Genomic DNA, 58356 nt, shown 5'->3' with positions numbered 1-58356 from the left:
GCCTTCTCCTGGTGCAAGGCCCACCTTTTCCGCCCAGCTCCGCTGGGCCCCAAGGCCTACGGGGTCGGTCTGCTGGGAGAGGGACTACGGCGATGGACGTCGTCCATTGCCTTGGGCCATGCTAGCTGGATGGTGCCTGTCGCACCTGCTGAGGCTTATGGGGTCAGTCGGGTTTGGAGAAGGGCTACGGCGATGGGCGTGATCCACTGCCCGGGACACGGTCCGGGGCGACTAGCTCTGGGTGGCCCAGACGACCTCCAGAGGTGCCTTCCAACCTCAACCTGGCCGTGATTCTTGGGCCTTCCGTGAAGTCTGGGTTTGCTCCCCACGTGGCAGCAGAAGGCACAAGTCGCAGCCTGCTGGCGTGTGCAGGCTGCTTCTTTTTTCTTCCTGCTACAGCATAGCGCCTTTGCTCTGGACTCCTTGCTAGTCTTCAGCAACGTGGCGGTTGTCAGCCGGTGGTCATCACAGTGCGGTTTACCATGTTCGCATCACGCACTGTCATGACCTTCCGGCTGGTGCCTGAATGGGGGGGGAAGGCGATATTCAGTGCCAAGGTTTTCATGCCTATAATCTGCAGCTTCTTCCTCCTCCTGTGTCCGTTCTCAGCATCACAACACTTCCCGCACTTTGTGCCCTGTTACAGCTCTGCAGCCAGCCATGCAGCATGACGACGTTCTCCTTTAAAACCAAAGGCAACGAGATCACAGAAGAAATCCCCTTCCAGTGACTTCAGGAGGGATAACGCGTGCGCCAAGGCTTTCCAGGGAGATGGAAGGACCGTCCCAGAGTGGCCGGTTGTGCTCAGGCACGGCCAGGACACGTGGCCTTAGGGGGGAGGCCGAGCTGCAGGTGGGTGGACACAGGTCGCTCCCTGCACAGTGGTGCTCGATTTGGGGCAACTTTTGATCCTGTGGCTGCTGCCACACGTAGTGCACGAGGCCGAATAAGCGCCCGACTAAAAGCTTGCCTCCAGTTCTCCTTGTTTCTGCTAGTTTGTCACTGACGCAGCCAGGGCGCCAGTTCTCCCCGCCTTCCCTGGAACTGCAGCTGCTTACCCAGAAGAGGCAGCAAGGGGGATGCTGCAGGGATGAAGCTGCGCTTGGGGCGGAACGGGGAGTCGGCCGTTTCAGGTGAGCTCAGGAAAGCTGCGGCACCCGCTGAGGTCTGCATATACCTGGCATTTGCAAGAGGCAGGTCCATCCCCCCGGCCCCTCAATGAAAGGGCCCCAAATTGAAATCAAAGCACAGCAAAGCTCGGGAGCCACCATGCAGCTTTTGGAGCCTTTGCAGAGTGCAAGCGTCTGAGCTGCAGAGCTGCAAAAGCTGCCGGAGTCTTACGAAAGAGCTCAGGAGCACGGGGGCAGCGGGGCCGATCTCCAGGCCTCTGCAGACCTCCGGCCAAGCAGGACAGTAACCTGACGTGCCAGCCTGAGGTTTCCTTTTGAAGAGGTACAGCACAGCAGAGGCGCGGAAGGGGAGCTGTTTCCACGAGCACGTGCTCCGAGGCAAGCCCAGAGCCAGGAGAGCCGCGCTGCAGCTTCTGCAGCCGGTGCTGCTTACCCAGGCGCGTGTTCCCCCAAGGCACGCGAAGAACATTCACCCAATAAAAGAAAAGCCCTAAGCCGATGTGGGGGTTTTACCACTCTCTCGCTTTTAATTTGGGACTTCTTTCCCACCTATCTTGTCTCCTAAACCGTAGCTCTCCTTCTCTGTCGTGCACTTCCATGTGCTCCTTTCTCTGGCTGCGGAGGTTTGGGGCAAGAAAGTGGAGGGATCTTTGGCTCAGATCCCACGCAAAGTAGGGAGGCAGCTGCGGTCAGTCGGTGTAGAAAGGTTTCTGTCTCTCAAGAGTGGCAAAGGGAGAAAATGGAGATTTAGCTGTTGCTTTATCCACGGGCAGAGACTGCATCCTCTCTGGCTGTGGGCAAACTTGAGGGAACTCTGCTGGGGAAATTAGCAGAGGCTAACAATTAGAAGGGAGGGCTTTATAGACCTAAGCCGTCAAGAGAGTCATTAGCTAGTGTTTCATCAACTCAGATGATGGGAATGTACTTAAGCAGGCCCGAAACAAAGACGTCGGCAGCAGACCCTGTATCAGTCAGCGAGAGCGAGGGCACTAACAACAGCACAAAGGTAGGGAAGGCTGATGTTGCTAGTTCTGACTTCTCCCTGGCAAGAAGCAGGAGGCACTGGAGTTACACAAGTGTGATGAGGGCCTGTAAGCAGTGGCAACTCCTGAAGCGTCTGAGGGATCAACACGTAAAAGAAGCTGGGTCCAGATAACGGATGCAGAAAGCAAGGTCTGGGCTGGTTGGTTGGCGGGGTCTTGCCCTGCAGCCGGATGGTGTCTGTAGCATCCCGAGGCTGCTCAAGCCACCTGGAGCGCTGTGTTGTCGGCTCCTTCTTCTTGTGCTGGGCTCCCCAGGACAAGACTGTGACGTGTACATACTGGAGAGTATGCAAGGAAGGGCCACAAAGACGATGAATAGACTGCAGCATGTGACACCTGAGAAGAGGCTGAGGTAGCTGAGATTGTTCACCCTGGAAGAGAGAAGGCTCATGGTAATCTCATCAGTGTCTGGAAATACCTGAAGGAATGGCAAAGTGGATGGACACAGGCTCTTTTCAGTGGTTCCCAGTGATAGAACAAGAGCCAAGGGGCACAATCGGAAACATAGGAGGCTTCCTCTGAACATTGTGAAACACTTTTTTTACAGCAAGGGTGTCCAAGCACTGGCACAGATTTCCCAGGGATGTTGTGCAGTCTTCATCCTTGGAGATGCTCAAAAGCCATCTTGATGTGGTCCTGGGCAACCATCTCCTTCTGATGCACCTTGGGCAGGCTCGTTGGAACAGATGACTTCCAGAGGGCCCTTCCCACTTCAGCCACTCTGTGGAAGAGGAAGAAAGCTTTCTCAATAGCACCAAGTCAAGGCGGCGTCCAGTAAGTGCCGTCAGAGTGCGATGAGCTGAGCTTTGGCATGGCATGTTCATCCAGGCTGTGGTTAGTTTTTATCACCTCATCAACAGGAAGCACGTTTGCAAGTCATCAGCTAAAAATGTGGATAAGTGGCCATGGTTCCTGCTGGGCAAGCAGGTTCTGTCAGCATGGGCTTCCCACACACCAGACTGGCACTGCTGGGATCCTAATGCAATGGATGACATAGATTCTCAGCCCTGCTCAGCAGGGCAAATCTGAGGGCTTTCCACAACCCAGCCGACCCTAAGGAGTCCTTCCCCACATGGGTGACCACTGGAAATGCTAGGAAGGGCTCTGACATCATGAGAAAACCTCTGGATAGCTCATCATCCAGCATCTTTAATATGCAAATAGGGCGATACTTCCCTGGGGCAGGAAGGGTTGTGGGAAAACCAGGGCAACTGTCAAATGAAGTGTTTGCACCCAAAGTGATAGCTTTCTGCCCAAATGTTGAGGTGTGGTTCTCCAGCCTCTGAGATTGGACCCATTTGTAACAGCCCTGGCTCCCCTGTGTGCCATGTGCTGCAGCACCATATGATGCAAACCTCAATGCAATGCACCATACAGTGCAAAACTATACAGTGCAAACCTCAACAGAGTGCTGTTGTACATTGCAAAGCCTGACACATGATTTGGGTTTGGTGTCATCTAGGAAGAAAACACTGGCTTAATCCAAAGGTCGAACCCAGCTGCACTATCGAAAGGCACCATCTGCCCGCACTCCAAGACAGTTCCATGGTTTATAGTCTTTTGACAAGCTTCTCTACCCCAGCACCACTTTCACTGTGCTGCTCAGTGAGCTTAAATACCAAAATCTAAAATAAAAGCTGGTTGATCAACACAGGACCAGGACCTCCATGTTGCCAGGTCATACAGTGGGACTTGGTGCCATGGTGGCTTTCTGGCCTGGGTTCACCAGGGCTTTTCCAGAAGATCATCATGCCCTACAGAAAACCAGTTGCAATGCCCAAGTAAGACTTTTATTTATTTGCCTGTCTCTCACTTGTGAGTGCAAGGACTTAGGTCATTGAAACAACAGCACACGTGCTCCCGCGGCTGTGCTGCAGCAGGCTCCCAGCCAGAGCCCAGTTGAGATCCATCACAGTACCACCGACAGCCATTCTCTAGTCAGGAGGATTTAGGAGACCACTAGTAGGATTATAAATCCTGTTCCCTTGGTCACCTCCATTCATGAGAGCTCAGCCAGTAACTGATCCCTTTACAGTCTGTCCCATTAAAGCTCTGCCATGTGCACAGTGAGTGACGACCTGATGGCTCTTTCCAGCCTCCAAAAAATCTCACTCTAGAGAAGATTATTGGAAATCACAAGCTGCTTCTGCGCATTTTTAACAAAAGGGTTCTCACATCGTGGCCCTATGAGAGGGTCAGCAACCTCTGTGGTGCTCACAGACACCAGTCTGTGCAGAATGGGCAACGGTAATCCACCTCCCAGGGTGGGTGAAGGATCAGTCAGCCCGGGGCAGCGACTTCCACATGTGAAACAACCCGGAGATGAGTGTTCATTGCCGGCCATAGCCTGCAACGTTGCTGCTGGGCTTGGGCTTCCCTCTCCCCTTCTGCCCAGCTACGGAGAGATAGTTGATCCCCATTTCCCTATCTCAGCTTTTGGCTGCATTTAGGGGGTGAACCAGGGCTTGGGGATGGGGGGAACCAATGTCAGTTTAAACCAAGTTGGAAAAGGTGGTGTCAAGATCTGGAAACCTGAGAGTGGCAGAGGTCAGTCATCCGAAGCCATCAGTATCTTTATCTTTGCTCAAAGCTAGAAACCAACTGTGTTTACCTTGTGAACCAGACCTTTGGCGGTCTGGGCAAGTGATCTGACTTGTTCCTTCAGAGTGAGGGGCCAGACCCAGTTAAGATGCAGCTATTGAGCAGTGATAGTCTGACTTTAACCATGTAATGGTATGGTCATGCTCCTTACAAGCACACAAGTTCATCTCAGAAAGGCATAAGAAAATCACCTTAAAATACTAAAAGCCTAAAACCATTTTCCTCATGGCAAGTGAATAGGGGCCATATTCCCAAAAGTTTCTTCAAATCGAACATGTCTGGAAAGGGATGACTTTACTGGAGTTACTAAATACTCAGTAACTGCTCAAACCAAGGAAAGACAATAGGTTTTGTGGTGGTGCTTAGGGTAGGTTTTGAGGTTTAGATGTAGGATGAGACATATTTGCTTGCAGAACAGCGATACATTTTAGTTCCTGATTATTTGCCATATCTGTACTTGCCTGAAGACCTATATGTTTTTAAAGCTGATTGTCCCAAGTGAGTTACTAACTGGCAGTTAGTAAAGAACACAAAGGTGAATGTTGACCTGGAGAAGTGTTTAGCATCAAAATCATTAGAGTTATGCTCCCTGGTGGAATAAAAAGGAATTATCCTGATTCGGTTCCTCCCCATCACTTGCTCACCTGCGTTTTGAAAGATGAGGTTTCATCTTTTTTGCTGGGCACTTTGGCAAATGCTGTGATCAGGGCCCTCAGGGCAGGGATGGTGGGGTGCAGCCCCTGGGCCATGCAGCCCGTGCTGGTGTTCATGAAGGTGAGGGAGGCCAGTGGCTCCAAGGTCTTAGGAGACCCCTCTGTGCTGATCTGCAAGGGGTGGGTTGGAAAAGAGAAAGCAGTGAAACCACCTGAGCTCATCTTCTTAGGGCTGAGGCAACAATAGCTGAAGCAGCAGAGACAGGTTTTCAAACAATCCCTGATCCTGAAGATCTGTGGCCACAGGTTGACCACTATTTATCCTAGCCTCCACAGGAGGAGACCTGGCAGGTGCAAGGGGCCAAGTCTTGCTTTTCACATGCAAATATATGACCTCGTGGGAATCAGACTCAAACCTGCCATGCTCAGCTTGACTTTCTCTGTGCTGCAAAGGACAAAGCAAGGGCTACAAAGGAACCACAGGAGCAGCTTAAATGCTCACCACTACTAACTGCTGATGGGAGAAGATGAAATAGATGCTGCTGTTACTGCTTGGTTCCAAAAGCCTCTATATTTAAAATCACTAGTGAAATTCCAGCATCACCCACGCTACAATTATTTCAGCCGGTTTTGTTACAGCGCAGTTGGCAAGCGGCTCACCGACCTACTCCCTCTCCCGCTGCCAGACTTCCCAGCCCTGCAGACAGAGCAGCCCCCATGCACCCTCCATCCACCTTGCTCAGTTGCCATACCCAAAATTCTCCCACTACCCTGTCAAGCAGGACACCCTGCTGGGTACAAGACACTGCTGTTTATTCACAGCCTGGTGAAGGGAGCATCTCCGCTGCACAAGTTGAGTGTCTCTCCTGGAGGGAGGACCACAGGGCAGGTGGCTTGATGCTGCTCTCTCCACCCACGCCAGCTCATGCCCTTTAGGTACCTCTTCATTGCCAGTGGCACCAACAGTTGGGAGCATAGCATCCTCCAAAGCTGCTCTTTCCATTGGACAAAATCTCAACCATGGGGTGCCCCAAAATTCTGACAGGCTCCTGTTGGCAGGAGTGACGATGGGGTGAGGAGTGAGACTCTCATGGCAGCACTGGGCTCTGCCTGGCAGGCACCGAGCCTGTCCCTTTTTGGGATGCAGCTTTTAAGCCCATTGGTGTCTCACCAGCAGTAAAATATTTCCCTACCCATTTGGGAGCCTCACATCCATATTCGGATGATTCTGAAATCAGACACTTCTGATTATATTCAAGCACTTGGATTTACACCCTGGCTCTTGAATGGGTCATTGCTCACTCTGCCTTTGGGGTATGACTATGTAGCATCCCAGCACCTCCCCAAAATGCTCAGGGCCACTTTGAGATAATGGCTCCGTGTAATAAGCCATTTCCAGGAAGATGCTCTCAGCCTGCCCTGCTGCAGTCACAGCTCGCAGCTCTGCACCGCATCCCGAGGAATGTGGGACAGACTCTGGGGAGAAAACAGGCTTAAAGGCATTTTTACATCTGATGTGTTTGTAGATAGAGGCACTTTTGGTCTCTCCTGGCTTCTGTCAGCCAGAGAAACTTGCAATTAAACTGCACTTTCCTGTGTGCTTCAGGGTGGCTGAATGTGGCAGCTGATGAAGGAACGTGGCTTGAACAGCTCAGGAGGGGTCGAGAACCAGTTCATCCTCACCAGGGCTTCCCCAAGCCTTGCTGAAACAGGATGTCATTTCCTTAACCTAGCCTTTAACTCCCATTTTGGTAAAACTGAGAGTCTAACCCAGGGGGTCAGGGAATGCTGATTATTATTTGCCAAGCCATCACCTAAAGACAGTGGCTTCTAATACAGAGAGGTTGAAGGCTATTGCAGCCAGTAACTGTTTGCTTTCCTCTTTCACCACTTTTTCCCAAAAGTGAACTTTTCCAAATTAAGGACGTTTTAATAATGTTTTGTGGCTGCCTTCTGGCATCATTATCCACAGAGCTCCAGAAATCCCACCCCACTGCAGTGAGTAGCCATGCTGGCAACAAGTGCATCCTTTCTTTTCTACCCAAAGCTGAACTGCTGTGGTGGCAATGACCAGCTCAGCTCTCAGGGTGACCAAAATCCACAAGGTCATGGGCTTCATTTTCCCCACACTAACCATGGCCTGGTTTTGATGCCCACTCTATAGAAAGCAAGTTTTAATATATGCAATAATTTCTTAATGAAAGAGGCAGTGGATCTGTACTCTGAGGGGAGAAATTTTGAAAAGTAAGAAGAAAACACCTAAGAATTACTCAAAAATTTGAAATCTGCTTTAAAGGCAAGAGGGGAAAAAAAGGAGTTAATTTTCATTTAAGGTGAATCACACAAGCCACTAGCACACACTTACCTGGAAAACAGCCATAGAATTAGAGATAATCTGGATGTTTAAAGGGCAGGAATCAGGACCGGCATCCAGCCCTGCGTCTCTGAGCATTACAGGGATTTTGCTCACTCTTTATATAAAAAACACTCACCTGTTTCCACCCTTATGAAATCTCAACAGCATTGCATGGGACTACACCCATAGAGAGTTTTGCATTTAGAAACTGATTCCTGTTAAAACAGAATATTGATAAAACATTGCATGCAGCCACAAGGGAGACTTACCCCATCCTCCCATGATGGTCAATCCGCCATGGTGCTGGTGGCAAAGCTCCTTCAGACTCACCAAGAGAAGACGAACTGATGGGCAGCAAGATGCTCCAGAGACCCCCTGGTTGCATGGTGGAAAGGAAATCTCAGTAGTGAAACTGCAGCAGCTCAGAGAGCTGCAGGCAGGAAAAGCAGCAGCCGATTTATGAGAACAGCTTGCTTCGGCTCAAAATCCTCCAAAATCCTCTGGATCTGCTCTCACCAGGGGAAGGTCTAGGAGATGCTGGTGAGTGGAGCACAGCCCCTGCAAGTCAAGGATGCAGGCGAAGCAGTTGCTTTGATGAGCAGCACGTAGCTTGACCCCCACCGAGCACCGGGGAGCGGGGTCCAGCTGCAGCAGGAAGCATCGAGGGGTGCAGAGCTCAGCAGGGCTGCGGTGACAGCGATCCCCCAAACTGCTGGAGTGCCAGCAGGTCGGCAACCGTAGCAGCAGGGCCATGTGGGGTGAGCTGGGCAGTCAGTCAGGGTTGCCAGGTACTGCAGACACTAATGAATGTGAGCAGCTGTAACCTCAAAGGCAGAATTTGACACCAAAGAGAGGGATTCAGCTCTCTGGTTTGACCCAGCCCAAGAACTCAGCTGCAGCATTTAAATCCAGGAGTTTTGGGGTGCTGTTTACTCTTTTGGCTCAGTAAAAGCTACAGGTTTGGTGGGATCATAAGAGCTGGATGGCAAGGCATACCCCTGAGTCACACCAAATACTCCAAACAAGCATCTTACTGTAGGTCAGAAAATGTGAATTTCTGAAACTGTTTTCCTGCTTCTTTCCCAAGAAAAAGAAACCCCTCAAAGGGCTTTGCTGAGATATTCAGAATATTATCTCCAGCGTGTTGACTCCAGCAGTCTGCTGGTCCGACTCATGAAACTCACTGCCACCAGCTCTAACTTGTACAAACCTTTTGCTTTGTAAGGCAAGACAACACCCATAGTTGAGATTAAAAGCCCAGAGCGTGAAATCCTGATGCTCCACCCTCATGAACTCTCTGGGACAACATGGAAACAGCCCCTGCAGGAAGGTTACTCCATGGATGGTCAAAACTTGGTGCTTTAAAACCTCCCTGAATGCTCCTGCTAGCAGCCAGCACTGAGGCGAGCGGGGCTTTCACTGACTCACCGTGGAAGGATTGGAAACTTCACTGAACCATTTCAAGCCAAAAGGGAAATTTCTAAGAAAAGTGTGGTTTAGCGTACAGCCTACAGCCCACAGAATCTATTTAGAGTGGAGCCAACAGCCCCCACAGCCTCCTGCCCCGGGACTTCATCTAACGCAGTTTGAAGCCACACAAGGTGATTTCCTTCCATTGCATTGTGCAGCACTCAAGGAGAAGTGCTGCACGTTGTGGCCTTGGGTAGGGGCTGCGGCAGGGCTTACAGTAAGTTCTGTGTTAATTTCCATTCTTTTTTTTTGGGGGGAAGGGTCAGGGGGTGTTCCTTTTTTCATGTAATAAAGAGTATAACCCAGCACAGCAGCTGTGCTGGTTTTGTGTTAGAGATGTTGCTGGCTACAGTACATGCGGTGTCTTCTCAGGAGTTCCTGTTCAGAATAATTTCTTGTGTATCGTGACATAATGGCACAGCCTTTCCTCGCTGAAGAATCACCCACCTCCCCAGCACAGGGGAACAAGGGTGCTATGGGGGAACAGTGGGGTGAGAGTGCAGAATCAGACCCAAACCCTCCAGGGGACTTAAGTTACCCCAGCAGACAGATGCAGGCTGGCCACCCTTGACTGCATCCTTGTTAGCCTGGACCAACCCAGTTAATTGTGCAAATACCAACTTGAAGGTGAGCCCCTGCAGAGGCCTGGACTTAGGCTGTTGGGTTGCATCACTACCTCAGGTCTCTGGGGCTCCATGCCACTGAAGATTGGTGGATCCCAAGCTCTCTGCCATCGTCGGCTCCCGCTACGAGGTACATTTCTTGGGCAGGACTTTATCCAACAGAGCTGCAGAGCAACTTGAATATTTGGAAAAAAAAAAAAAAAAAAAAAAAGCAAAGCCTACAACCATCTGAAACAAGACTCTGGTTTGCGGTCACATGTTCATCTGCATAAAGGATGAGAGAACAAACATTTGTGCTATAAATTCAGCATCAAAGATGCTTTTAGCCCTACTGGATCACCCCTTACACCACCAGCTATCCCTTTGGGGTGGCTTCCAGCCACCGCTGTTGCTGGCTCCCAGGCTGGGAAAGCCAAAACCAGTAGAGATGCAAGGCCTGAATGAGAACGGAGACAATCTAAACACCATGTATGTAAAAGAGTTTATTGGAAGTAAACACGACGATATTTATGGTGCTAAATCCAGCATATGATCAGCAGAGCAAGGCGTTCCTGTCCCTTCACCACTCCTTAAGGGTGCAGCAGTCAGGACATCTGCCTGCCCCATTCAGGTCCACCTGTCCTTGCTCAGGTCCATCTGTCCCATTGAGGCTGGGAGCCCAGCTTGTACAGTGAGGCCAGTCCTATCCAGCACCACTTCAGTAATTAATGTAAACACTTTTTGAATAGCAAGTGCTCCCAGCAAATTCACACACACTCTAGCAGAAGAGCAGGGAGAACATCCAGCTGCACATCCCCCATAAGACCAGGGCAGACTCAACTCTAGGAAAGCAAAGTCCCCCACCACCCAGAAACACTTTTTGAGTATTTTTCCTCCTGACACCTTCTCCATTTGTTGCTCTGTTACTTGTGGATGTACCTGCATGTATTAGGATAGGCAGTGGATGCCTCAGAAAATAGCCACAGTGTCACAGAGCAGAGGCACATCTTTGCAGAGAGTTTATGCTTTGAAATGTGCAGAAAGTGTTAACTGCTACTCCTATCTCCTTTTTCAAAAATATCCAAACACAAGGCATGAACTTAACCTTCCAAGGCAAAAACTTCATCTCCCCTAAAAGTAGAGGTTGACATCTGAGTTTCTTATCCAGCCTGCCTGGAATAGAGGATGGGGCACTTCAAAAGCATGGTTCAGCTAGCTTGCTCTTGATGTTTAACTTTGGAGGAGATGGATCACAGCCCCTCACGTGCCCCTCTTTGCAGCACAGGGGTCTGGATGCCTAGCTCAGGTGCAGAGCTCTACCTTGGGCCAGGTGACTCCTGCCGTGGGTGACTGAACAAACACAGTGTTAACCGACAGGAACAATTTGCAAACAACGGAGCAGCAGACAAATGCGCAAATGTATCTGGTGGCTACCTCTGGATAATGAATGCATAATCTATTCCAACTCCCTTCCCTATCTACTTCTGGATAATGCGTCTGTGAGCCTGAGTCCAGTTTATAAATGGTTGGCAACGAGAAAAACAGGCTGCTTTTGAGCCAAACATTTTGTTCAGCAAATAAGGCAGGCAGTTTGACCATGGACATTTGCTGTTAGGAGCTCAGTGTCAGAATCTCTCCTGCGCTCAGCAATTCCCATCCTGCATACAACTGCTATGTGGATGCGACAACTGACTTTTGCCTCTAAAAATCTGATTTTATGCCTAAATCACAGACTTTAATAAAAGAGCAATATTGTATTCCTTTCCCATCTATCTGCTCATTAGAAAGTCACTCTTATATTTGGCTCAACTGCTGGGAATGCTCCAAAGAAATCTAATTACAAGGTTATTGCAGTAAATTGCATTTGGTGGCGTAACTCTGCATCACTGGTTCAGGGCGCTTTCTCCTTTCACCTTGGAGTAACTCATTTAACAAAGGTAAAGAAAAGCAGAAAAAAATGTACAGACTACCAGTGAATGAGACTTAACAGGGAGCCAGCATTTCCAAAGTGTTGTGACTTCTGGGTGCCCCAGTGGAGGCAAGTTCTCGTGGGAATGGTGACAAACTGGACACCAAAGACTTTCCAGTCACTTTGGGAAATGCTGCTTACCAGCCACGCAGTCCCTGGGAGGAAGGAGAGGAGACTGAAACCATTTGGAGGCTTCCCAGGATTGCCCATGCAGGAGCAAATTTCATTCTTCCCCCAAGAAATCTACTCTCCATCTACTTGACGCTTTGGGAAGAAGAAAGAAAAGTCACTTCACTGTGTTGGGTGGCAAAAGCCTAGTCCCACCTCCAGCGATCCCGCTGCTGGCTGAGTTGTCTCCACCCTGGCTCCTCACCACGCAGGGACAGGTTCCCAGGAGGAAGGGGCTGGTTCCTTCTCGGCCGTGCCAGCCTTAGTGCAAAGGAGAAAGCTGCAGGTTGCAGATCACAGTGCCTGGTGGATGCTCTCATGCCAGCTGCTGCTGACAGGTGGTAAGTTGGTGCAGACCTCATGAGGGATGGTTGCCTCTGGCTCAGTAATCTCTCCCCATGCTCCCCAACAGATGCATCCTCACGCTTTCCGGATGATCCGCCCCGGTTTCCTCCAGTCCCTGTACCTCTCCCTGCGCACTGAGTGGACCAGAGGCCTGGAGAAGCTGGAGTGGTTGGATCTGGTGGTGTTGCTAGTGAGGAACAAAGCGAGAGATCATTACTGGTGTGGTTCAGATCTGGGGAACATCTCCTGCATCTAGCAGAAGGTCCTAAAAGAACAGGGAATTTTGGTCAGCAGAACAGGATTCACCACCACTGCTGCCAAGAGAAGGACCAGTGCTGGATCCTGCTGCAGCCCCTGATGCTCAAGGTGCCTGGACTGCAGAGACCCAGGGTGAGCCTCTCCTATGCACCTGAAGTGGCAGTGGGCACTCTCCCTGTCCCAGCTACTGGAGGTCTTGGAAACAGCTGCTAAACCACAAGTGCAGAAATATAAGCTCAGGAGCCCATAAATAGCCTGTCAGAGCCCTGAGGATGGTCCCCTCTGGCCAGATGGGTCACTGAAACCAAGCCCCTGGGCTCTTCAAAACTTCCACTTCAAATACCTTTGAGCAGTTTTCCTTAAAACTACTAAACCAAACATCATGCACACCTAGCACTTCTTTAGGCTTTTGCCACCCTTGTTACAGTCTGCATTCTCTCAGGGGGTTATCCAGGGTGGGAACCAACCATGCCATGAACTAACTATACTATGATCAACCACATCACATGTGGAGACGCCCAGGACAGTCTAGCAGAGCTGGCTCAGCTGCAGAAGCAGTGGGGCTGTGTTCACCTAGGGCTCTTCTGGGACGACTTAATGCTCTGGCCCATTTGCCCTGGGCATTTCTACTGTCCCTAGGTGTTGTGCCTCAGGCTTTTCTTTCCTTCCTCCTGGCTAACACCTTCACTACCCATTTTTATACCTAGCTTTTGCAAAGATTGCAAAAGACTGGCATAGTGAACGTGCACATTCTCCTGCCAGTGCAGAGGGTGATGTGGAGCACAACAGTGTTAGTAGGAATTTGCAGTGAAATTCATATGGGGTGAAGCACGTCCCCTCCCCATCACTGCAAAAAGAGTGGTGCAATGGTGATCACTGGGGCTGGCGATTTGAGATCTCTCCTCTTTCTAGGTCCTGCTCAGAGATGTTCCTCCTGTGATCTCCAGTGGCTTTGTCAATAAAAATCATCCAGATATCACTTCTCCCCATGCCTTTAAGCAATAGAAGGGGACAGTGAGGAAAGGCTGGTGGAGAGCAGAATTGATGTGGGATGCCAGAAGTGGCTGATGAATGGAGGCAGGGAGTGGGGGAGCCGCCAGCCACTCCAGGAGCGGAGGAAGACAGAGCTGGGGAAAAGCTGTGAATGTGAGAAAAAGCTGCTTTACAACACAGCTTGTTACTATTCAACATCCACAAAAGGAGGAAGAGCCCTGAAATCCCTGCCTGTGCTGAGGGTACAGTCAAGAGACAGTTTTCTCATGTCCTAATTAGCTTTCTGCTTTATAACTTAATTTTCTAATTGGTTTTCAAGTTAATTACTTTTAACAAACAGGCTGGGGAGGTGGCAGCTCAGGCCCTGTGGCAGGAGGTGAAGCTTCACCTCTACAGTGCTGGCGTGATTCCAGGCTGTGCTGGGAAGCGAGGTGGCCTTACATCCATCTCTTCCAAGGAGGTCTGCCTTGCTGTCATCTCAGGTTTAAGCTCTTACAGGAAGGTTTTGGGTGACTTCCTTGGCAATGTCTGCAAATCCTTCCTAAAAGTCAGTAATCCTGGGACCTTGGATTGCACCAGCCCCTCACTCCCATTCCTCCCAGCTGGAGATGGTACCCAGCAGCGAGAGGCGGCTCAACGGCTGTGTGCACAGGGGGAGCAGCCATCACACTCCGCTGCTGACACCAGGGCTGAGCTCGGCTGGCTGCCCCAGATCCATACGTTCAATGTGGTGCAGGTGTGGGCGTACAGTCACTTACTGTCAATTAAATCAAAGCTGATATTGCAGCTTGCTTTCTGCTCTCATGCTGGCGCCGTAGAAGCTGCAGGAGGACAAGTGATTCTTGGGCCAGGCTGCCATGGCCAGATGGTACCTGGTCCAGCATTAATCCAACTGGTGTGAACCTCACTTTTGAGCTGTCTTTGTGCTGTGGTGCTCCTGACCTGACGCAAGGCATGAGGAAGCTTTCTTGCACTGCTGAGCCATGGCTCAAACTCTTTGGAGAGCCAGGCTACAGATGTCACAACCATTCCTGAGCATTTTCTAAGCCCAAGCCCATACTGAAGGGTGAACATCTGGCTCCAGCTGCTCTCTGAGCACTGGGAAACATGGCCTCATCACTCAAGAAAGCTTCAGCATTACTGCAACAGGGGTGTATAAGCCCAGGCTACATCAGAAACAGGGTGTCCATGCAGGACAATCTTAATTCCACTAAGAGGATCCCAGTTCATCCTGTAATTTTTCAGTTCTCCAAGCCACAGATCTTCACCTGTTTATGGTGCAATCTGCGAATGATCCATGTGACACACACAGACTTGGTGGCTCTGCTATCCCAAACTGGCTGGAGTCAGCTAGAGGAGCAGCAGGAGTGGGCGTTAGGGCAGGGACAGGCTGGGCAAAGCCTGCTGTGACAGCAGGCAGAGTGGGCTGCGTGCTCAGCTCTGATGGAGACAGCTGGGATGCCCCCAGGATGTGGGGCCCTGCACAAATCATCCAGCTTGGTCCCACCTCCCCAAATGAGGCTGGGTTAGATGGCAGCCCCTAGAGATTTTTGGGTTTGATGGGGTACCTAATTCCCTTAGGTTCTCTTAAAAAAATAAATAAAAATATTTACACTATCCTGGTTGCTTGATGCAAGTTGTTTGGTAGCCTCTAGTAAATAAAATTATTCCATTAGGTTTTCTGCATTGCATGCTTTTGCTAGTATTGGGGTACCTCAGACCAAAGTACAAGTTATTGTCCAATGCCTCCCTGCACTCCTCCCTGAAGACAGCGAGGAAGTCTGCCTCTAACCTCAATTATAATCCAGCCAACCCCAACACTTTCAAGCTATTTCTGCACAGGAGCTGCTTCCCCCTATGGCTGCATTCCCAGTGCTAATCATTTTACTTGTACAACTAGACAGTGCAAGGTGCAGTTCAGATTTGCTGGTCTGGAAATTCAGCCAGTGAATTTATCCCTGAACTGCAGACGAAGAGAATGATATCTGCTGGCTACTGATCTTCAGCAAGCCATGGCTGCATCCTGGCACCACTGCTTTCTCTTGGTGGTCTCGTCTGTGGAGACACCTTCGGGGTGTGTATGTGCAGCACCAAGCACAGTGGGGCTGTAACTGCGGCTGGGATTGCTGTACGTCAGAGGATTAGGATAAGGAGTGAGCTGTGAGCTCTGCGTGCTCGTACTGCAGCTGTCAGACCTAGAGGAAACTGGGTCAGAGGCATCTTTTCAGTTCCAAAGCTACGAGGTGTTGGTGTGCCATTGTCTGAGATCTGGCAGGAGGTGAATTTTGTGTCCCAGGGTTTGAGTATCTAATCATGTGGCCGATGGATAGCTATCAAGATATCTTTCATTATAAGACCCCAACCAAATTAAGACAACCATTACCCCAAACACTACTACAAGTGAACAAGATGTAAACATTATTTGCAGAAACATATCTCAATTTTAAGGACATGGGGCGTTTTTCTTTTACATCCTTATTTCTCCATCTCATTGTTGTTGGGCTGAAAACAAGGAAGGGATTAGTGTAGTGGGCACAGCCCAGAGAGTGGGAGGAGACGGCGAGATAGTGACATGCACGCTAGTGATTTAACGTGAAATACTCCGATTGTGAAGAGTCTCTAGAGGTTTGTGCCTCATTGAGGAATATCATGCATGAAGCATCTCCTTGTGCTACCTACATTTTTCTCTTACAGGTATGTTGATTGGGAGCCTGAGTCACATGAAATATGCTGAGTTACAGCACATTTCCTGCCCCCCCCCCCCCCCCAAATCACAAGCATATTTATCTGCGAGCGTGTCAAATGCACAGTACATTCAGACAATACGGGCTCAAAAGATTAACAGACCTTAATCCTACCTCTGTGCATTAATACACAACAGATGATGCACACGTCTATAAGGACCAATGTACGTACACAAAAGGCAATCTTCCCCGTGAAAACATACCTGAGCTATTCACCTTTTGGAAACTTAATAGGCATTAACTCACCTAGAAGACCAAACTGGACCCGCCTGCTTCTTTGGTTTGGCTATCTGCTTCTGGTACTCCATCCAGCCACTCACCAGCTCATGAAGGATCATCACGTAGAGAAGGAAAATAAGAATCCTGGGATCCATTCGCGGCACTTCGGGGTCTGCTTCATCAGGTACAGGTGACATTTGATCGAGAGCAATGGGAGGTCAGCCGGAGGGATGCAGCTCCTGCGGGCAGGGTTCTCAGAAACGGGGGGAGCTGGAGGGATGAAAAGGTCGCTGCTGAAGAGGAGCCTTGCAGGCTGGGTTTTGTGCAGAGTGAATTAATGCTGTAAAAATCTCCCGGGGGAATGAGAGGCTGGTGCTTATTGCGTGAAGCAGCATAAACACAGCTGCAGAGGCTACGGACGTTTCCTTTAACAGGGTGGATCACATCTTCTGGGACTCCATCCCTTTTGTCTCCCTCTCACTCATGCTTTGTCTGCATTACTCTGCAGCCATGAGCTTCCTACACTTTTATTGCAGGAGCAGCCCCGCTTCGGCAGCGCCCCTTTGATTGGCAGCTGCGGCGGGGGGGGGTAGAGTTGGCTGCTGTGCCCGTAAGCCGGCAACGGGAGCACTGTCTGGCTGCAAAGAATAAATTAAAAACCCCAGTCAATGACTAGGGAATCTCCGAGCTGTCTCTTCCCAGTGTCTCAGGATTTTGGGCTGCACTGAGCCAATGTTGACTGGGAGTGTTACTGAGTACTCTGCAGCTGAGAAATCTTTTCTTCTTCTTGCTTTTCTCACACTTGTATTTTGTTCCCCTTGTTATTATTCTGTACCTAAATCTTCAGCTGCTGTTTTCCCTTTGGTAAAGATCTGGTGGGGTACCTGGTGTGCAGGAAAACCCTGGTGCCTCAGCTTCCAGTCTTTTCCACACTACAACTCCTCTCCCAAACTCTCTACCTCTTTCTGTTTAGCAGCATAGGGTCTTGCTCGACTGAGATCTGGTTGTGACACCAGATCCCCTTGGCCTTGCCCTTCCATCCCCCATGAAGAGCCCCAGGACACAATGCAGTACATGTGCCTGGTATTTCTAGCAGGATAAAAGCATAGCCCAGTCTTGTTTAGAAACCTGTATAAATTGAACAACAACAACAACAACAAAAGCCCTTTTCTCATCGTTTAAAATCAAGCCTTATCAGTATCTACCTTGTTTTTTTAAGACCGTCTTACATGAAATTCATGTTATTCCAGAGAAATCCTTCCATAAGTGAAACAGTAAATCCTCAATTATTTAAATACCAGGATCATCTAGAAGCAAGGCAGATTGAACAACCTACCTTTGCTTAATGGAGCTGTGCCAATTCAGTGCAGAAAAGGCGGCCCACATGAGCAGCAAATCCAGTGACCCTCATGATCTTCAACTCCACAGCTCCTACACAAACACAGGGACCGCTGGGCTTGCTCTCTAACATGAAGCGGGGTTCAACACACTGGTCAGTGCAATTCTTCAAGGATAGGTGTGACAGCCACATAATACACAATCTCACAATAAACTTACCATCAGGAAGCTGCTTCTCAGCTAACTCAGGTGACATTACCTGTGGGTTTAACACTTGAAGTTAGATGTTTCTCAGAAACTTTTGCCCTTTGGTATATAACTGCAGACAAGTGTGCAGAAGCCAGGGATTTTGATAGTTTTCTGTTAAGTACAAACGTAATGCACATTAGGGGATGCTAATTGCCCAGTATGTCTGCATAACAAACAAATCCAACAGCAGTACCAACGATCCAGTCAAACATGCACCTCAAAGTAATGTGTGACTTTCCTTCAGCTAAGTAATGTTCTTTCATTTAGGAGTCCAGAAGTGCTGAGTAACTCTCTAAATTGGGAGGAGAAGATCTCATGGATGGGAGTGAGCAAGTGAATGAAACAAGCAAGGACTGGAGGTGTTCTAGCAGCTACGAAAATGGGAATACTTGAGGTTCTCCATGAAAGGATAGTGGAGCCGTTCCTATAGCAACAGAGACAGTTGCCAGGCTGCGGGAGATGGGTTCTGATGTATGGTACAAGTCATATGTAGTGAGGGATTTTAGACTAAAGACAACACTGATATTTTATACATATGCAATTTTTAATGAGTAAAGACAACGTGACTCCTCTGTTCTGGTGGAGAGCAGCTTTTTACACAAAATCAAAGAGAGATATTACTGGGGTAAGAGTTGCAGGATAACTCATTACAACTTACTTCTAGTTTTGTATTAGGTGCTTCATCTTATGAATACAAAATCATTTAAAAAATCTGCTTGTTGCTGAACAGTACAGCTTGATTGACTAATGCTCCTTTTAAAATCCCAACAGACTGCAGACTGCCTCTGCCCCCCTTCTGCTCTTTTACCATCCTCAATACTCAAGCAAACATTGCCTATGTCTGAAAGTCCTCTTGAGTCTTAAAAAAACTTATCTGAACTTTAACACGCAATTTTTTGTCAAAAAAAGTCACCAATTCATCCTTAATACTATGTAAGGTAGAAAAGCCAACAACCTGTGAGTTATTGCCAGAGCCAACAGCTCTTAACAGGGCAGTTGGTTTCCAAACAGCCCAGTGACTAGTCACAAGCAGCAAGTTCTTTGACAAATTATTCCAAAAAAAGGAACTGGAAAAGCTGATTTTAGAGTGATTAAAGCCCAATTGGGAGGGCAGGAGCTAGCCGTGGTGCTGAGGGGCACCTCTGGCAGCTGTGGGGTATGGGGGTACAGGATTCCCCCCAGCAGCAGGGCACCCCGACACCCCCCCGTGAAGCTGTGGGTGTTTCCCCTCTGCCCCCCAGCCTGCACTGATGCATAAATTCAGCCCAAGGGCACAGCCTCAGCGTTGTCCTGGAGAGGTTTGATGGGAGCAGAAGCACCTGCATGGGTCCTTCAATTTGTGCAAATACTCTTAGTAGAGTCAAGAAGCAGCTAGCAAACTCACTGGGGACTCCTAAGGGTTTGCAGCAACTAACTGGGCTGTTGCACATTTTGGTAGTCATCAGTACAAAACAGATATGCCAATAAAATGTGTATACAAGACTATAGCATAATGTAGGCACCTGAGTGCTTAAACAGACCTTACCTGCAGACCAGAGCCTTGATCTGCTTCTCAAGTTGTCCATTGTTCTGCAAATGGTTTTAATTAAGAGCCAACTCTCCTCGAATACATCGTTTCTCTCTACCGCTGTTTTCAGCCATCTCTACAAAAATGACAAGTAAGTAAAATATGGATGAAGCCTGTGTGAAAAAAGTAGCATGGAAAAACGTTCCCCAAGCCTGAAGTGAGAAGGAAGCAGGGCCTGAGATGGTATCAGAGAGCCTGGAATTTGGGCAGGCTCTGAAGAACAGAAGGAAATGAAAAGCAGGCTCTGGGGTACAAAGCAGTCTGCCCCAGTTTTGGTGAGCAGAAACCCATGCAGAGGACAACTCTTTCAACTCACAGTTTAAGAAGATACAAAGGAATGACAACATAGCTGAGCCACTGACTCACTGATAAAATCTCATTCTGAAGCAGTGGAAGCAGCAGCATGTGCAGGTTTGCAATTTCTTTGTTAAACCAGGGTGGAAATGAGGCCAAGCTCTGTTGTCCAAAGCACTCAGTCCAGCTAGTTGGGCTGAAAGAAAAACCCAGAATACTTGACTGGTCACTGAACCCTTCATTCCTTGCAAGCCTGACTGCTGTAGCATTCCCATTCTTTGGGGCAGTATATTGTTGAAGCAAAGGTACTGAAGAACAGGACTATGTCATTCTGCTACTCACAGACTATTTCCCTCTTTGTTGGATGACAATCTAGGCCTCTTTACTGCTAAAGAGATTTCAAAGCATGGAGGTGGTAGGCACCATTTAGTATTTATATTCATTGCAGTGGCAAGGGCACACTGCAACACCAATGACCTTCCTTCAGGCTTCTTGGAAGCACCCATTGCCCCATTCTTCCACTTGGAAGATGGTGTAACTGGCTAACAAACTGGAAACCCCACCCTTCCTAAGGCTCACCATTGACCCAGAACTCACATGATCTCCAAACTGTATCACAGAAAGGCAGCGATAATTGTTTCATTACAGTAAATCAGAGTTGACCTAAACTGTGTGTTTGACTTGTTGCAATTATTGGCTTTTTAGAAGGAACTTCTGAGCTTCACTGAAGAGTCAGTCATCTGCAGTCCCCTTGTACAGTGGCCAAAGGCTGCAGGGATTCTTCTAGCTAACAGGATAGTCAAGGACTGGAAACATCAAACCTCATACACACAGGCCAAACTGAAAGATCAGGCCAAACAGCTCCTACAACAGGCCATGGGGTCATGGTCCAAAATTCCTGTGGCATCCAGAAGATACAGTGATCGTCCCCAGGTAGCAGACAGGCCACAAGCAACTGCAAGTGGAAGTACCTCTGCTTAGACGCAGGGCTAGTAAAGGTGGATCTGAGGTCCTAGGTCTGGTGTCTGCAAATACCCCAGGCAGGACCCTATTAGTTGCAGGGGTGCTTCCCACATCTCTGTACACACTTGTCCCCAGCCAAAGCCCATAAATGCCATCCTGCTGCAACAGGCAAGATGGAAAACAGATTCCCCTCTCTGCCTTTTGGCCGCTCTTCAAGGAACCTGCTTGTAAAAAGCCCTCTGTAATTATATGATTATTCATTAGAGATTAAACAGAGCCCACGGTGCTCCTTTGGAGTATGCCATGGGCTGGTAACAAATCTGGCTATGACCTACTGGACCAGATGTTTTGTTGTTGCTACCCAGGCTTTGTTTCACAAGTCAGTAATGACTCTGGCCCAGTGACTCTGACATCTCGAATGAGACTTCATGTGCAGTTCAGAGGAATAAACATCACCCGCAGACACATGTCTCTCTCTCCTCTCTCATTCACATCAGTGCTTCCTTCCTAAGCTCAGAAGAAGTCAAACAGATCTGGAACCAGAGAGGAAAATGGAAATAGAACTGCCAACAGAGCCAGAAGAGAGCAGATCTCAGCCTTCACAGAGGACTGGAAAATGGATTTTCAGAGTTAAAAAGAGGTACTGCAGAATCTGTCAGCACCTTCCATAGCCTTATACAAGTCAACAATCAATAAAAGACAAAGAACAGATGCTCTGAGACATATTTCTTCTGAGGATTTTTAATTGCTTCTAAATACAAATGTGGTTGGAAAAGTGGTAATGTGAAACTTGCATTCTTAATCATCAGATTGCTTTGTATCAGATTGCCAATGACTCATCACTAGGATTTTATAAACAATTCACCACTTTTTAATTCTGTTAACCCTGATCAGACAACACAGCTGTGGCACAGCAAACTGATGCTATTCTGAAGGAAAAAAATAATACTAAAACTACAAGTAATAATAATTGTCTCCTGAGTTCTGGACTTTTTTTCTATGACAATGGCACAAGAACCAGCAAGGGTTTAGCCTGGCCCAAGCTGGATGCCTGGTTACAGGAATTACCTTTCTTACTTCCTTGCCATAGAACTGACATTTGCAGAACCTGAAGAAGGAGAGAATGACACCGACGCTCACATCTGGGCTGCTGCCTTTGATGCAGAAGCTGTGGTCTAATACTAATGCTTTTCCTGTTTCCTGAGCACAGACCCTGCTGATCAGGAGCAGCACCAACACGGACTCATCTCAGCATAGCAGTCTATAAACCCAGGTGAGATACCTTTGCCCCTTGTGCAATTGTTTTGCAAGAAAAGGAAGCTGGTTTCACTGCATCCAGTTGTTCAGCTTTGTTGTTTTCATCAAACTCCCCTTGCAGGTCCAGCAGGCCAAAATCCACCCACACATATGGTTCAGCTGCTTTCTGTGAAGTTATCCTTCAAGCTGGACTGACCTTGTTATCTTTAGCATAGTCTCTACATGCTAATGTATACTCCTCTATTTGCTGATGGTCATTCTTGCACAACAGAGGCTGGTATTAGCCAGGTTTAAAATCTGATTCCCCTAGAAAGTAAGAACCTTTCCAACATCAGTGTCTCCTGCCAGAAAAATCTTATTATTAGGGGCTGACATATAAACCCAGCACAAAACTGGAGGCACTCTGTAAGTGAATTCCCAGCACAGAAGATTGACAATAGGCAAGTACAAGGCTTGAGCACACACAGCCACCCAACACCCCTCTCTCTGCCCAGCCAAGCCGCCAATGATGGCCAGGCTGAAAGTCCTGCTTATCCTGGCCATAAAAGCACTGTGTGTCAGCCTCCCTCAGGAACCCGGCTGGAGGAAAGGGTTAAGGCACCTGCCCTCACCTAGATAGGAAAGATCTCTGCCATCCATACTGCCTGGTCTGCTGGGATCAGATAAGGGAGAAGAGACAGCAGCAGAGAAGACAACGGAGCTGAGGATGATGGCAGAAGTGCCAAGTGCCCCAGGGCAAGAAGCAGAGAAAAAAGCACCTGTGGAAGAGCAGTGAATGCAGAGGATATCCATGAATGGCAACGTCTGGAGCCACCATAGAGCTGAAACCCTGTCTGATGTGTCCTCAAGAACGAGTGGCCTCAACTTGGGTGGAGTTGCCCTTAATCCATGTTTTACACCCACCTGAGGCTCAGAGAAATTGACTTGCCTCTGGTTTTGACGCTGAGCCTGGCTTTGGTGGAGGGAGAGTGCTGGCAAGGATACCCACAGCATGTCTTTGGGTTCAGAGCCATGGGGATGGAGCTTGGATGGGTCCACTGGGCCCTGCTGGGCTTAGCCCTTATTAACATAACAGCCTGAAAGGGAAATAAAGGTGAGAAAGCAAGCTGGAGAATGCAGAGAGCTCTATGGCCACAGAGGAATCTATCAGAGCTGCAAAGACAACTGCAGAAATACTTACTCCTCCTGAAAAGCTGCTCCATCAAGACATCTCTCCAGAAAGACAGCTGGATTAATAATGCCATTTGTATGCCAGGACAGACTTGTTACTGCTGTACAAAAGCAAACATAAAGCAGCATCTGTGTGTCATCCATCAAAATGGCAATAAAGGCCAGAAACTCTCTAAATCACCCTGCATTGTTCAGTCTCCTCTCTGGTTCTGGGAGAGACTCCCAGAACTTGGGTACAGGCTGTGGCACAGCTCCTGCCCCACACAGCCCTGCTTCTGGTCACCTCCAAACACCACCTCCCTTTCACTAAGACACAACCCCAGTCTACAGAGGTCTAAAATAGAATTTAAGAGCAGCTAGAAATACCTGTATATATACCTACAGGCAAAATCTGTTGATCTCCATCATCTCCATCCATTCTGAAAAAGGAATAAAAAAGATTTTTCATGTCAATTCCATTTTCTGGGCTAGATACAACTCTTCCAAAGTCAAAGCAAGACATTCATCTTGAGGGAAGCTGGATAAGGGGATCCTCGCTTACAGTGAAAGTCATATACCAAGACTCCCACCACCCACAACTCATCAGAATTAACCTAAAGGTGACTGTAAAGCCTGAACCATATAGCAACGCCACCAGAAAAATATCTTGGAGAGTGATAATTCAATTTTCTGCTGTGCAGCATCTGCTCCAGACTTTGTTAGACGCTCCTTTTAAATGTCCATCTTCCCTCCAGCCATCTGCATCACAACCCATTGTTCCTGACCACTTTTCCAATGGATCCACTGCCCACAGCACTAAGGAGAACAGGGTGCTCTGCCAACAAGCAGATGTTTTTGAGCGTTCAGTCTTGTGAAGATGCATGACAATGCCTTCCAATTGCTGGGTCCCCACCTCTTATTATGCTTTAAGTCACAGCCTAACAGAGCCCCAGCTGTGGCTTTTGTGGGACTATTTGGGAAGTAGTGTCAATGGGTTGGAAACCAGAAGTTGGCAACCTGTGCTCTCTGGGAGGATGATTTCATGGCTATTTTTCCCCACCACTTTAGGTTTCATCCAGAGAAGTGCAGGAGTTGCAGGCTGTCAGAAGCCAGCCCATTTTTTGAACAACAGGCTTCCTCTTATGGGTGGAAATTGGTGCAATAAAGTTTCTCACTGCACCCCTAATGATCTTACTGAGGCCACAGCACAACCAAAGGGATCTTCGCAAGACAGACTTCTGAATAGTCGTAAGAGCAGCTATACCCTACCTGCCAAGCTCCCCAGTTTCCTTGTTGTCCTCCCACTGCTTCAGAGCAAAGAAGGCATGAGAGAGAAAATGTCTGAATCTTTGAGGCTTCTCCTAAAGGCACTGGGTGGATACACATGGCCCCATGTCAAAAGGCCAAGGTTTAAATGCTTAAATTGGATGGATGTCAGTGGGAAATCAGGCACCTAAGTAGTAGCTAAGTATGAAAATACCTTTTTATTTTGTAAGGTAAAATGCTCATGTTGTTTTTCAGCATGTTCCAGCCAAGCAGGACCTGGGTAGATGTCACCAAGGCACTGAAACAGCATCAGCAAGAACCATGCCAGTGTCTTCTTTCCAAGTGCTAGGTTGTAGTGTGGCAGGCAAGGAGTGTGCTGCTGTCCCACCGCTCCTCTTTTCTTTCCTCCTGGAGAAATCCACTGAGCAACACCCCTGGTGAGCTGCAGGAGATTTTTCAAGGTCAGGCACATCTCACAACACATCTGAACTGATGCACCAGGTCAGCAAACTAGTGCTAGTCAGTGATAGGCTGTGCATCTGCCAAGTGAAAGGACATGCCCTTCCCCCAAAAAGAGCAGTAAACCAAACAGAGGTGTCATCCCAGCCTCAGGGACCTCCAGGGAAGCAGGAACAGACTTGCTGAACCACAGACAAAGCCAGGATGGTCAGGACTCCCAACAGGACAACCAGCGTGATGGTCACATCATACCCTGGTTTGACCTCCCACTCACACCAGATGAAGGTGCACATTGGGAACTAGTACCTACCATACAGTTTTGCGCTTCTCCACAGCAGAAGTCTCATCAGATACATTTACCTGCTTCCACCACACATTGCCCCAGTAGCCAACCTTTGAAATCATAGCAAGAACAATTTGGTGGGTCTCCAGGCATTCCGGTAGTAAGGAGAAAGATCAGGAAGGCTGTTTTCTCTAGGACTGACTGCCTCTGTCCCTTCCCAGGGAAGCCGCCCCAGCAGTCCTCCTTCCATCGTCTGGGGATGAACAGGTACAGCAGAGGAGACAGCAAAGGACACATCATATGAAAACACCATGGATGCTTCTCTGCAGTCCTGTGCCTGCTGAAATTATTAAGGTCCCTGAAGGAAGGAAGGGCAGGAGAGACAGTCACTTGTAAGCCTGATGCCCTGCTCCTTGCTTTGGCCAAAAATCAAGCTTTCCTTGAGGCAGCACAGCAGGCTGAGACATGAAAGTAGGAGAACAAGAGGGGATTGATATCTGCTTCTAGCATTTCAGGTTAAAAACACGAAGGGCCCAAGCATTCTAGCCAAGTTTAAGGCATGGGAGATGACTGTAAAGCATCATTTCCTCTGTGCATGGCTATGCCAAGGCCTGCCCAGCATTGAAAGGTGAAAGCTGGTCCCTGGCAACTGCCGACAGCTCTCCATCTGCAATGAACTGGCCAGTCCACCAGGAAGGCAGAGCCGCATCACCTAAGAAGCAGTGAGAGAGCTGGCAGCCGTGACCAGTTCACCCCTCCCAGCACAGAAGACTCCAGCAGGCAGAGCTGGTCTGCTGGGACCTGTGCTCCAGAGCCAGACACACAGGGACCACAGGGTGAAGTTCAGGACAACCCAACTTTTACATGCACCTCTGCAAGAAGACAGGGTAGATGTGAAGGTGATGCGTCTTCCCAAACGCAGCCACTTCAGTTCAGCACAGGAATCAAACAGGTCTTGGCAGAATACATCCTGCACCCTTCCCCCCACGCGGAACTCACTGCTGGAATCCTCTTTTGGTTTGGAGGAGAAACGTCTAAGCTATCCCTCATACCTGGTCTCTCTTTTCATTCAACGCCTAAGCCATAGCCATTTCTGAGGCTGGACTAACGCCTTTCTTTGCCCTGTTGGTTAAGAAATTCCACTGCTTTGGATTGCAGTTAAATGCACAGAAACTGGGAAAAAAATTATTTCCTCTGGATTTCAGCCATTTTCTTTCTTCAAGTGCTTGCAAGAGAGTCAAGATAATAAATCCCCAATATCCTGGAGCCGGAATTTCAGCCCAACCCATCACCTTCCTTTGGGAACTGATGTTCTCATACGCCAAGAAAGTCTCCAGCATCACACTCCCAACAGAACAGATACCCAGACCAGCAGGGCGAACTGAAACCAGGCTCCTGAACAAAACATGCCCCTGCTTTCAGCAGGAAGCATTCTAATCAGCACTGCACATGCACATTAACTAATTCATTTATCTTTGAAGTTAAACCTATGGCAGGTTTCCTTTACACTGTTGCATAGAGAGAAGGCCAAGAATCACCTAAAACCCAAACAGTTCCCAGCAAAATAGAGAGGACTCACATTTGCTGAGGGATATCCAGGGGGGCTTCATATTCTTTCTGGCCAAGTTGATTTGTTTGGTCTCCTTTTATCTTGGTCCACAAAGAGCTATCCTACATCAAATCAATATATCAAGTGGAACCTGGCTGTGTTTTGAAATGATGCTAGGCATGCTTTGGGTGTCAGGTAGTTTGGCAGTAAATATTTCACTACAGTAATCGTCTTTTCCACAAATTTTATATAAGACCTCGTTCCTCTGCTAGCACAGGCCTCAGTAACTGGCTGTTTCCATCAACTATTGCAGTTACAGTGCTCTATCAATCTTCTGACATAGCTCAATCCAAATTATTTGTTTCAAAGCTCAACATAAAATTTCAGTTAAATGTTAACCATCCAAAAAGCCTGAAGAACGTCTCTGGGCCATTAGTTACTCTGATCTCTCAGGAAAACCACAGAGGGGATCAGATTGCTCAAGCTAATTAGAATTAATTGTAAAAATTCACTCCCCAGTCAGGCACGGCAGGTTTGGAGAGAATATCCATGTTTTCACATCACAGGTATCACACCCCTGTTGTAAAGACAAACTGTGATGCAAGTATAAATAGGGAGCGATTCTAGCACTCTGTGCCATGCGGAAAGGGAAGGGATTTCAAGCAGCAGCCTGTTAGGGGCATGAGGCAGGGAGCCGGGGTGCACTACCCTCTAGTGTGCACCCACAGCAGTGCACGCTGCACAGCATCTCGGCTGGGATCACTTACACAGGGCTACACACAGAGGCACCATAAAAAAAAATTAAAAAAACCAATTCTCTTACACAGTCAGGCTGTACTTCACTTTGTAGTTGTGCCGCAGGGCAGTACCATCCGATACAACAGCATCTGGAGGAGTAGAAAAGAGTGAGCTCCTCAGAGCAGGAACCCCAGAGGAGAACCCAGACATGTTCTGGCCCTTGACCAGGCGGAAAGAGAGCATCCTGCAGGCAGCTGCAGCCAGCTCCTGCTTCAGGTTCTGGAGCCGTTTACACATACAACAGGAATCTGTGTAATTTCTGGCACTGGAGTGAAACCATTCTCATCTCCAAGAGTGGAAACAGACCAAGATGTTCACTACTAAAGTGATGTTTTCTGAAGTCTCTCCTCTTATCACATCTTTGTGCAGAAGGCAGGCCAGGAAAGCACGGACTGGCAGCTACTTCCACTCTCTGCTACCCACCAATTTCCCCTCCTCAGCTGAAGCAGCCACCAGCACAGGTAATGGCCAGTTTGTGCTCTAGGATTCAATTTCTTTGTGGATCTAAAAACCTGGAAAAAAAATCACCAGCATGTATCTCAGTTCTGTAGGTACAAGCTGAAACACACAAGGTTTTTCTAACAAGTAGTAAATCACACAGCCAACCTGGTTTAAAAGAAGTTTGTGCTGCAGGAGAGTACCAAGTCAGCATGCAGTATAAGGGAAACCTTTAGCTACAGAGAATCCCCAACACAAACCTAAAATAACCTTTGAGTCTGAGCAGGGCATGGCCCTGAGTAAGTTCATTGCGAAAGGTTCACCAGAAGCATGGGTTGTTATTTTGTGGAAGTTACCATGACAGTTTGAACAGTTTAAAAACAAAACTTTGCAAGAAAGACCTGATTGTTTTACTAGGTTCCTGTTTCCAACGAGTCCAATGCCAGAAGTGCCGAGAGCCTGCCAAAGGCAATACTGATCCCAGGAGCTGGAGTGGAGATGAGGTGCACAAAGGCACTGTGGACTAGAGGACAGTGCCCTTGTCTCATACACAAACCTATCCCGCCTTCCCAGTTCTCCTACAAGATATGACAAGTCCCTGCATAAAAGGAGAAATAAAACACCAAGGTGATGAAGAGAGGTGACACTCGCTTTCCTCATGCAGCACTTGAGAACTCAGGAGGAAGAAAACCACACAAAGAGGGGGTCAGCAGTTTGGGGAGGGATTTGCACCTCTACCTAACTAGTGCTTGGTTTTTTTTTGTTTTGGACACTTTAGGAAACAATAAAGTCTCATCAGTATGACTTGGTGCTGGGAGTGCTCAGGTCCCAGCAGACAAGGCTTGATGGGGAAAAACCCCCCAAACCATCATATCCCGAAACATGACAGACAAGAAAGTGACAGGGCATGGCAGCATGGATGGGTAAATTCCAAGGGTTAGTTGTGCCTGACAAACCTAATAACCTTCTAAGAAGAGATGCCCGGCTTGGTGGATGCAGGGAGTGCAGTGGGTATCTTACCTTGATTTTAAACAGCTTTTGGCACAACTGTCTGAAGAATCCATATAGCCAAATCATTTTGATACAGTTCAGATAGCTGCACAGAAAACTGGCAGGACACCAGGCTCAGAGGGTTGTGAAAAACAGCATAAAGTCCAACTGGCAGCCCGTCACTCATGGCATTCCTCAGGGGTCATTAATGGGGCTAGTACTGTTTAATGCCTCTATTTACAACCTGAAGACAGAACACACCCTCAGCAAGTTTGCAAATGGTACCAAGTTGTAGGCATGGCTGCCACACTGGGCAAGGCTGCTGTTCAGAGGGCCCCCCTCAACAGGCTGGAGAAATGGCCTGACAGAAACCTCATGAAACTCAACAAAGGTAAATACAAAGTCCTGCTCTTGAGCAACCTCACCTAGGCTGGTCCTGCTCCGAGTCAGGGGTGGACCACAGACCCTCACAGGTGCCTTCCTACCCAAGTTACTCTGAGATTCAGACTAATTCATGTAGGCAGCTCTCTGCTTACAGGGGACTGGCAAGATTCTTTTCAGGCATATTGTACCTGCTGAAATCAGTGTAGTCCGTTGTAAACTCACACAACTCATTCTTCTCCCATACCCATCTTCCTGCACACTCTACCTGAGACTTACATTGAGGCGGCAATAAAAGCAGAACAGGAATTAACTGTAATAGTACAGACAGTGACACAAATAAGCCACGAAGAACAGGCTATTTTTTCAAAGACAGAATTTCACTCCACCTACACTCAAACCCTATTGTCATTGGGGAATACGCTAGTCTTGGTTTTTTGCACTAGCTCCAGGACTCATTTCAAGCTACTCCTTTGGAGAAAAGTGCAGAGAAAAGGGGAGAGCATGATTCAATTTCTGGCCTTCTTTGTATGAGCCTAGCTGAGAAGATGGCTGTTGACTGCTTCTTGGTCTAGTGACAGTGGTGGACATCTCTGACTAATGCAGCACGTTAATGCCAAAAGAGCAAGAACCTCAAATGGGAAATTGTATCAGTGGAGCCTATCTCCTCTGACACTTCCTTCTCTTTAGGATCATCTCCAAAGACCCAAACTAGCAGCCAAAGAAAGCAATGGTTAGCCTTCAGGAGTTCACACTAGCTGCTCAACCACAACGGAGTTAAACACTCATTGATCAGTTCTTAAGGTAGAGTTTAAAAATACAAGATGCCAAGCTTAAAAATATGCATTTTCTTTTTGAAAAAAAAATGTACAGTCAAATTTTAAGTGGATCTACAAGACACTCAGCTATCTTTAAGAAAAGTAAACCTTTGCAATGCACTGCAGAGTTTTCTAACCAGCAAGAGCCAGTGAGTTGGGTAAACTGCAGTGTTTCCTGAAAGAGCTTCAGTGGCTTTTTTTTTTGTTTCCACCCTGTAGGCAGAGACACTTGAAAGGCAGTACAGTGCCTTCACGCTGCAGAGCACTAGGTTAGTTCTTCTCCTGTCTCACTCTTGCACTACAGACATAGCTCAGCGTGAGGCTGGTGTGGGCACAGTGGGCAAGGGCAGTTCCATGGAGGGAGTCTCAGTCACTTCAGCTGGACTTGGCTTGCGAAGCTCCAGTTTCTCAGTGAGTTGGTTATAAAGCTCCTTCACAGCTTCCCCACTCTGCAGAATGAGAATTAGGGAGGGGAAAAACAGAAGTGTCATACTTCATTCTAGCTGCTACTAGCTAGAACGCTAAGTATGCAATTATCCTGTGTGTTTTAATACAAACCAACACAGAAAGAGGAAGTTACAAGGTTAACTTCAGACACAACTTGGTACATTTGGAAAGTAGAGCTCATGTTCCATTAAGCAACGTCTGGAAAGGCAGATGCTTTCATTTGCAATTGATTTTCCCTTTCTTATGCCTCCCTTCTTACCTGCTTGGTGGGCTCCAAAGCCTTCTGGAGAGACTCTAATTTGGCAGGCGCCACTTTGTGATGCAGATGAAGCAGCAGTCTTAGCACATGTCTGTGTACGTTCTCCTTTCTGCAAAAAGCAATTTTTGAAGCAGAGTAACTGATATAAACAAACACCATCTTGAGAACAAGAAAGCTACTGCAACAGTACCAGAATAATTCACACACCCACAGACTGGCAGCTTTGTTGTAATTTTCCAAAACACCTGAGAACTATAGCCTGTGTGCTACAAAGTGCTAACCCTGCCTTAAGACTTTCAAGCAATTCGTGTAATTATTCAACAGGAATGGACTAACTGTAGCAATCATGAGGAAGGAGGGGGAGATTTTAAGCACAGACTGCAGCACGTGGCAGCAGCTGGTCTCTGTTGGACAGGCCATATGCACATGCAAGAGGATGTTTGTCCCTCTGTATGTGTGGAGGAAGTGGTAACAGCAGCGGCACATGCTGCTATGCCTGAACAGCAGTTCTAGTCATTTTTGGGGAAGCCTCCTGGAAGTTAGATCTGGTCTGCAGGCCACCAGTTGGACCACACTGACTTAACAGAATTAACAGATACAAACAGATTTTCTGCATGCAGCTGATACTGCAAAGAGCTGAAGTTAGCTCTTCATGTTCAGAGCTACTGCAAAGCATGAAGGATATTGTCTTTTGCAACTCTAACTTATGAATAATGAATTACAGTTTAGGTAATAGTTCATAATCAACAATTTTGCTGATAAAAACTTGATTACAAAATATAAGCCTTAAAGAAAAATAGCATCAGGCTAATATTTCCACTATATGTGAAAAGTTTGCTGTACTATTAAACTACAATTCAAAGCAGTATAACCTCTCTCAGGTATCCTGTACACTCACTTTCCTCACTTTCCCCTAAGGAAAATCACATTTACCTTGAGCAGGCAGTGAGAAAGAAGCCATCAAAGAGACTGGTGCAGAACTCCTCGAGTGCAAATTCATCACCCAGCAGCGTGAGATTACCAGTAAGCAGATGCAGAAAAATATCACTGAAGGCCAAGTCACTGAATGTCTCAACTATACAACATGAAAAGGAAAGAGACAGACTGACAAGGAAGTGCCAAAACCTCACTACACAGTGAGGTTCAGATGTTCCTGCTGAAAACTTTGCAGTAAAATTTCCTTTTAAAACAGGTAGCCCAGGCATGTCGCTTTGATCTTTCAGACATAAAAGATTAGGAGCAGAGTGTTGAGAAGAATATGTAGAAAGCCCATGTGTCCACCATGGCTGAAGTCACAGATTAGTTTGCTCCTGCCAAAATCACAGAGTCCCCTGCTATCCTTCTCCCTCCATCGTCCTCTGTTCATGGCCATATCCACCTCCTTGTACTCCTCAGACCCCATAGTGAGCAGATACAAATCACTAACCAGTGGAAAATACACCCATGTAAATGAGCTGACAGTTCAGCAAAGGGTTCAAAGAACACCAGAGCTGGGGTGAGGGAGTGGGAAATGAACCCCTGCCACAATTATTGGGAGCTGCAATTCCTAAGATTGCTTCAGAGCTCTCACGCAACTTACCCCAGAGAAGTCAATGAGAAAAGTAATCCCAGGAAAAAATTTAAGGCTGTGCTCGGTCCTGTTTTGTTATAGGGTTTTTTACCACACAAAGCCAAGTCGCAAGAACTTCTGGCCACCTGCAATTACTATGAGCAGCGGCAGAACTAAGCCACCTGCTCTTTCATCTTTCAGATTCATTCCAAACAGTTCTCAGCTAATGTCATTGTTAATACAGCCTTCAATCTAAGGAACTACTGACCTTCAGCCACTATCCCTAAATTCTTGGATCAGCAGAAAAGTATCCTAATTGCAGACAAAAACAAACACTTCTGCAGGGCCTTACAACTAAGCCACCAGAACAGCCAAAGGCAGAACATTACATCTTTGACTCTGAAATCACTTTCACTCCAGGTTTACTTGCCTCCTAGGTGTCCAGTACAAGGCAAACAGCTGTAGAATAGAACACAAGACAAAAACTTACCTAGTGCTGGCAGGAGCCTAAGGAAAGCATTCTTATTCCTCTGTTTAGTGATGTGAAGGATGTAATACAGCCCAATCTCACAAGCTATTCTGTTCTCCTGCAAGAATCTGTTATGGCAGAAGCAAAGTTCTTAATTGATAAAGCTAGAACAGATTATTATTTTTTTTAAAGAGGTTTTAAAGTACTGTTGGATAGCAATCAAGCAGTTACAGCAGTGGCTAACCTCAAACCCACTGAAGAGCAACTACTCGGTGATTGGTAGATGATCATCACTATGTTCATTACTATTGCCCAGAAAAATTTACCATTCAGCAAACATCGTGCTGTCTCACAATCAAACGGTTGGATTTGATTGTGAACATTTATAATAGTATTAATGATAAAAGTGCTCATTCAAAACAGGTTTTAGAAGGCCAAATACTCAAAATGATACAAAGCCCAATACTGTTTTCGTTTAGTTTCCCAAACGTCAAATATCAACACTGTCATAGAGGAGAGTACAACTACCAGGATACGGTACTCCAGGTTCTGGCATACAGACAAGAATTGTGCTGGAAATTAGTGCAAGATCTGAACACAACATAGCACACAGTGGTTTTATGTATCTTTTGGACGTCCCTGAACTGATAGGTTATGAAAAGAGAATGAGTATCTGTGTAACAGAAATGCCAACTTAACAATTTACAGTAGCGCTCTTCAGAACCAGGCATGGGCACTCGTCTAGCTGCACCCAAGTATCACTCAAACATTCATCATTCACTGCTTGGGAAGGTACACAAGCAGCATATTTGAAAGCAGTAATACCAAATACTTCCATATTCAATCTGCCAAAAGATTGGTCATTAAAAGAAATATTAATTTTTATCTATAAATTGTATTTGAGGAATCATGGTGGAAACCTGTTCTGCTAAAGGAACAGTTCTGGCTTGATTAACCAGGACTGTATTACTCCAAGAAAGTCTTCATTTTACCACATACAGTGTTTTTTCCTGTCAGTGGTGGCTGGCTCCTTGATGTTTTACTTTGGTAACAAGACTGGTTCAAAGGTGGTAAGGCAGATTACGTACTTGGTGAAAGCTTCAGGAATGGTGCTGGGGTAGGGAATTGGCCCCTTCTCCTCTGAGGGCAGCTTCTGATCCACATTGAATGTGTGGTCATCCACCACAAAAGACATCAGCATAGGTAAGAACTTTGTGATCAACTCAGCTTCCTTAGAGGGATGGAAGAACAGAGGAAAAAGAACAATGCTTTCATCAATCAGTTCATGCCACCTAACGGTCCTAGAGTGCTGTAACAAATAGTGAGGCAGTATTATGAGCCCCATCCTACGCTTAGGAAAACAAGCTTTCAGACATCTAGTTCCAGTCAAAATTCTTGACTAATTCACTTCCCCATGTTCCACTGGTAATTAAGAAAACTGTATTTCACCTCATCTACAGAAATACTCCTGCTCAAATTCTTTCTTTTGACAATTTCATAGCATTTCTTCTGAGAGACCTTTTCCAATTCCACAATTTCAGCTGTGTAGAAGTTCCCAGGAACAATGAGCAACCAGTGCAGAATTTAATAGAGGTACAGTCTGATTTTAAAACAGTAAGGGCCAGGCATCCATGTAAATAAAAAAGCAGGTATACGAAGCTTACAGCATGTCCATTTGAGCTGCTGCTCTGTGACCACTTACATGTTTTTCTAAGAAAGCTATGATGAGAGGTATGCAGAGTGAAGGTTAAATCAGGGATGCAATAAAATAATAAACAAGTCTAAGTTTGTTTAATTAAATATGTTAAATTCTAAACATCAGAATGGCTCACCATTTTTGGTTCCTTGAAGACTTGACTGTCAATCATGTCCCAGGCCCCCTGTCCCAAAGACAGCATCCTAAGGAGCAGCAGCAGATCTGGGCTTTCCTCGAATATTAAGGGGAGGAGAAAAACAGCTATTTTGATCTTCCACAAGTTGCACATATAGATACTTATTTGGAAGTAGTGGTTTACATTCAAAACTCTCCTGGACTGCTGGAGGCATTCAGTTCTCCGATTTAATTGACAACTGATTCCTCAAATGGGAATCAAATAACAGACACACCTGAGAGTTTGCAGTTTCTTGTAATGTTTTTTAATGCACCAAGAAGTATGCAGCCAATCTGATCACGACATCTTTTTTAAATGTGTCCAGCCAAATCAGTATACTGAAATATAATGCGTGACAGGACAAATCAATTCATCTCAGCAGAAGTAAGAAAGAGAAAGCGTGTGTAAGAATGACAATTTTTTTTTTTTATATTATGCCCTGAAACCAAAATAACTTTCAGTCTGAAACTGTAATGAAGAAGTAACTCAATCCAACGATAAAATTTAACAACTCGGGGTTAAAACCAGCAAATGCCTCACACTGTTCAGACACCTGCAAAGCTACCCTCCTTTAACATTTAAGCACCTCCTGCAGACACTGCTTGCAGGAACTATTATATTGCAGCCAACAGACCAGAAAAATGTAAACAAATCCATCGCATTTACCGTGGCAGGGAAAAAAGGCTGCTGCTCTTAGGCAAACTGATGAAAGGACAAAAGCAGGGAGGCATATATTCTATATATGATTTTATATATGCATAGCTGTTAGGATAGAATGAGCCATGCAGACAATTCATTGTCAATTCGGAGAGCTCTGAAATGCCCGTCTCCAAACAGTGCTCCTGCAGAGCTCTAAGATATGTGCTACAAATGCATAGGCAGTATCACATTTCACTTATTTCAATTTACACATGCATTTGAGAACTTAATTGTACTTCTTCTACAGTGCCAGCCCTTTGCTGATGAATGCTATTCAATTAAGACTATAGTTCAGATTAGGTACACAAGCTGCGACACTCACCCTGGGTAAGGTGTCCTGCCCAACCAGGTCTTGCAGGTGCCTTATGGTACTCAAGGCTAAGGTGTTAATGGCAAAGGGATCACACAAGATCATTGATAAGTCCCTGAGAAGTAAAAATCAAATACATGTCATACGTAACAAACAACCCTACTGTACAGTTCCAAATCTAGCTGCAGGACACCAGAGTGTTTCACTAGAGTAAGATGTTTGAGCATATTCTTTGTTGTAACCCTGTCAACTATCAGATGTAACATCAAAGTAGTGTGTACATGTGTACACTATATAAGCGCACACACACTGCTATGTTTTAAGAAGAGAGGTAGACACAGGACAAGTACTGTAACAATACCCTTACTATGATAATGTAAAACCTGAATTTCTGTCTTTTGTCCACCTGATGAACCTTCTCCTGCCTTGTAAAAACACCATGAATGTTATTTCTTTGACTTGAAAGAGCCTGTTATCTGAAACAATTACTAAAGGTCTTCTGCACTGAAATCAAGCAGATGTCCCATAGTCAGTTACCAGGCCACAAGGGAGATGCAAGGGTGGTAATTTAAGCAGTACAAGCTACATCATCAGAACATGTCTGGCTATGCCCTAGTGCATTAAAGCTCACGGATGTACTGGATTTGACCACACAGAAGAGCTACTGGCTGTTAGCTGGCTCTAGGGAAGAATTAACACCTACAATATCTGCCAGATGTTGTGATTGCCAGGAACCCATTTTCAGTTTCTCAATAAACAGCCCAAGTGCCTTACCCCAACACTTGTTCTTGTCCTTTCTTCACTCCATCCAGAAACCCTTGCAATTCCCGAGCTCTCTTGTTGTCCACAAACTTCTCCCGAATGCAAGCATCAAGGCACCAGGTGAACTGTTATAAAAAAGGAGAAAGCTTTACGAACCACAGCAACTCCATAAACCAGCAATAAAATAGACAATGTCAGAGAAAACAGGCTCAAATAACCTCCAAATATCTGGAATGATAACATTTTATTAATATACTTAGGTATGGTAGCAAGCTGGCCACAAATACAGAGGAGGTCAGAAATACCAACGTTCCAAAAGGAAGTCAGAGATACCAATGCAAGCTAACCTGGTGTCACTTTCTCCCCTCCCAAGAAAGGCACTCCCTGGCAGTTAAGGAAGAGGCATGTATAAAACATACCGCTGCCCAGCACAAGTAATCAGTGTGCATTTACACAAGTAGGAGGCTGACAAAGGAGAAGCATCACTTAGCAATAATAATATGGGATATTTTAGCTATTGCAATACCACTCCCATCCTGTAAGAAGGGGATATTAACAGTGGAGGTGCTTCTGCTTTAGAGTTGTATTATCAAAATGGAAAGAGACAGTTAAGTAAATGTTTTAACTGACCTAAAATTAAGGGCTTTTTTCCTCTTTCAGAAAACAACATATATTTTCCCCCAGTATTTCAGCTGTCAAAAAAGAACAAATTGCTGAATTTTCTGAAATGCTTTCATTGTGGCTTCCTTGCCTTGCAGCAGTCACTGCATTTTGCAGTGGCAGAATGAGATTGCTGAAAATGATATGCGACTTGAACAAGAATTGCCCTTTTTTATTTAGTCACTGTCTGTATACTGATTGGGGACTCTTGATCAGAAGATGTTAAAAAACATGCAGTAACATCATCACTCTAGAACATATTCTCTATAAGCTGAATACACATAAAACTTAGCAAAAATACTTAAGAGAAAAAACTTTGTTCTAGATCAGAGTGATGCTGACCACAAAGGACCAGTAAGAACATCCTGGTGTGACTTTAACAACACATCTGCCACCCCACAATATTTTAATAATGTTTTCTTATAATTCAAGAGCCAAAGTATTTAATGTTACACACACAGTTTACTGACAGATGGAGTATATCACACCAGGCACAACAGGGAGGGAAACAAGATTTGATTAAGAACCTGGGGCTAGCTAATGTTTTTGATTACTTTTTTGCAGCATCCTCATAGGTCAGATTAGACGTTCTTAACACTGCATAAGTACTATAAATTTGAATGATTTATGGGTTATGAAATGAAAGCAAGCTGCTGGTTAACCAAGATGAAATTTTCACCTGAGGTTCCAAGGAATATAAGATGACTTTTGGGTTCAAGGTCTGAACTCTCTTCACAGAGAGGAGACATCTTCTCTGGGCTGAAGTCCTGCAGGGCAGCAGGTATGCACAGGAGTGGGCGAAACAGAAAATTCTGCAGTAATACTCCTATCTGTCCCACATGATCAATACCTTATGACAGGGGTCAACGGTGCAGATTTCACTGATTTCCAGGTCATGCAGCGACATCAGGAGCTCTGCCCGTAGTGTGCAGTAATGAACATTCCTTGTCCGAAGGAACAAGGTTCTCAGAAACTGCAACACCATATCATAGAGCTTCACGTTCTTCCCAATCATCTGGGTCAGCTTCTGAACCACCTAAACTCAAAATGAAAAAATGTGCACTCAGTACCAAGACAGAGTGTTATTTCACACACACACAAAACGTAAATTAATTCTTTTACATGATATATCAAGACTGAAACATCCGCATTGACGTGAGTTCCTGAAAAGGAACTATTTATACCAAGATTTCCAAGAGCATTTGTTCAACAGATGTTTACCAAATCTTTCATAGCCATAATGAAAGAATAAAGAATGTCCAGAAAAGGCTCTCTTGCAAAATGAAATTGAAGCATTTGTAAAATCAGGTGCTCAGCTATGTAAAACAAGTAAGAAGCAGTACCTGTTATTGATTAATATAATTTACAATTACTGCAACATGAACAAAACTCACTTTTCTCTGGAAGTCTTTTCGTATTTCTATCTACCTTCAGGCTACAGGCAAGGTCAAGTCTTCTACTGGTTTTGGCTGGGACAGAGTTGAATTTCTTCACAGCAGTTTGTATGGGGCTGTTTTGGACTTGTGCCGAAAACAGTGTTGATAATACACTGATGTTTTAGTTACTGCTGAGCAGCGCTTAACATAGTATGAAGGGCTCCTCACACTGCCCCGCCAGCAAGTAGTTTGGAGGTGCACACGAAGTGGCGAGGGGACGCAGCCGGGACAGCTGACCCCAACTGACCAAAGGTATATTCCAGACCATAAGGTGTTGTGCTCGGCAATAAAACTGGAAATGGAGGTTGGTGGGGGAGCAATTGTTTTATTTGCATCACTTGTTTTTCTTGGGTTTTATTTTCCTCTCTCTTTGTCACTTTTTTTCCTTACAGAATTTTTTCTTTTCTAATTTATTTTTAATTATTAAACTGTTTTTATCTCAAACCACAAGTTTCTTTCTTTTACCCTTCCAATTCTCCCACCCATCCCACCAGGGGGAAGTTAGCAAGCAGATGAGTGGTGCCTAGTTGCCAGCCAGGGTTAAACCATAAGTCTGCAGTGTAAACTTGAGGTAAATTGCACCACAGCACTTACACTAAATGGGTTTTTGAAAGCAAAACAGACCCAAACCAAACCCCCCATGTAGCAGAAGTGCTACCCTCCCTGAAATTGAAGTTTTATATACTGCCTTATCACTGCAATTCCTTAGCATTCTTGATAGTAAGGTCCTTACAGGAACTCAGATATTTCCCTTTTGCAGAAGATGCCCCCTGAGGTAGAGCGACACATTATAGCTGAACCACTGTAACAGCTTGCTGTTGCCAAGAAGAGGAGAGACCCACTCCTCCTAATGCCTATGCCACTGCTCCCTCCCACATCAAGCCTGCCTGTGTGATCCAGTCCGTCTCCTCACAATGGCTTTGGTGCCAGGTGATCTCTTCTTTGAGCAGGTCCAGCTCACTATCTTGGAAAACTACTTACTGGTTTTATTTGCCAGTTTCTGTAGCAATTACTGAGCTGAATCAACTCATGGAAGGGTCTGATAATCTCCAGAGCTACAGGGAGGGAGGGGAGGAGCAGCACCTGCCCTTCCTGTGCCTGAGTGTTGGATCAGCTCAGCCACTTCATGTAATTCCATTCAAAGAGCAACTTTTCTGAATGCCAGCTTAGGTACAACTTTCAATGTCCTTTTCCATGTTCCAAAAAACAAAACAAAACAAAACCCAAAGCTTTTTTAGACTATGTCCTGCTAAAAAAAAAGTCCCAAGAAAAAAAATCTAAGATATTCAAACTGATTTGAACATCCTTCAGAACAGATGAGGGGTATTAAAGCCAGACTGAGCAATAAAGGAAAAAATTTGGCCTTGCTATTTTTTTTAAAAGCTCATAAACATTTTAGAACATTAATCAATTATTACACAGCACTGAGTAACTATTAAAACAATTCCTGCTGCTTTCATCAAGCTATGTAGGAGAAAACAGCCTGGTAGTTCTCACAAATACCTTGTCTAGCCAAACAACTTTAGTAGTGAAGTTGGGTGGGTGAAATGGACATTCTGTTATTTGACGAGGTTGACTGAAAGCTGATGAATTCCATTCACAAGCATGTTGTAAGAGGTTTCCTTGTCCTTACCTCTCCTTGACGTCTTGTTTTGGGAGACGGACTGAAGAAATTGTGCAAGACAGAAATATCATTGCTGAAGAGAGTATTTTCTTTCTCCAGGATATATTGCTTCAGCAGTGGAGATACCTCATCACCAAACAGAGCCTGGTTATCCTGCCAAATCTGGCGCTTCACCTCCACTGCACATGCTTTATATAAATCCTTATCAGCCATTACTAACTTCAGCTTCTTTTCAGGGACCTGTGACCAACAAAGCAGTTACCAAAGTGCAGAGCAGCTTACCTGGCTGACTGTCCGAGTAAAAAGTAACTGACTACAGAAGACGTCTAAATCATAATCTCAGGCAGTCTGGTAATTTACACAACAGCAATTAAACAACAGGCAGTATCACAGACTCATCTTTTGCCTTCCCTACTCCTATAACAGTAAGACAGTCCTAAGACACTTAAGACTTCCTTTAAACCTACGATGCCAAGATTCGGGGTGATGCTTCAAAACTCAGTAACTTATAGAAGTTCTAGTAGCAGTTTTTAATCCATTACCTTTAAATACAATATGATGCTTTTAATAAGGCTACTCCTAGAGGGTTTTGTTTCACAGAACTGAATCTCACTCCTTTCTACTTCTAGTTGCATTCTTCAAACCTTATTTTCCACTTGTCACAGATTTTTAAATCAGCTGTGGAAAAACCCACCTATCAGCGACTTGACTGCTTTTCAGGAAGATGCGTGTATTGAATAAAACAGGGAAATAGTCTCATCTGATTATGAAAATGTAAAACATTTTTTGAATTAGTCTACTAAGTTGTTACCAGATACAGGAATGTAGTAAATCTTCAGTCACTGAATGACAAACTTTCAGAAGGTATGCAGATGGAGCAGGCAGCCCAGCCGACAGCACAGCCAAGAGAAGCTATACAACAGAGAGGTAATGCAACAGGCCAACTGGCAAAGCGGTTTTACCTTGGGCAAGTGCTTCATGACACACATTACCACAGGCTGTATGGAAGGCATCTTGACCAGGGAAAAGCTCTTCTCTAGAAGATCTTCTAGCTTCTTGTATCTGAAAACACGTAAGAGCAAGAGACTACCATGTTACAGAAAAGGACCGCAATGGCTCATCTCAAAGCCACTGGGACTTGATCCCCCAGCAACCTAACTCTCCTTTGCAGAAGTCACTCGTCCGCTCTAGTTTTCACACAAGATTCCCAGCTCACCCCAAACAACCAGCAAGACTGCACACAAACCTCTCCTCAACCTTCCCTTCCAAAGCGATGGCAGAGACCCTCTCCAGCAGCTTCTCCCTCAGCTCGTCGAAAACCGACTGGTGGAACTCCAGCCGGGGGGTGCCGTGCAGGTCCAGGAAGGGCAGGGCCGACTGCAGCGAGGGCAGGAGCACTCCATTTTCTGTCTGCCGACACAAACACCGCCCAGGGACGGAGGCGGGAGGTTAGCCGGCTCCGCTAGCCAGCAGACGACAGCGGGGACAGCTAAAGCCGTGCTGGTTAAAGAATAAAAAGAGGCGAAAACCCCACAAAACACAGGCCCCGCTTCGGGCCTTCTCGTGCTCCCCACAGCCCCGGCCCCTCACGGGCGGCCCCCGCCACCCGCGCACCTCCGTGGCGACCCGCCTCACCTGGAACTGCTCGATGGCCTTCAGCGGCTCCGTGCAGTTGGTCAGCGTCTCCTTCAGGTCCTCGCCGTTGGCCACCCCCAGCTCCTGCAGCCCCGCATACATGGCGGCCTGGCCGGGCCCCGCCGGGCCCGCTCCCGCCACAGCTTCCCCGCCCCACCCCCCCCCTCCCGCCGCGCTCCCCGGGCCGCCCGGCTCTCCGGTCCCCCGGCCCAGCGCGGTCCGGCGCTGTTCCCCGCCCCGCGGAACCCGCTCCGCCGCACAAAGGTTCCGCCGCTCCTGCCGCGGGGCGCCCGGGCTCCCCGCACCGCCCCCGCCGGCGCCGGGGCCGCAGCAGCCGCCGTGCCGGGGAGGGCGCCGCGGCTGCCGGCTGAGCGCTGGGGGAGGCGGCCGGGCCCCGGGGCACGCTGCTCCCATCAACACCAATACGGGAGCACGGCAGCAAATATCGGGGTGCCTGCGGCTGCGTGAGGCGACCCCCCCCCCCCGGCGGGCCGGCCGCCGCTGCTCGGCTGAGGCCTGGCAGGCAGCGATGAAAACGAGAAATGCCACCAAAAACAGCCTCGCAAAGGAGAAGTGGCCTTTCCCCATCACGGTTTGACCTTTGCAGGCCCGTACTTCAAAACAGCTGCTACAGAGCAGGGGAAAAAAATCCTGATTTGTCCTTCATGAGATCTGCAGCCAGGCGCCAGGACTGCATCGAGCTGCAGCAGTCCAACCCATCGCAGAAACCCCTTTGGCATCTGCCCTCCTGTTAGTATAATTATTGAGGCAAAACCTATGTGATTTAGAGCCCCCCAAACCACTTGGGTCTGTCGACAGACCCCCACGAACCCCAACGTCTGGATGACAGAACAGACGCGCTCCGCTATTCCCAGCCCTGAGCTGCTGCAATGTCCTTAGGTCCGGCATTTCCCCATTTCCCCTCTCCGTGTCCCAGCTGCAAGAGCAACCCCTGCACGGTTTGAGGTGCACGCTGCTCTGCCAGCGCGTGGTTTCTGCGGGAGCGAAGCAGGACTGGCCTGACCACGGCAGGATCTGGCAGCTCCTCGGTAGCTGCCAGATATCCTTAGGTGCTCATGATATATCGCAATATTGGTATAAACTACTGTGACCAGCCCGTGGGCACGAGCAATCAGCCAACCACCACAGTGCGAGCAGCCGCTCCATGCATCCCACATGCAGCATTTCTTTGAGACAGGAGGATGCCTGGGGCACCCGTTTTGTTTGCAGCACTGCAGCAAGCTGAACTGCTGTACAAATCCTCACCAGCGAAGTGTGTGAAAGCCTGCCTGTCCTCCCAGGCAGATGTGAGAGCAGGGGAAGGAGGGCTGTCAGCGCTCTGGCAATTTAATCTGTGTCCTGGTTCCAAACCAGAGCATTGTCAGCCCAAGTGTAAGCAAACCAAAGAATCACAGAATGGTTTGGGTTGGAAGGGACCATTGAAGATCACCTAGTGCAATCCCCCTGCCATGGGCAGGGACTTCTTTCACTAGATCAGGTTGCTCTAAGCCCTGTCCAACCGGGCCTTGAACATTTCCAACGATGGGGCTTCCACAACTTCTCTGGGCAACCTGTTTCAGTGTCTCACCATGCTCATCGTACGAAATCTCTTCCTTACATGCAATCTAAACCTACTCACTTTCAGTTTAAAACCGTTGCCCCTTGTCCTGTCACTACAGGACATCTGCAGATGCATTCTAGTTGCTGACCAGCAAAATCTGAACTGGAGTTTAAAGTCTGCAGGAAGATGAGGGAATTCTGGCACTTTGCTTAAAACAACTCTAAGCTGGACAGGTGCATCTCCAAATACCCCTGCAAGACCAAGGAGGTGTCAGTCCTTTAGTTCTGGAGACAGAGGCCTGGCTGGTGAAGTCCTCTGGTGGGGACAAGATGGCTTTGCCAATACATGGTCCAGCTCACACAAACAAAAACATTTCTTTAAAGGAGTTGCACTTTTATTCCTAGACTTAGTCACTGGGACACAGATGAAGACAGCCTGAAAGAAGTACCTCTCCTGGGACTAACACATTTTTCTTCAGAAATTCTGGTTTCGGAGACGTGTCTTTGTGGCACCAGAAAGGAGAAAGCAGGCACATGTTTTGTAAAGTCTGGAGGTTGGTTATCTTTCATGGGGAGGCTGTCAAGAAGGGGTGGACAGGCACCTATCCTGACACTGGCCCTCTGGGGGCAAAAGACCCAAGCAGCCCCTGCCATCTCCTACCCACAGCGAAGACCAAACCAGCAGAGTCTCCTGCCAGTGGAAACCCAAATGTGCAGATGTTTTCCTGTCCCAGTGCCACCTGAGAATGAACAAGGAGGCAGGAGCAGTCTGAAGGAACCGGGCAGAGTGTCCACACTCTGCCCCAACCTGATGGACACGTGCTTGCAGGGAAGCACCCCAGGTCCACTCTGGAGCCTTCAGATATAAAGTAAACCCAGTGACAAGGAGTTTCCCCACTTCTAATTTTGGCAGCTAGCACTGCCAGGCGCAGAATACCAAACGGATTACTTTTGCCTGCTTTCTGCTTATTACACAGCTGAGTTAACCCCACATTTCTGTTTACCTCAACCCCATCGCCTGGGGCAGTTTCGAGGTTGCTCTGGTGCCTTTGCAAAACTAGCGCTGGAACGGGCATGAAGCCGTCGTTTTATTTATTGCATGGAGCAATGGAAGAGAGAAATGCCTGACACATCGCAGCTTGGCCCACGCACTCCTTGTGGTCCCTGTGGCTTGGGGCTGGGCTGAAGTCAGAGCCTAGCCCTGGCCCCGCCTTTCTTCTTTTTAAAGGTTATAAAAAGCAGCCACTGTCAGTTTGCTGCTCTGCTGCTTCCTCTTTTGACTCTTTGTGAAAGGAGAAAGCACTTCATGTCTTGGCGTGAACTCCTTCCCCCCTGGCTGGTGATCATAGCAGGACTGACAGGCATCGTGCTGCTTTGCGTCTCCACTAAAGATGTGCCTGTTACCCCTTTCAGGACTAAGGTAAGGGTGTCCACCTGCCCAAGGGGTGCCCAAGCCGAGGGTCAAGCGGGGCAGTAAGCAGAGGACCTTCTCCTAGTCTCTCGGGCTGCTTCTTAAGGAGAACCTGCCTATTTCCTTGTGCAAGCCAGGCATTTAAACTGGTGTGTTTTGTTGCTTTTTACATTCATTGCGCTACTGAGTTATTTACTAGCCTGAAACAACAAACTGAGAAGGGGAGGTGACTAGAACAAGACTGCGAGGATGGGTTGGCATCCTTCAACATGCTGTAGTTTTCAAACTGAAAACAAGCCAACCCCTTTGGCTGGTCAGGGAAATAGAGGCTGAATATGGTCCATGCATCAGCAGAGGTGCTCACTGCAGGCTGAGGAAAGGCAGCCCGTGTCAGGAGCTACTCCAGAGTGGCAAGGGACCAGTGCTGTCAGTGGAGGGAAAGAGCTAGGTCACTCTTGAAAGTTCGCAGGAATTTGGCCCTGAACTGCTGCTTCTGTTTTAAAAAAAATAATCTAATTATATTCCATGCCTTCTCCTCTTCTGTCCTCTCTTGATTTTAACCAAAGAGCCAACCTGCTCTATGCAACAGGGTCAGATCTGCCTGGTGACTGGGGGGTTAACGCCCATCCGCTATGCCTCCTGATGCACCACTGCTGAGGTGAGATCAGTGGCACACTATGGTTTAATTGAACAGGAGTACGTTATCCTGTGCATTTAGAGATACTACCCCTCCTCCACACACCTCTCGGAAACAAAATTGGATTTAAAAAAAACCCTTATTGCTCCATGCTCTATCCTTCCCTGGTGTTGAGCTGGGGCAGAAATGCGGTGATCCATTCTCATCCCTTGCACTCCCAGCAGCAGCCTCTCATTTTGTGAAGGAGGAAAAAAAATCCAGGTTTCTCCACCAATACCATTTGTTTCTTCCTCTTCTGCGGCAGCCGACATGTCCCTGCGAGAAATACGAGCTGTCACTTGTGTGGGAGGATGCCAGCAGGCTTGGGCAGGGACCTCCATCCTCCTTCCGCATTTCTGCTCCAGCTCCAGTCCTGGGTGCTGTGTCTGGTGCAGCTGGGAGCTCCCAGGAAGGCTGCAGGCAGCCAGCTTCGCTCAGAGGTTGCAGCCAGGCTCTGTCTTGTGCTAAAACCCTTCTGACGGTGTTAACTTCAACCTCTCAGGAGGTTTCTCCTCCCACTCAGTCACAGCTACAACTATTTCTGTGCAAGATCCAGCTTAGACCATGCATTACCATGTACCTCCTAGATCTCACGAGTTTCTTTCCTGTCTGTGTAGATGTCCCAGATTGGGGTCATGTAATAAGGGGGAGACCATAGGCTAGCACTGGGGCTATTTTGAGTGTGGGGATGTCCAGAACAGCCAGAGAGAGCAGTGCTGCAGGGTACCCTAGCTGCGTCTCATTTCCTAACCCTCGCATATGAGGTGCAGCTCAGCAAGGCTCAATCAGCAGCAAATAGACCAAGCGCTGGGCTGCAAAGAGACTAAGAAAGCCCTTGGCCTCACTGCTAGGCAACAGAACTGTCAGTGGACAAGGTGTTGAGAAATCTCATGTTTGCTGCTGCTGCTGTTTCTGCCAAGTCATTGTCTTGGTCTCTGTGGGGCTGCTGCATTGGACAGCATATGTGCTGGTTGATCCCAGTGTGCTGTGGCTCCTACAGGTCTGGCATGCACCAAGGCAAACCCAGCCTGTGGCACGCCATCTCTGCACTGGGGCATCAAACAGATAAGGCAGTCTCAGGTTCCTCAGAAGTAGGAGCAAGCCACAGCCCTCCAATTCCTGCACGAAAGCCTTAGCAAACCAATCCAGCATCATTCTGAGTCCCAGAATCATTCAAGAGCCTGTATAGTGCCATCTCCCACTGCTTTAGGACCTGTTTTTCCCGAGCTCCAGGTGGCTTAGCTCTTAGTGGAAGCCCTTTACCTGATTTCAGGAACAGCTACAGAGCATGCCACCATAGGTCTGCTGAATTTCTGGGTGTTTCTCCACTCCTGCTGCTCCTCATGTATATTCAGAAATGCAGATGTTTCCTTGCAGATCCACACCATCTTCTGGCTTCACCCTTTCTTTGAACATAAAAAACTAACTCAAATACTGCAGTGCAGGCCCATGGCTTACCCAGAATACCTACATAATGCTGAGTCACCCTACAATAACAAAGGAGCATGCATTCAGTGGTGTTTATCTAGAATGTTTTTGGGGTTTTCCAGTATGGCATTGTTGTGGATGCTGGCCCATCCCGCACCATCCTGTTCATCTACCAGTGGACCACCACCAAGGCAAACAAGACCGGGGTGATCAGGGAATGCAGTTCCTGTCCTGTGCAAGGTAAGGTGCCTGATTCATGTTTGGTGGTCTGTGGGACTGGCATGGGATGGATGGAAACCCAGAGATCTGTGCGTGGACCATTGCCACAATTTCCTCAGCTCCTGTATCATTTAATTGTACACTGAAGCAGTGTTGATAGTGAAGGACAAGCTGCTTATTTTCAGCATAAGTCTTCTCAACATGGGCAGATTTAGCCATACACAGCTGGATGTCAGAGCACTTGGCAGTAGCAGGTAACAGGTGTTTTGGCCTGCTGCACGCAGGGAAGCACACAGGGAGGATGGAATTCATCCTGATGTCCACGTGGATCAGTGGAAGAGCCAAGGCTGCAGATCTTCTCACCCAGGCAAGACATTTAACAGCAACGGAGACAAATCTGGTTGCAGGGTGACTCCTTGTATCCTTTGCCTCGTCTGGAGCTACACCACTTAGTGCCCAGAGTACAGTCAGGACAACAGAGATGCAAAGACTCCAGCCCCCTATGTGGGGTTTGACAGCACAAGCATGAGTTCAGCTTGGTTTTAGGTCTCACATTTTGGAGAATATTAGGGTCTTCTTCACTAGTTTGAATCAGTTTGGCCCTGCCAAAGGCAGCTGAAAGGGTTTCATGCATTAATGCTCAGGGTTTAACTTCCCTATCTCTCAATCTTGCTTTGATGTTGAAGCCTGATTATAGCGGGATGCTGGGAAACCCTGAACTCCCAGTAGCAGTGCTGTAGGAAGGCAGCTGCACAAGAAGCAGGGAAGGGAGTTTGTGCCCTTGCAGACTGTAAGCAATACAAACCACATACAGAAGAAGCAATAAGTGTTCCCTGAAACCTTGTATGTGTCCCTTGACTGCTGCCATCTTCACTGGGTTAAGAACAGCAACTGTAGCTTGGTACAGCAGTTTGTCAGCAGCAGCAACAAGAGGTCCAGGCAGGTTTCTCGTCCAGATGCGAGAAGTAGTCCTCTGTCTGCATGGCAGCATGGTCACAGCCTTTGAGTAGCCATAGGCAAGCTGCAGCTCAGCCCTATACAGGGCCCAGGAAAGCAGAGCACATGGTGAAGGAGTCGCACGGCCAGGAAGACGAGTGGGCCAGAGCATGGGGAAGTGAGGCTCTTCCTGGGTAGTAGTTCAAAACCAGCGTTTAAGAATCCATTAAATCTGCTGGAAAGATGAGTCAAGGCCTGCACACAGCTTCTCTCTGCACAGCACCAGCATCCTCTAGAGCAGAGGTGTTTTGCTTGATGGTGCGGGACTCAGAAGATGGCTCCTGCAACACAAGAGGAAGTGGCTAGAGGAGAGAGGTGACACATCAGCCTCAGCTCTGCCTGCACGGCAGTGTTCTTCTGCTATCTTTTATAGAAGCTAAAGCCCCATTTCTTCCTCTGTGGGCTGAGACAGCCTCAGCTGTTGCAGCAGTCACGTGGCTGATATGTGGTCATTTACGGGATGTCTCAGCAGCAGAGCTAGGGTACTTTTAGTGCCATTTGGGATTTACATGCACATGTGTTTTGCTCCCAGTACCATATTTTAGCAGGACGGCTACATGGAGGAAGTCCTTCATTCCACCTGCGACAGGTCCTGTCTTTAACCATGCCCTAGGACAGCAACCTCTTGAGTAACAGCTCTCGCACTTCTCCCATATGTTTCCCTAGAAAATTTCATTCTTTCCCCTGGTCCTCAGGTCCAGGAGTCTCCATCTACTCAGATACTCCTCAGAGAGTAGGGAAGAGCTTGGAGCCATGTTTGAACTGGGCCCAGAAGGAGATCCCAGCAGAGCAGCACAGCCAAACACCCCTCTACTTGGGAGCAACCACCAGCAAGAGGCAGACGAAGTGAGTGAATGTTGCAAACCCACACCCAGAGATCAGCACGTGTCATGTGGATCATTCTGTAAATGCATCTCACCCTGTCTGCTCTGCAGTGTTTCATCCCTAATCTGCTAGTCAGGTAAACCTTCTTCAGGTCCCAATGTACTCAAGGGGAGTACGGCATAGCTGTGTCTCCATACTGTCCCCCCAGGCAGCCATGAGGATGATGGTCTTGCTACTGCTACCAGTCTGTATAAAGTCTTCTTCACAATTAGTGCATGGCAAAAAAAAACCCTGTCAGTCTGGAAGCTAAAGTATTTTCAGTTTATGTGACAACCCACATGGGCTTTCAGGGATGCTTCTTGTCAACAGGTTGGAAATGGCAGCGGGAAGATCCACCTTATCATACACTTTTGTGGACACTGTTCTTAGTCACCTCATTATTGGGACCTTTATCTCCTTTTAGACACCGGGGAAAAGTAAGGTCTGGAGGGGAACAGGTCAGTGGGGCAAGGCCACAGGGTTCCCTCAGTGACAGAGGGTACTAAACTCCCGAATTCTTGAATGGTGGCACAACTGCTCAAATCATCCCTCTGCTGTTCTTGCCCCTGGTGCCATCTGAGGCGAGAGGGAAGTGGCAGCAATGTCATTGTGCCTCTGTGCTACTACCCAAAGTGGGGAGCTCAGCAGAAACCCTGCAGCTGTGCCCCCACTGCAGGCTGCTCCTGGCAGGGTCCTGTAAAAAACAGTGTGTCTTCTTTTCCTTTTCTGTTTAGCCTCACCCATCACCTTGCAGCCCTGACTGTGGCCTTGAAGTCATCCCCCTTTGACTTTCAGGGGGAAAAGATCCTGTCCAGTCCAGACAAGGAAGCATTCAATTGGGTTGCTGTTAACTATGTCCTGGAGAACTTCTTCAAGGTAAAGGACAATCCTGCCTGGGGAGTACAGAACTGAGCTGAGCAACTCCCATTAACAAACAGCCACAGAGACATGTGGAGGGACTGTTAAAACCCTTTACTTTAAACAATGCTTAAGCACAACTTCCATGGCCTTTCAGAGGAGGCAGGTTATATCCAACACCAGCTGGTTGGGGGACATAATGTGAGATAGTTATAACTAGATTGAAGGACCGAACCTCTGATATAGCCTTTCATGGACATGTTCATGCAGCTGCCCTAACAGATGTGAGGTTTTCTGGGCAACACATCCAGGATGCTCACATAGATGACCTTACATAGCATAGCCCAGGATGTCAACAAGAACTCCACTGCTCTGAGTCCCTGCAGCTCTAGCTCAGCACCACTGTCAAACAGGCACTGCTGCTGTCTGTGGGGTGCTGTGGGATTGCCACTGGAGTCCAGCTGTCCTACAGGACATCCTGTGGATGGTGGACAGAGAAGCAGAGTCTTTTGCTGCCAAAGCAAAAGCCCATCAAATTTCCTTTCATTGAGATGCTAGTGAGAGTATAGCTGGGTGGCCCCAGCATAGAGGCCTGGTCTGTATTCAGAAGGCACTTGCTAAACAAAAAGAATATATTTATCTTTCCTTGCTCAACCCATAGCTTCTCAAACCAAAGGGTCTCAAGAAGAACTCAAACTGCAAGAGAAAGGTGGGTTAGACTGAGTTTTTCCACATCAGGGAAGCGAAAAGCAGTTCTGATAACCAGCAGCAACCATGCACTGGTTAGGGAATTGCTAGCCCTGCTGGTGGCAACACAGCCTCCCCCAGCCAAGGACAGAGTGCTTACACCCACATAAAGTTCCCTGCCTGTACTGCTAACTTCAGCATTGTCAAAATCAGTTCTGCAAGACTGCAGGAGATGAAACCACAGCATTCTTCTGACAGGAGCATCACTTTAGCATCAAGGAAGCACCTGAAGCCCATATCTGCCCACCTGGAAACCCCCCTCCCATTCCCTACCACCACCACCCTCTCCTCTCTCCCCTGCTCCTACCTGCTGAGACCACTGCTTTGAACAGCAGTGGCCATCCAGGATGGTGAGCCCTGTTTGCTCTTGCTGGCTGTGGGGACCTCTCTGAGCAGATGGCAGTGCTTGTACAATGGCTCCTTTGCTCCCTCCAAAGCCACCAATTCAGCATCCTTATGTCCTATGGACAAAAAAAAAAAAAAAAGTTGGGCTGTACTGCACCAGAAAGCTGCTTTCCCTCTGTGCACTAATGCTTGCATTTGACTGTAACCCAGATGTAGAAGTCTTAAGAACTGACCTCTCTGGTTCTTTTTGGGTCAGTACGACTGGCGAGGACAGTTGGTCCCCTCTGGAAAGGGGATGGCAGGAGTCCTGTCTGTGGGAGGAACCTCAATACAGCTCACTTCCAAGGTAGAAGAGAACCAGGCACCAGAAGACGGAGTGAGGCTGCAGCTGTATGGGCAGATGCACAACGTGTACACTCTTCACTGTCCCTGCCATGGCACAGACCAGCTCCGCAGTAGACTGCTTTCTATGCTTATTCAAGTGAGTATCTGCCAGAAGGGCATTTGCAAGGTTCCTGGATATGGTATCACTAAATGGCAGTTACACGAGGTGTAGCTTCTAATGGGCAAAATGTCGATCACTGTCTTTAACAGAGGGCATTTGCATATATCTAAAAAAGCCCAGTGCATTTGTAAAACATAGTCTCTATGCCCAAATCAATGCCCTGCAAGCAGACATGCAAGCACCCATTCAAGAGTTTCCTACTTGCAGGCTCTATTTGGCTCCTTACTTAATACACATGAGCACAAAATTGCTCTCCAGAGGTGCTAAGATAATTTTCAGGCTGAAGGGAGGCAAAGACTTCCCTTGGCTCCTCAGAACTGCTCCTCCATCCTAGAAGGGGAAGCTAAACAACAGCACCCAGAAACCAACTGGGACCGTCCATTTGGGGTATTTCCTTTCCTGTCTTTAACCCTGTAGCAGCTTTAAAAGAACAATATTTCATTTTGAAAACATGGTGGTTTTTCTTCCAAACTTTATTTCACTTGGGGGGGCGGGGGGCAGGATCTGATGCAAACTTAGGAATCATTTTAGTCTCCACCAAAACTAAGTTTTTCAGAAATAAACTACTCACTGCCCATCTGCTTGCCTCCCTATAAACCACACCTCCCCTTAGTTGAGATCTGAACACCCCACACGCAGACCCACTTCACCACAGTTATATTTGGGAATTCCTAGAGATAAGAAACACTGATTCTTAAGGCGTTGAGCCATTTGGAAGGCAGACCAGAACAGCCTCTTTCTTGCAACTAGAAAGAGTACAGGATTCACTGAAATTGCATTTCTGGTCTAAGGGAGAGCAGGTAGGGCTGGGACTCCTCAGCCTCCCACAGCAGGTCCAGTCATTGCAGCCTGCCCTGAACTCAGGAAGAGCTGGAAGCCTGCTGCATCAGTCTGGGCCTTGCAGTTGGCTACCTGAGATAAGGTTTGGCAAACTTTTTGCAGCCTGCCTGCTCAATTACAATACTGTGGTGCCAGAGGCAAACTGTTCTTCGCTGTGTTACATTTTGTCTCCCTTTGTGAAATGCTGGGATGCCAACCTCCTCTCTTGTTGCCTCTGTCATTGTTTTATTCTGCTCTAGGATCAGAGAAGTGCTAAAACTGTGTCTAATCCCTGCTGGCCCCTCACCTACTCCCGGGAAGTGCAGTGGCAATCAGTGCATACTGGGCCTTGTGCTCTCAGTGATGACACATTGGACATCCCTGGCCCTGAGGAGGTCTTCAACATCACCGGCTCCAGCAATCCCACCGCCTGCATAAGGCTTGTGCAAAGCCTGCTCAACTCCTCTTCTTCCTGCAGCTTCTTCAAGCATTCCCTCAGCAGTGTTTTCAAGCCCCTCCGGACCAGGTTTCTGGTGGGTTCTCATTTACACTGGGGTAGGCAACTAGTACAGAGAACCCATGAAATGGGACCAGTTTGATCATTAATAAATACAGTGGGAACAGCCATGCTGTGCCCTCTGCTAGCCAAGAGAGCCAATGCCCTGGCTAATGCTGTACACATGCACTCCTGCCCTCTCCCCCTCATTGGCACATAGCTGTTCAAATATAGACCACAGGCTTCCCACCAATGACTGTGGTAGGTCTTTCTTCATCCATGCTTCAGCAATGTCTGCTTGTGAGACAAAGTTTGGGCATCCACGGAGCCAGCAGGGATAGGACAGCCAGGAGTTGTATGCTGAGCAAGTCTTCCCCCACAAGGTCTGTGGTAAAACTGAAGATCCTGTGCCACTCCCTTAGCAAACATCTGGGCATGTTCCACCACAAACATGCTTATATCTAAGACCCTAGATTTAGCACCCAAAGTCATTGGGTTAAGCCAGGACCAGCTCAAGATCCTAGGACAAACTGAGTGCATTTCAGAGGGAAGAATTACAGAAATTTCCCCACCTCCCTGCTCCTGAGAGCCTCCCATGGACATGGTGCCAAGGAACCTAAGGACCAGTCTACTTAGCCAGGCCGGGCCAGAAAGGCTGCTGCACACAAGCTAAAAACAGTCCTGTTTCCATCTCCAGAGAGTAGCAGATCTGCTTGTCTTCCTTGCACCCATCAGAGGCATTGTAAGCCCTAACACAGGCACACAGAAAGGGCACCCTGGCAATGCACCCCACAGCTACTGCCACTTACTTTCCTCTAGGCACTGTATGCAATGCAGGGCACAGTCCAACCTGATGATTATTTCTCCTGCTGTTGTAGGTGATTTCTGAGGCCATGGACTTCATGAGAGAAACTGTACCCTCTCCTGACTTGGGTCAGGCAGTCAACAGGCTTTGTGGGATGTCCGTCAAAGAGGTAACTGTGGAATAACAGTGTGCAGCAAGGAACAGTCTGTTTTAAAAGCCCATGGGGCTCAGACTGACAGAGACATAATTTACTGGTTCCCTCAGGGAAAAAACTTAGCATTTGCCTGGGTTTTGGGGGTTTTTTTTGGTTGGTTGGTTTTGGGGGGAGGGGAGTGTTGGTTTTTTTTTTTTCTTTGAGGAAACAGGCTCCACTTATTTTCCTTCCTCTCAAATCCCAGCTGCTGCTGGTAACACCTGGACTTAAATGAAAAGCCACAAGTACCTTTTACGGCATATTAAGGAGTAAACAGGAAGGCTGTCCACTCACTCCTGTACATCACCTTGGTCTTCCTGTTATCCTCCTCTCCTTAAGAGCAAGGAACACATCCACTCAGGCTCCAGGGTCTTTCACATTTCACCTGGGCCCATGGAGACCATGCCAGGGGGAATTTGTAAGTTCTTTCTCTCAGTTGGTGGCTTATGAGGTCACCCTCATTTGCACCTACACTGACCAAGCATCCACAGTAACATTCAAATTGGACAATTTCTACAGGGTTTGCTAACAGGGTAGCAAAGCCCATAAGCAGTTCCCTAAAGCTTTCTCTTCTGTATAGAGATCTTGTTAATGCTCCTATTGAGAGAAAGGGCGCAGCATTAGCTCAACCTAATTAGAGAGCAGAGAATCATACCAAGCAGTTCACCTGCAAGGCAACTGTAGGACACGTGGCTGCCAGTTCTGCTGCTCTTGGAACTGCCTGGTCTTTAATAAGATGGGTACAAAGGCATTAAGAGATGACACTGGTTCCCAGACCACAGCCCAGTGGGTGCAGGAAACACGGTTTCAGTCTGCACAGACACAAACCCCTCCTCCAGTCCCACAGTCAGTCCCACAGCAGAAAAGAAAAGTTACAGGAGGCCTGAAATTCAGCTACTGAATATTTACTTCTTGTATTTTTTTCCCCATCTTCTTTTGGAAATGAAACCAGCTGGTTAAGGAGTCCCAAAAAAGCCTGGATACACTTGTTGATTACTGTATTGTGTCTGCCTTCATCTTTCATCTCAGTACAAAGGGATACACATTTGACTTTGATGGGTCTATCTGGACTGCATTCCAGAAGAAGGTCAGTTACCTATATTGTGGTATTTCTAATTACGAGGGAGGGTTGGTTTCAGTAAAGCCAGCCTGTCCCCACTCCTACAAGCCCTAACCAGCTAGGTTTCTCCAGCAAGATGTTTTTGCAAAATAAAGTCACAGTTGTGATATGCAAGAAAACCAGTGTCAGAGAGCTAGAGATTACACTTGTCCCCACTGAAAAATAGATGGGTCAAAAGCCTTTTCTGGAGCAATACCATCTTTAAGAGTCTGTGCCCAGTAAGGAAGGAAGTATGGCTTGATCACCACTTAATGCTAAGGACAAACTACTGATAACGTTTCCTGAGCAAAAACACACTGCCCTACCTCTCTGCAATCACCTTCGTGCTAGTGAGGGTTTATAACTGGCTCATAAGGTCTGAAATTGCTTCAGGATCTGGAGCTCCTAAGTAAGATTTGATTCAGGTCCTCCCCTTCACAAAAGAAAACAAAGCCTATTCCCAGACCTCTTCACAACTCACCAGCAAAGGCATAGTCCCATTAAACAGGGCCACATCCATGATAACAGTTCAGTCAGCTATGTGGTGATAATCAGACTAAGGCAAGGTAATGAGGTAGGTCCAGGGTCCATCCAGGGAGCCCAGCCTGGAAAGCCAGAGACAAGCAATCTATAACACATGTCTGAGATTCAACCAGGCAACAGGGCCAGAGACAGAACTACCCACAATGTAGACCTGAGGTCCACCCAGGAAAACCAGTCAGTAAGTAGAAAGAACACTACACAAGCACAGCACAGCTCAGGAAAAAAGTAACTGCCCAGGCCAGAGCTTAAATGGACCTCCCAGGCCCATGGGCAGAGGGGGTAGGTAGATGTCCCAGGTGAGACTGGTCAGGGCAATTAAGGCCTATTAGTGCACTCTGGGCACTGAGAGTGGGAGAGCTCCCCATTTCAAGTCTAATCCTTGTATCAGTCTCAAACAAAGTACAGGAGGTCTTGGGCATGTGCACAGAAACACAGCTGGATCCAGACTATCTCCTTCTCTTCTGACCTCTCCTCCTTTTTTATTTCAATAGATGGGTGATACATCATCCAGCTGGACTCTTGGGTACCTGCTGAGTCTGACCAACACCATCCCCCAGGACAGCCCAAGCTTCCTCAAGGGGATTGAACCTGGGGTCTGGTCTTTGCTCCTTATCCTCTTTGTCATGCTGCTCACTGGCTCTTTCATGCGCATCTCATACCGAGTGATGGTCAAGGAAAACAGCTTCAATAACAGGAACAGCAGTGTTTTTGATGACAACTGACAGTTATTCTGGGACTCGATACTCTTGCCAGAGGGCAGTTAATAGGGTACATACAGAAATCACACAGGTGTAAGTCACTGGAGGTTGTGAGTGATTTTCCTGCAGGACTCCCAGAGCCTCAGTGCCTTATTTCAACTTGCTAGCACTTCCACTACTGTAGTGAGACAACAGATCCTGCTCCACAGGAAACCTATGATTCCTGGTGGATGGCAAGCCATTCGTTCTCCAAATGAGAGCAGCCTGCACTGATCTTGCTTGGGCTGCAGCTGAGATTACTCACGTCAACCTAATGAAATGATGCCTCTGAGCAGGCAAGCCCCGAGCTATTGTAAAGTTAATATGGAATAATCCTGTCTAATCAGGAGACGTGGTGCCTGAAAAAAGAGTTCTGCCCTCTTCTGTGCCCACAAGAGAGACAATACCTGCAGTATTGTCATTAGTGAAGAATGGAACATAAACATATAGTCAGAATATAACTGCCAACTTGCTTCCATGTTCAAGGGAAAAAGCAGGTATTTTCTGCCTGCTACTATTGATCTGTCTGTTCTTCCACCTCAGTGACGGCATCCATGCATCCCTTCCAGCAAATGGCCTTGCTGACCAAGAATCCTTCAAAAGCAATGCTTTTCAGTCTTGGTCTCTACAAAATGTGCAGGAGCATTAAAGGAGAAACAAAGGGCACAGACACACAGCTGAGTTCCTGTCTCTCAGCTGAGTCATGGAAACTCAGGGTTAAAATTGTCAATTTAAACTCTTTAACCAGGACTTAAATTAACACATTTAATTTCACATCAGCTAAAAGAGGGTACATGCTGGGCTAAGGTTCACCAGTTTGTTCATTCGCACTGAACTGCTTGTCTCACTGACTCTGAAAGTGAAGTTATCTCATCTAACATTGTCCTTTAGACAAGAGCAGACCCAGGAACAGAAGCTTTCCTAATTGTCAGTCCAATTACTCTCATATTAGACTGTGACCAGAGTTACTTTATAATCCAATACTCAGGATTCCTCTGGGACTTGGCAGTCATTCCAGCTCCTCTGGTCTGCTCTGCTCATCTAAAACATGAGGTGGTGTACAAATTCTCTGTGTTGTTGTGAAGAAAAGGGATCAAATCAGACAAACACTGTCCTTGGACTAAAGTGTTTAGAGTTCACCTCTTGGATGGCTTCAGAGAGTTAAACACACAGGCTGTTAAAAGCCTAAGGGACGAGTGTCTCCAATGCATTTCAGATTACTTTAAACAGAAATTAAAATGCTCACAGATGAAGTGATGTGCCTTGCAGGATTTTTAAAGCTACCGTGGCACCCAAATCCTTTCAAATCTGATTATTAATCCCTTGTGCTCCCAACTCATATATAGGACATACCCCCTCCCCTATAATATTGGGGTATTCATAAATGTTCAGGCCAATTAATGAAGGTTTGGAACCTGTCAGTCAAGTTTGGAGGGGTGTGGAAACAGATTTAAACAAGCTTCATATTCATTTCTTTGAGTTGCACATTAGATATTTTTAATTATATCATGTTATTAAAGATGTTTTAATAGACTGTCTGTGTTATTCTTGGCAAGAGATCAAAGTGGGGTTTTATTGTGAACACAGAGTGTTTCAGTGAGGAGGATGGGGGATGCTGATTTTGCCTCTGTTTACTCAAGGGCTGTTATGCTGTGTACTTTCGGGGTACACAATGAGAACCCCTGAAGGCACTTTCTTCCCAGTGGCAGGCAGGCAGAAAATTACTTCAGGTAATCTAGTTGCTGGTATTTAGTTGATGAGAGACATGTCTACATCTTTGATGTGTTCTTTGCTCAAACCATCTGAAGAAGGTAGGAGGGATTCAGGCAAGCCTGCATAGAAAAAAAAAAAAAGAGGTTATCAGGGAGTCAGCGATATCGGGGAAATTCCTGAGACTTCATTCCTCCCGCATCTGGAAATGCAATCATTGAACACTGGCTCTGTGACCTGTCAGCACATATGAGAACTGTGGGATTCCTGCCTG

General features: G+C 47.3%; 3 protein-coding genes across 10 annotated transcripts; 1 reads left to right on the top strand and 2 right to left on the bottom strand.

The window, feature by feature from the left end:
* Positions 1–10356: 10356 nt before the first annotated feature.
* Positions 10357–27740, bottom strand: LOC126051929 (uncharacterized). Of its 5 annotated transcripts, XR_007509900.1 has the most exons (9): positions 26956–27740; positions 24849–25734; positions 23772–23808; positions 23400–23490; positions 19664–23295; positions 18109–18148; positions 17888–18015; positions 16579–16821; positions 10357–12524 (listed from the first exon to the last, which is right to left on the bottom strand). XR_007509900.1 is itself a non-coding variant. In XM_049831829.1 (5 exons), exons 1-5 carry the CDS (start codon positions 23889–23891, stop codon positions 18170–18172), a joined length of 549 nt encoding a protein of 182 aa, XP_049687786.1. In that variant the 5' UTR covers positions 23892–24822; the 3' UTR covers positions 18155–18169. The 5 variants fall into 5 exon arrangements, 3 of the variants coding, with proteins under 3 accessions (XP_049687786.1, XP_049687787.1, XP_049687785.1); XR_007509899.1 differs by having other exon boundaries at positions 24849–27740; XM_049831829.1 differs by lacking the exons at positions 10357–12524; positions 16579–16821; positions 17888–18015; ... (1 more) ...; positions 24849–25734; positions 26956–27740 and adding an exon at positions 18155–18249 and having other exon boundaries at positions 19664–19781; positions 20072–20195; positions 23756–24822.
* A 2625-nt stretch (positions 27741–30365) lies between these two features.
* Positions 30366–42234, bottom strand: NELFB (negative elongation factor complex member B). 2 transcript variants are annotated; one of them, XM_049831827.1, is made up of 13 exons: positions 42072–42234; positions 41683–41846; positions 41399–41498; positions 40446–40676; positions 38227–38412; positions 36729–36841; positions 35967–36069; positions 34907–35002; positions 34163–34305; positions 33096–33202; positions 31990–32131; positions 31057–31165; positions 30366–30799 (listed from the first exon to the last, which is right to left on the bottom strand). In XM_049831827.1, exons 1-13 carry the CDS (start codon positions 42171–42173, stop codon positions 30662–30664), a joined length of 1734 nt encoding a protein of 577 aa, XP_049687784.1. In that variant the 5' UTR covers positions 42174–42234; the 3' UTR covers positions 30366–30661. The 2 variants fall into 2 exon arrangements, with proteins under 2 accessions (XP_049687784.1, XP_049687783.1); XM_049831826.1 differs by lacking the exon at positions 41683–41846 and having other exon boundaries at positions 42072–42186.
* A 2673-nt stretch (positions 42235–44907) lies between these two features.
* On the top strand, positions 44908–57906 carry LOC126052380 (ectonucleoside triphosphate diphosphohydrolase 2-like). Of its 3 annotated transcripts, none has more exons than XM_049832937.1 (9): positions 44908–45051; positions 47269–47386; positions 49057–49207; positions 49960–50101; positions 51432–51656; positions 52760–53032; positions 53874–53969; positions 54946–55080; positions 56127–57906. In XM_049832937.1, the coding sequence occupies exons 1-9, from the start codon at positions 44938–44940 to the stop codon at positions 56355–56357; spliced, it is 1485 nt and encodes a 494-aa protein (XP_049688894.1). In that variant the 5' UTR covers positions 44908–44937; the 3' UTR covers positions 56358–57906. The 3 variants fall into 3 exon arrangements, with proteins under 3 accessions (XP_049688894.1, XP_049688895.1, XP_049688896.1); XM_049832939.1 differs by lacking the exon at positions 44908–45051 and adding an exon at positions 45665–45700 and having other exon boundaries at positions 50021–50101; XM_049832938.1 differs by lacking the exon at positions 54946–55080.
* The last annotated feature ends 450 nt before the right edge of the window (positions 57907–58356 follow it).

This window comes from Accipiter gentilis, chromosome 29 (genome assembly GCF_929443795.1).
Source record: "Accipiter gentilis chromosome 29, bAccGen1.1, whole genome shotgun sequence".
In the NCBI taxonomy this organism is placed as follows: domain Eukaryota; kingdom Metazoa; phylum Chordata; class Aves; order Accipitriformes; family Accipitridae; genus Astur; species Astur gentilis.
This window is presented reverse-complemented; position numbering and strand designations above follow the sequence as displayed.

Excerpts from the sequence above, each read along its gene's own strand:
- LOC126051929 (XM_049831828.1), bottom strand. The coding sequence starts at position 23,891 with ATGTCTTGCTTTGACTTTGGAAGAGTTGTATCTAGCCCAGAAAATGGA. Across the intron at positions 23,491-23,755 it reads GCCTGTAGGTATATATACAG|CAGTAACAAGTCTGTCCTGG; the intron begins GTATTTCTAGCT and ends GCTTTTGTACAG. Across the intron at positions 19,782-20,071 it reads TTCAGAATGAGATTTTATCA|AGATGGCTGAAAACAGCGGT; the intron begins GTGAGTCAGTGG and ends TCATTTTTGTAG.
- LOC126052380 (XM_049832937.1), top strand. The coding sequence starts at position 44,938 with ATGTCTTGGCGTGAACTCCTTCCCCCCTGGCTGGTGATCATAGCAGGA. Across the intron at positions 47,387-49,056 it reads CAGTTCCTGTCCTGTGCAAG|GTCCAGGAGTCTCCATCTAC; the intron begins GTAAGGTGCCTG and ends CCTGGTCCTCAG. Across the intron at positions 49,208-49,959 it reads ACCAGCAAGAGGCAGACGAA|CCTCACCCATCACCTTGCAG; the intron begins GTGAGTGAATGT and ends TTTTCTGTTTAG.
- NELFB (XM_049831827.1), bottom strand. The coding sequence starts at position 42,173 with ATGTATGCGGGGCTGCAGGAGCTGGGGGTGGCCAACGGCGAGGACCTG. Across the intron at positions 38,413-40,445 it reads AAACAAGACGTCAAGGAGAG|GTGGTTCAGAAGCTGACCCA; the intron begins GTAAGGACAAGG and ends TTTTGAGTTTAG. Across the intron at positions 32,132-33,095 it reads TAGGCTCCTGCCAGCACTAG|TTGAGACATTCAGTGACTTG; the intron begins GTAAGTTTTTGT and ends CATGTTGTATAG.